Genomic DNA, 72,089 nt, shown 5'->3' with positions numbered 1-72,089 from the left:
TGGTTTCTGAATTGCATATTAAACATTTAGCTATGATCCTTACCCGAGGTAGACACAACGGTCACTTGAGGCTGACCACTGGCAGGGGCCACCACTGCACCGTTGGTCCGCTTGTTACAGCCACAGACACAGCATACGATGCACCCGACAATACCCAGGACGATGATGACGGCTACGACGATTATGATAATGATGATGGTGCTTAATCCTTTACTGTAAATAAAACAGCATCATCAGGATTTTGGAACTCAGTGTCCTGCCACTTGTTTCAGCTTGACGGGTGTTTAATGGATGGAAACATTGAAAAACATTGCTTACTTAGGAGTACGAACCTGGACATATGTACCTTCCTTACTGGGTATCGCCTTTCTCAAGATGACGTGACTATAGCCAGTTAAGTTAATGGTATTTTTCTGTTTTGCACAGACACAAAGGTAAAAGTAAAAGCATCATATCAATCACCAAATATTGACATCTGCTTCTGAAAGAAAACTTATAAATTTCTCGATAGGGTAAGAAAGAACGCAAAAGAATCCCAAATTTAAAATATCTCATCTAAAGGATTTTTAAAAATATTATTTAAAAAAAATGAATATGCCTGACACAAACATGACGGAAAAGGTGACTTCGGTTGACATTCTTGTTGGGTAGGGGTCTATCGAATGACACCCACAGTAAATAGGCTCTTGCCCCAGAGCAGTGTCAGTTGATCGTGAGGGACAGTGTCCTGGTGTTTGACTGGGTGATATGTTACGTCATTGAGAAATGATTATGGCTTGTCAAATACATCAATTCAATTTTCCAAGGGTTTTCTGGTAAACATATGGTGACAACAGTCACAATAAAGATGTGCGATGCGATTATCTTGTTTGACTTGCACTACATGTTACCCTCTTTTTAGCTGATAACGCTAACGTGCCTTTGCATGTGTTTATGATCTGTGTCATCGATTTGCCACAAACATCTGATATCAGCACCTTTTGAGCTGATGGTGTCGTTGAAAAAGTGCAATGGCTTTTGCTTTTAAAAGATGTTTCCCGTAATATGGAATTGTTTTCGTTGCTGTTTATGTACGTATTACCGACGTATAATTAAGTGGACTGGTTTCACCGTCCCGGTAGTTGAATTACCTGACTGCCCCTGCTATGTTGTCCGCTGTGTGGAGTATGTTGCCGCCGGTACTACTGCAGCACACGCCCAGTATAGAGGACACTGCGGCAGAGCCTGGACAGCACTTGACAGGACATGTGACAGAACCTGCCCGGTTGTAACAGGTCACTCCTGCCGCACCTGGTAGGGGGGAAAGTGACCACATGCATATAGGGATCACACTGACCAACACCAGTACATCAATAGCTAGCAGTTATACATATATATAACTAACCGTGTACAATAGCGCTTGATCTCATGGTGAGGTGAGGTGAAACTGGGTTTAACGTTGCGCTTGAGAATATTTCGCTCATATGCGTGTGTATGTGTATGTGGGGCTGCTTGTACTAGCCCAGACTTAAGCTGGTTTTATAGTGCTAGCTCACTGAGGTACCATGCCGCAGTGAAGCATGAATACCCCACTCAGACACATTATACTGACTCCGAGCCGACTAGTCCTTGTTGTACCCATTAATGCCGAGCGCCAGGCAGGGACCAACAAGTACCATATTTTAACGTCTTTTGGTATGACGCGTCGGGGATCGAACCCGCGACCTTCCGCTCTCCCGGATGGACGCTCTAACCACTACACCATGGAGGCGGTCCCTTGATCTCATGTAATAGCGCAGTAAAATGACAGAGGTTAGGAAACGGGTGGTTTAAATTACCCTGATTGTGTGGTGTCAAAACATTTATTGTATAACGATCTTTTGTTTTCATCTTCTGGAGTGTGTTTACGTGACTGTTATCAACAACAATTTGCTTTAATACAGCAAGACAAGTCTTAAAGACGTTAAACAAAACTGTCGTGCATTGTAAAGTTTATTGGAAGATTCAGAAATACAAGTAATAATTTCCCACCTTTTCCCTCTGAGTATGAGGGGTTATACAGATCAGAGACAGTTGGTCGTTCTCCGTCAAAGACTGAGCGCCTTGATGTCACATATATAGGGTTATTGTTATACAGCAATGTTTAACTTGCCTCCTGACCATAGACGTTCACGTAAACTATCTATCAAAGTCAGTTGAAGATGGTGCTCCTGCACTAGACATGAAGCCAGTTCAATAACAGAATACACTCACCTTGAGCAAGAAGCGTTACCAGTGAAATCAAAGTGTTGTACAGAAACCTCGTTGTATCCTCCATATCAGCCGTCCTCACTAAACACCCTGTAGCTTTCCAATAAATCACGAGGGTTGGTTAGATGATGCAGTTTCAACTATATGAAATGCATGTCTGATGTTGATAACCACTAACCAGAAACAGTGACGAGAAATCAATACCTCTATAAGCAGATCGTGGACGATAAACGGGAACAGATGCTAAATATCAACTTGATGTGTGAAACTGGAGCAGCGGTATGCGGCAACGTGGTCGTCGGGCACCGTCTGTTACTACAGATACCCCCATGTAAATACCAACCAACTCGTTGTGATTACATTTGTGTAGTCAGTAGTCATGGGTATTTGTGTGGAAGAATCCAGCTCATTAAGGCAGTGTTTATGCAAAAAGGATTGGGTCCATCATAAGATACATTCAAGATAGGAGTTTTTTACTACAAAGTCTAATTGCTATAGAAACGTCCTCATTACAGGTCTATTGATACACCTTGAAGGAACTGATGCTTCACGACGCCCTGAATAACGCAGCAACAGCTAAATGAAACTAAGAACACCGTATTGCTGTTAGCTCTCGTAGTTACTGAGAACTTAATAATTGATAATATTGCCAACCGACTACAGAAGGAACGCTTATTTAAAACGTCTCACATGTCAAAACGAATTTACGCGAATGAAATTACACAAATCAAAGTCAATTCTTCAGAGAGGTTAATCGAATGCGAATGTCGGTTGAGCTACTGTCCCTGGTTTATTAGTGTGTTTTCCCTCCTTGATACAGATCTGCGCACAGGAACAGAGCATTAAGGACATGTCCCGGTAGACTTAAGTTTCATTTCATTTAGTCACAGTCTGACGGACGCAGATGATGTGACATCTACGTGCCTCGAGATGCCTATGCGCACTATCTTCGTGTTGGGGTGATTGGTTGCGTTGAGCTTAACGCCTTAGCAAGAACCGGGTTCAAAGAATTGCGATGGTGAAAATGTGCGCTCTAACGCTCACACCAACTCACGCGCACATGCACGCTCGTCCTGTTGTTTACGTGTTATAGATATAATAGAAACTGTGGTGACTTTAACCAAGTGACAGCTACATGTATCATCACATGGTTGCCCTTCACGTTGTCCTTGACGCCCATGCACGGCCTCAACGCCCACACACGAATGTTGAGATCAAACATGGATGGTCGTACGAAACACTGAACATGTGTCTTGGTAACATGATTACAGGTGTCAACACACAGCTGCGTCATCTGGTGTATACAACCAACCAACAGGAAGCCAGTTTGGCATCACTTTCTATGCATCGTCTTATGCAATGTTGATTTACAACCAAACGTCTTGTAAATTAAATCATTTTTCAACTGAACGTTTTAGAGTAAGGATAATAAATATGGACGAACAAATCCTTCTATTCGTTTAGGAGCGACGTTTTGGTATAGGTTCTCACACCGTTGCCTAGCTTGACGTAGCATTGGTGTGTCTCCGTTGTCTGTTACAGACACATAGATTGATGGATGGATGGATGGATGGATGGATGGATATGTGGACAGATAGACGTTATACTTCTTTACATCGATCAGGTACAATTTCAAGGAGCAAGCACAAGGACGTATCATCGTCTTTCATCATTATTTTAAGAAAACATATTCTGTTGTCTCTTTGTGCTGACTGTGACGGATGCCTTTGGGACACTGAGGAAACTTAGCTGAGAGATATGAAATGCGACCGATTTCAAACTGTTATATTAGTTTATTTCTTTTTATATCCAACATGACGTTCGTTCATGCAATGACTCGTGTGTAATACAGAGAGGAGCTATCATTATTAATCCCGATCGTTCATGATTGTAGGCTGGTTCCTCAGACGTAATAGTGTCAGCTGTTGTTGTATGACATCCCGCACATTAACGCCAGGTGGTAGGCGGTGTATTGGCAGCACAGAATCCATTCAGTTCCATGTCTGAGGCCTGGACGTACGGTGTGTGGGCAAACTTCAGGTGGAGATTCCATTCAGTTCCATGTCTGAGGCCTGGACGTACGGTGTGTGGGCAAACTTCAGGTGGAGATTTCATTCAGTTCCATGTCTGAAGCCTGCACGTACGGTGTGTGGGCAAACTTCAGGTGGGGATTCCGTTCAGTTCAAACATTTGAAAGCACACAATCTCTTCATTTTGAAACTAATAATCATGTTAACCCTATTTTCATCCTAAAAGCTTTACAGCAAAAGTAAATATATTAAATTCAAACATTATTTTTGGTTCTCAAGTAATAACTGACCGCCACAAATGAACAACCCTAACATGGGTGATATTAAACTGACCTTGACCTAAATACTTGTCCTTGGTACCGGTGCACTCATACAGAGCTGTGTGTTACTATGTGACATATAAATACAATGTAAATATTGTAACAGAGTTACTTTAGTAATTAATATTAAAATACTGATGCATGGTGCGTTCTATATTTAATGAGCTTGTTGAATAAGATGGCGTTTGGCTTCGTTTCTCGGGAAACGAGTACGTGTATGACAATATGGACATAGATGTGTAATAAGTGACCGCTTATTTGATTTCTCGAGCTCCGCGTGACATCATCAGTACACTGGTTATGTCATTGCAGTTGATTTCAACATCACAGCATCGAATGTCACGTGACTGTCAATGACAGACACGAGAACTGATCACGCAATGCAAGTACATGCAAGTACGAGTCTCCGATGTGAAAAGGTAACCCAAACTGTTCTATATCTGTTTGTTTAGAGATTACATCAAAATAATATACACCACAGTGAATGAGCTTCATTAGACAATGTCATATTAACAAGGTTTCTTTTCTGTCTAGAGAGTAAAACTACTGTAAAGTTAAGTTCGACGGTACTATCAGGGTTACTGTGAGGTTTACTGTGATGGGTTACTTTGAGGGTTACTATGAATGTTGCTGTGAGGGTTGCTGTGAGGGGTTGCTGTGAGGGTTGCTGTGAGAGTTGCTGTAAAGGTTACTGTGAGGGTTGTTGTGAGAGTTACTGTGAGGGGTTGCTGTGAGAGTAACTGTGAGGGTTGTTGTGAGAGTAACCCACAGCAACCCTCACAGTAACTCTCACAGTAACCCCTGTGACAGCAACTCTCAACAGCAACAACCAGTAGCAACCCTCACAGCAACCCTCACAGCAGCAACCCTCACAGTAACAGCTCACAGTAACTTTACAGCAACTCTCACAGCAACCCTCACAGCAACCCTCACAGCAACATTCATAGTAACCCTCAAAGTAACCCATCACAGCAACTCTGACAGTAACCTTTACAGCAACTCTCACAGCAACCCCTCACAGCAACTCACAGTAGCCTTTACAGCAACCTCTCACAGTTGCTGTGAGGGTTGCTGTGAGGGGTTGTTGTGAGGGTTGCTGTGAGGGTTGCTGTAAGGGATGTTGTGAGAGTTGCTGTGAGGGGTTGCTGTGAAGGTTGCTGTGAGGGTTGCTGTGAGGGTTGCTGTGAGGGGTTGCTGTGAAGGTTGCTGTAAGGGTTGTTGTGAGGGTTGCTGTGAAGGTTGCTGTGAGGGTTGTTGTGAGGGGTTGCTGTGAAGGTTACTGTGAGGGTTGTTGTGAGGGGTTGCTGTGAGGGTTGCTGTGAGGGTTGTTGTGAGGGGTTGCTGTGAAGGTTGCTGTGAGGGGTTGCTGTCAGGGTTGCTGTGAGGGGTTGCTGTGAGGGTTGCTGTGAGGGTTACTGTGAGGGTTGCTGTGAGGGTTGCTGTGAGGGGTTGCTGTTAAGGGGTTGCTGTGAGGGGTTGCTGTGAGGGTTGCTGTTAAGGTTGCTGTAAGGGGTTGTTGTGAGGGGTTGCTGTGAAGGTTGCTGTGAGGGTTGCTGTGAGGGGTTGCTGTGAAGGTTGCTGTGAGGGTTGCTGTGAGGGGTTGCTGTGAGGGTTGCTGTGAGGGTTGCTTATAAGGGGTTGCTGTGAAGGTTGCTGTGAGGGGCTGCTGTCAGGGTTGCTGTGAGGGGCTGCTGTGAGGGGGGTTGCTGTTGGGAGTTGCTGGGTTGTTGTGAGGGTTGCTGTGAGGGGTTGCTGTGAGGGGTTGCTGTGAGGGGTTGCTGTGAGGGGTTGCTGTGAGGGTTGCTGTGAGGGTTGTTGCTGTGAGGGTTGCTGTGAGGGTTGGTGTGAAGGTTGCTGTGAGGGTTATTGTGAGGGGTTGCTGTGAAGGTTACTGTGAGGGTTGCTGTGAGGGGTTGCTGTGAGGGTTGCTGTGAGGTTGCTGTTAGGGTTGTGAGGTTACTGTGAGAGTTATTTTGAGGGAGTTGCTGTGAGAGGGTTGCTGTGAGGGTTGTTGTGAGAGTTGCTGTGAGGGGTTGCTGTGAAGGTTGCTGTGAGGGTTGCTGTGAGGGGTTGCTGTGAAGGTTGCTGTGAGGGTTGCTGTGAGGGGTTGTTGTGAAGGTTACTGTGGGGGTTGCTGTGAGGGGTTACTGTTAGGGTTGCTGTGAGAGTTGCTGTAAGGGTTGTGAGAGTTACTTTGAGGGGTTGCTGTGAGGGTTACTGTGAGGGGTTGCTGTGAGGGGTTGCTGTCAGGGGTTGCTGTGAAGGTTGTTGTGAGAGTTGCTGTAAGGGTTGTTGTGAGGGGTTGCTGTGAAGGTTGCTGTGAAGGTTGTTGTGAGCTGTTGCTGTGAAGGTTGCTGTGAGGGGTTGCTGTGAGGGTTGCTGTGAGGTGTTGCTGTGAAGGTTGCTGCGAGGTGTTGCTGTGAGGGGTTGCTGTGAAGGTTACTGTGAGGGTTTCTGTGAGGGGTTGCTGTGAGGGTTGTTGTGAGGGGTTGCTGTGAAGGTTGCTGTGAGGGTTGTTGTGAGGTTTGTTGTAAAGGTTGTTGTAAGGGGCTGCTGTGAGAGTTGCTGTGAGGGTTGTGAGGAGGGTTGCTGTGAAGGTTGCTGTGAAGGTTGCTTGTGATGAGTTGCTGTGAAGGGTTGCTGTGAGGGTTGGTGTAAGGGGTTGCTGTGAGAGAAGGTTGTGAAGGTTGTTGTGAAGGGAAGTTTGCTGTGAGAGTTACTGTGAGGGTTGTTGTGAGAGTTGCTGTGAGAGGGTTGTTGTGAAGGTTGTTGTAAGGGGTTGTTGTGAGAGTAACTGTGAGAGGTTGCTGTAAAGGCTACTGTGAGGGTTGCTGCGAGGGTTGCTGTGAAGTTTGCTGTCCACAGGCCCTCGTGTCTTTGCGAGGATTAAAGAATAAAAATATGCTTTTGAGATGACCCCCGACTCTAAATCCTTCGTACTCATCTCAAATTTATACATATATATACACACACGCACACAAAATGACAAAAGTCTGAAGATCCTTGGTACAGATATAATTTCTTCAATTCTAACCGGTTTCATATTTAAATCTGTAATCCTCGCAAAGACACGAGGGTCTGTACTGTTGCTGTCATTTTGTCCCGAGAGAGTTTAGTGAAGACGGAGCTCTGTGTTTCCCCGCTATGGCAGAATCCCTGCCACGAAATATATTTAAATTACGATATTTTTCACTGTTAAACATACTAACAGTGTCGATGTCTGTGATTTTGAAACAGGACAATAAAAGTAGGTAGTATGATAAAGCATTTGTATATGATCAAAGACCAAATGTTAACATAATGATAACCGAAAACGTGATTTGTTTTCTTTTATAATTGGCAAGTAGGACATGTTTTACTTCACAACTGCTGGAGGAATGTACTTTCGATTGCTTTCAGTTCAATAACTGGTTGATGAAAGAATATTTACGAAATTGATACTTGAATAGATAATTTCTAAAATGTTTGAGAAACAAGCCCCGAAACACAACCGAATGAAGTTGCTGATCAATGCATGTGCTACAGTCCCCAGCTCAGTGGAAGTTAGTTTTCATGCAGTATATCAGCCAACAAAGATGTGGAAATATAAGGAACGATGCGCTGTTCTTCCGGGCCTGTTGGCAGGAAAACAGGGACTTAGGTGAGTGCTACAATAGAGAAAACAATTTGTTGGTGTGGCACATCAAGGAGCAACACCCTACCATGTCGCATGGAAATTGAATTGCAGCCAAATGGTTGTCAGCTTGAATGTTTCCACCCAGAGAACAGGCCAAGGAGTAGAAGACCTCCTGTCACCATCACCCAGGACAACGCTAGAACGCGATGACGTTATTGTGTTCCACAGTCCTGTTCGGCCGACAATACTAACAAGACTGCGTTAGTCCGTATCATATTTACCGACAACTAAGAATCACTGACAACGGAAGGAAACATCGATGGAAACTGATGAGAAGAGAAAATGACAAGAAGTCACAGAAGAGAGCTTATTTCAGATTTTTATCCACTGCTCTGAAGCGGCGCGAGTGTCACGTTGCTACGTTCAAGATTTCAGACGTTCGGATGCGGCGGCATCTGTTATCTGAATAGATCGATAGATCTGGTGATTTTGGAAGGAACCATCACTGAGGGGCGTTACATCCTATAATCTCTCCATGCTACTGTGCTATCCTTCCAGACCTCTTTCAACAAAATAACATTACGCCCCAAACAACGTCTATTTGATGTGGCCAATCACCAGACTACAAAATACCCGTTGAAGCTCCTGTCCGCCGTGGGAGTGGGATGTGCAAGATATTCACTGACAACTGTGACATATTTATGACAAGAGGAAGTTGTGTGTGCTTCAGGTGCTTGATGCCTTGATGTTGATGGTTGATCGATTACTGAGCAGCTCATCCCATGCCCCGAACTTTGGACATGACACCTCCGTCTTTGTTTATCCACGACATAACTTGTAATGATGTTGTTATTTCTCGTCTGTGGCAAGACAGATATCCTCATAAACCTCGATGATGTTTGTTTTTATGAGTGATTTAAATTGTAGATCCCGACGGCAATATTACAGCCATATAGCGATAAAAACAAAGCATTCCTTTTGCAAGATCTGTCAACAAAGGAGGACAGTTTTATCGCAGTTTTAAAGTAGGACAGATCGAATCAAAATAAAAACACCCATATATACAATAGATTATTATCCATTAAAACCAGGTTATATACCAACAGTAACCTTGTATAAAAAAGCTGGTTGGTAACGTTTCTTTTTAACGTCAGGTTAGGCTATTGCAATAAACGTTTCTAACGTGTGTAATATCTTTTCCAAGTTAGGGCAAAGGAAGCTCAATGAGCAGTTCACATGATAACAACTGCTTTAGCCATATCTCAGTTGGGCATGATATGGCCTCTTGCATGAAAATACATAAGTGTTACAGGCATACTGTCCCAGTCCACATGCCTCGATGTCAAAGTTAAAAGCTTTACCCACGAGATATGTTGTCTTGCTGGGGATGGTCATATTGCTCTCCAGACTTGCTTGAGACTGACAATATGTTTTCCAGAAGACGGAGACTAGAGTGGTTTATTTACACGAAACTCTGTTTTCTCGACACCACCACTGTGAGTTGTGCATGCTGTTGCAGCTTTCAGTATGTAGGTTGTGGAGCCGGAGCCATTCCAGCGTTGCCTGGAGGGACTGAAAAACATAAAACCACAAAAAAGATAATAAGTTTTGTGATCACCCCCTGCTTCAGGATAAATACAAAACAATTAACTGATTTTCAGTTTACATTTAACGGTATGAATACACAATGCCACTTGGAAGCAGCGATGGCTGAGTGGGTTAGACTGTTGACTTTGTGTGCTGGTGACTACGTGCCTGACTTTGAGAGCGTGGGTTCGAATCCCGGAGTCTGACGATCAAGATGATCCCAGAGATGTTCAATGGGGATAACCAGTCTTCTTGTTCTCTGGCCACAAATGCCATACCATGAATTTTTTGAACGCAGTTTGGCGCCAGTCGCAGTTTGGCACCAATACATGGCACTCTGTCCAAATCACGTTGCTGACACCGACGTGTAGTTCGTGCCCATTGCAGTCTGCGTTGACGGTGTAGACGGGTCAATGCCATTCCACTGAAAGAGCTGTAGACTCATATACCAGCCATACCAAGACGTAGAAGGACAGTTCGTCTGCTGAAGGCGTGTACTAGTACACTCGCCTTACGAATCTGTTCGTGGATCAGGAGGATCTGCCGTATGTAGCGGTCGGTGTCGTGACTCTTGGTCTTCCCTATCTTGGGCGGTGTTGGGTCTGGCCGGTTTGCTGGTAGCGGTTTGTCCATGCGCTGATGCTGTCTGGCGGATCTGGAGGATCTGCCGGATGTAGCGGTCGGTGTCGTGACTCTTGGTCTTCCCTATCTTGGGCGGTGTTGGGTCTGGCCGGTTTGCTGGTAGCGGTTTGTCCATGTGCTGATGTGGTCCTGGCGGATCAGGAGGATCTGCCGGATGTAGCGGTCGGTGTCTGGCGGATCAGACTCTTGGTCTTCCCTATCTTGGGCGGTGTTGGGTCTGGTCGGTTTGCTGGTAGCGGTTTGTCCATGTGCTGATGTGGCCTGGCGGATCAGGAGGATCTGCCGGATGTAGCGGTCGGTGTCGTGACTCTTGGTCTTCCCTATCTTGGGCGGTGTTGGGTCTGGCCGGTTTGCTGGTAGCGGTTTTTCCATGTGCTGATGTGGCCTGGCGGATCAGGAGGATCTACCGGATGTAGCGGTCGGTGTCGTGACTCTTGGTCTTCCCTATCTTGGGCGGTGTTGGGTCTGGCCGGTTTGCTGGTAGCGGTTTGTCCATGTGCTGATGTGGTCTGGCGGATCAGGAGGATCTGCCGGATGTAGCGGTCGGTGTCGTGACTCTTGGTCTTCCCTATCTTGGGCGGTGTTGGGTCTGGTCGGTTTGCTAGTAGCCGTTTTTCCATGTGCTGATGTGGCCTGGCGGATCAGGAGGATCTACCGGATGTAGCGGTCGGTGTCGTGACTCTTGGTCTTCCCTATCTTGGGCGGTGTTGGGTCTGGCCGGTTTGCTGGTAGCGGTTTGTCCATGTGCTGATGTGGTCTGGCGGATCAGGAGGATCTGCCGGATGTAGCGGTCGGTGTCGTGACTCTTGGTCTTCCCTATCTTGGGCGGTGTTGGGTCTGGCCGGTTTGCTGGTAGCGGTTTGTCCATGTGCTGATGTGGCCTGGCAGCAGTGGAAGGTTCTTTTCAGCTGACGTTGTGAAGCCCTTCCAAATTGGCCATACCGATCGCCCTGTCCACGTGCGCTTGCATAGGTCTTGGCTTACTCGTAGTGTTTTGGTTACTGCACTCTTGCTCTGTCCAACATCGGTATTTATGCCACAATCATGCACGTGCTTTGGACCAGTGTCCCACAGTTACGTTTCTCACGTTTTGAAAAATGAACGAAAATGTAAGAAGTTTTTGCACAGCTGCGTTGTTGTCTGGAACATGCTGCATTTTGGCGATTGTTTTCAGCTTGGGTTCAAATCTGTACCAGCGTTGTTTAGTTTTTATGAAATAACATTACTTTTAAAGTTTCTTTTGCCCGGTAGTGTATAACATGTGGTACACATTCAACGGTACTTCGCTTTACTTCATGACAGCTTATATAGATGTGAGTTCTGGAAATAGGTTAATAGCAAGGTCAAAAGGTCACAATATGGGCGAATCTCGATCCGATGCACTGATCTTCGAATCCTGACACGAATAAGGGACAGAGCCTGAATTGCCTCATATATGTGTGGATGTGGTGAACCCACGTATACAGGGAGCATTGGAGATGAGAACTTAGAAACAAGTCACATCTTACCAGTGGTTGCCGCTACCGTCACTTGAGGTTGGGTATTGGCAGGGGCGATAACTCTTCCAGACCTCTTTCCCGCGGAGCAGCCACATATACAGCAGATGATGCAGCCAATGACGGCCAGAACTATGAGGACGCCTACGACGATCACCACAATGATAACTGTGCTCAACCCTGTACTGGAGAACGAAAAACAAAGTATGTTGGATTTTATTCTGTACTTTATATTATCTGATTTGCGAAACATTTTTCTGAAAATATAGTCCGTTGTGCCATTGATCAAGGAACGAAATATACCATAATTGAAATGTAATGTTTTAGATTCCGTCACTAAATACATATACAAAAGTCAAAAGACGAGCTGAGTATAGTACATTAGACATTGTGGTACAGTAAAATATATACATGGCAGTGCTATGAATTGTTCCAAAATGTTGTGGTTGTATGAGAATTGTGTCTTACTGAGAATTAAGTGGAAATTCATAACAAATGTTCATAGCAATTGCATAATTAGTTTTCGAGGCTGTATTTATCTAATGCTACCAGTGGTGTGGAAGTTGTATGTAGGAATTTTTCGAATCTAGTGGAATCTTCAGACTCTTAGCACAGAATAATGATAACATAATGACAACAGCAAGTTCTAAGCTTTGGAAGTGGGCAAGGGCATTTCTCTCTCACTTTACATCCTGACACACACATTATGTGCAGCAATAGGCGTGTGTATTCCCAATATTGTAGCCTGTATGTGTGCCTACCAGTGGGAATGCCTACATTTTGTCTAAATGTCTTAGCCTCAAACTTTACATTGATATTATCAATGAAGAAGGGCATCATTTTACACAATGTTTTCTCAGTATAATTCAGTTGACATTTGCTTGGAACCTGTCGCTGTGTTCATGACGATCTGTACCTGACAGTGTTGAGGGCCGCTCCGGCCGCAGCACTTAGTCCTGCGTTTTCGGTCTGAGACACCACGCCTACAAGAAAATGCCTTTCTATACCAGAAATACATGACATGTCAACAGTGCAATCACACACAAGTACACTTGACCAAGTGAAGTTGAACATTTGTTCAATCCTGACGATTGTATATTACAGTTGAGTTTATACTCGTGTGACTAATTTTATTATTTCCATATACAGAAAATTTAAATTAATCCACAGTAAAATTATTCAATTAATATTAGGGGTGTGCGATAATACCGGTTAAGCTGTATATTGCAATTAGAACTTCACAATACGATAGATTGCGGTACACTTTTCGCGAACCGGTTCACCCGATACGATCGGCAATGTCAATGACCATGATCGGTAATGTTCTTGATGTAGTCACAAATACTATTAACATTTGTATTTTCTTTGTATTATTATACATTAATAGTTTTTTGAGAATGCTTACTAGTCATGAAGTTGCATTAGCGAGACTGTTATAGCAAATAAATAACAATAGATTGGTAGTGGCACGCGGGATAAACAAACTAAAATGGCGGACGCGGCTGCAGACCGTTTTCTCGAGTTCAAGAATTTAGAGCAAAGTCTTCAATTTGAAGATACATTATCAATTAATCTCTTGTTGAATCATATCGGAGGCCTGTCAGTGGTCAGTGGCATTGTTCCAAAAGAAAGGAAACAGTAATTTAATTACCTTAAACCATGCGTTACACTTTCACAATATATTGCAGTACATATTGCAATACGCCAACACCTATCACAATATATCGCAATACAAAAATACCCACCCTAATATGGTGTTTTGATGAGATCAGAACAGACGTATTCTACTGACCTGTTAATGTAGCAAGTATAGCAAGGAGGGCGAAGTGGGATGAAGATGTGTCCATACTGACCTCATGCCACCAAACACACTGCAGTAATGACAAGTTACCTCTTGTTTACATGTGTCCTTTCGCAATGTTTAGCATAGGAACTGACCACACAACACACACAACGAACCCGTCGCTAGGGGTTAGAGAGGGACAGTGTTGACAAACGTGAGATTACGATTGTTGGACGTGATAGAAGTTACCTGGCCACTTTCCGCACTATCAGCACGGAGTGACATAGGTCACCACACCCTGTCCCCAGTACACTGTTGTCGAGGGACAGTCGGACGTGTAACCTAGACGGAAAGGATGATTACTTTGATTATAACACGCCCCGTAGCCCCCACCCATGAATCCATCTGTTACAAGTTTCCGCATTTCGTTTAGGAAGTGTTCTCTTGTATTAATGAATTTATTTGCACCATCGACTCTACTTTTAGCAGAGATTTCTTCTGATCATTGACACTATTGTGACAAATATATACTTGTTATTGTCCCCTTGGTTTGTTATTGATCCCTCTGCTTATCCCTTTCAGTAACAACACGTGCCATAGCTTATTTACAGTGATCCCTTAATTGTAACCGTTATTTTATTTAATAGCAATTGTAATCTGTGCTGTTGGATAATCGAGACTGGGTTTTCTCTGGTGTTGACGTTTTATGACTGACAACATTAAGCTACTAATTAACACATGTTTTTAGCACTACTAATTAACACATGTGTTTAGCACAATGCTGATATTTGCCTTGGTATACCTTCAGCTAATTTGTGTGAGAGGATTCGCATCATTTGCGTCAATGTACATCATGTACATGGAGGGGGACATTGACCAGGAATGTTGTCATCATGTGCGTCAAGTTATTTACATTACATAGAAGAATACAGTGTACATCATGTACATGGAGGGGGACATTGACCAGGAATGTTGTCATCATGTGCGTCAAGTTATTTACATTACATAGAAGAATACAGTGTACATCATGTACATGGAGGGGGACATTGGCCAGGAATGTTGTCATCATGTGCGTCAAGTTATTTACATTACATAGAAGAATACAGTGTACATCATGTCCATGGAGGGGGACATTGACCAGGAATGTTGTCATCATGTGCGTCAAGTTATTTACATTACATAGAAGAATACAGTGTACATCATGTACATGGAGGGGGACATTGACCAGGAATGTTGTCATCATGTGCGTCAAGTTATTTACATTACATAGAAGAATACAGTGTACATCATGTACATGGAGGGGGACATTGACCAGGAATGTTGTCATCATGTGCGTCAAGTTATTTACATTACATAGAAGAATACAGTGTACATCATGTACATGGAGGGGGACATTGACCAGGAATGTTGTCATCATGTGCGTCAAGTTATTTACATTACATAGAAGAATACAGTGTACATCATGTACATGGAGGCTGACATTGGCCAGGAATGTTGTCATGTGAGTCAAGTTATTTACATTACATAGAAGAATACAGTGTACATCATGTACATGGAGGGGGACATTGGCCAGGAATGTTGTCATCATGTGCGTCAAGTTATTTACATTACATAGAAGAATACAGTGTACATCATGTACATGGAGGGGGACATTGACCAGGAATGTTGTCATCATGTGCGTCAAGTTATTTACATTACATAGAAGAATGTTCATGTACATCATGTGGAGGAATGTTGTCATCATGTGCGTCAAGTTATTTACTTATTTAATGTTGTCATTACATTTACATTACATAGAAGAATACAGTGTACATCATGTACATGGAGGGGGACATTGACCAGGAATGTTGTCATCATGTGCGTCAAGTTATTTACATTACATAGAAGAATACAGTGTACATCATGTACATGGAGACTGACATTGGTCTGTAATGCTGTCAGCAATTTTACTGGACTTGTTTATCTTTCTGTTTCTCATTGGCTCCCCTTTGTCTGATGCAATAGTCATTACAATATGCACAATGTATCGAAACTCAACTATGACCAGACGATGCTGTTTGTAACATACATTACAAGGGTCTTCTTGAGTGTCGCTGTATATCGAGGGAAGGGGTTTGGCCGTTTCAAACAGTATTTCATTTACATGAAGCGTACTCTCAAAATCAAACTAAAATTAAGAAATACCTTTAAGAGAAATGCTCTTCCGGATTTAGAAAAGAAGTAGTTTATTTTCGTGTACATATGTTAGAGGCTAAAATACTTGCATTGCTGTGCAGTAAATATCTCTGTGTACATATTTGTATTATACATACGTGTTACATAAACGAGTGAACGCCGATATTCACACGAGAATATCACAATCCACATGAGGGAACTATTATATATATATATAGTACACAACGGCGGGAATAGTTTCTTCTGGACAGAAATGTAAATTCTGCAGTTAGAGCTATGTAGGCTAAATATCGTTCTATGAGCTGATCAAAGTTATGTGTACATCAAAAATTGAACCATCATTGTCATATTGTCTTGAAGTCATATTGGGAATATTCTATGAAATGTAATATGACACCACATCTCTCTTGCTATTCAGTTGGGTCTGTTTTATTGCTACAAATGATATTAGTGTACAAAAGCGATTATACCATATGCAGATAGCTTTTTGAATGTGTCTGGCTCTTAGATGTAGATGTCTAAACCGCTAAGTGCTTTTAACAAACCCAAGCATTAGGCATGCTCAATGTGTTAACTCGCCATGTTGCCTAACACAATGTCTCATCTGAACGCTTCATCGTCTGAGATATTATTACATTGTGTATCTTTCATTCTTTCTTATGTAAATGTCTCGGATAGCACAGCGACCGAAGTTTGTGGCACACAGGAGACTAATGATGCTTTCATGATACAATTACGAATCATATCAATACATTTTTTCAAAAGATAGCGATTAATGTCTGTCTATTGTTGGACTGTTCTGTAGCTCTTTATGTCCACAGTAGTTTGAATATGTAGTATTGATGGTGACGTTCCATGGGTATGCTGGTAAGGACAACACAGGACTATACTATCCATAGTGAAGATATTGTTAAAACCTAGTACCGACGTTTGTTAACCCGGAAATCTTGCTCCGGGGAAACTATAAGATCAGCCTACATATAGACAATGGAAACGTCTTTGTAGCGGTTAGCCGTTACTGTGGAACTTAGTTGATCTAAAACAACTTAAAGATCACTTTGAATGGTCAGGATAAAGGGATTTCTTTTCATGAACAGTAGTGCCAGTGATTTGTCAAAACATGTTCATTCCGGGATTGACTCCCAACTTGGTGTTTCTGTTCATTCCAGACCACACACATGTCAGTGTTGACATTAACTCTTGAAACAAATCCAAACACTTCGTGTTTTATTATTTAGAATGTACACATTTGTACGTGATACATAAATGTGACAATGTAACTATACAGGTGCGTGTGACGTCAAGGACTAGTAAGACGTAATGCAGTTATTGTAGTAGCCAGACATTGCTGGTGCGGACACATTCTGGACAGTTACTGAACATCGAAGTATACTGAAATGTACATTACAACGATTCCTCAGTGGGAACGATATCTTCTGGCTAAATGGGTTTTCAATGTATGTCTCCCCATGCATTATACTGACTTGGTTGACACATGTCATCGTATCCAACTGCGTAGATCGACGCTCAATGAGCCTCATGATGTTGATCACTGGAGTGTCTGGTCCAGACTCGACTTTTTACATAATATTACATAATATTTCCATATGACCGCCGTCACTACAGCTGGAATATTTATGAGCGTTAGACAACAAACAAACAAAACTACGTTTTCCTAAAGATTACAGTATGAATGCGTGCGATTATGTAACTGAAGCTGTATCGGATATTCATTTGTCATGACCACGCTCTCCGAAATATCACAGTTCAATTCCACACTTCGGCCCCTTCTTCAGAGCTGTCTCCTATCACGGTGTCATGGCTATATTCAGTTATATATGCTTCAACAGAGTGTGGTTACCAGGGTATGGTGCCCATTAAAATGTCAGTACGTTAACGGTAATATTACTCTAGTCTTTTAACAGAGGACATGCATGTTATGCACACTTCCATCTGCTATCTCAAGTCAAACGTCAAGTGTGCAGCGATCTGACAGAATAAGGGTGAGCACGGACACTTAATGATTGGTCATCACATTGAATGTATACAGACACGCTCCTATCGTATAAATAATTACATTACATATAATTATGTTTGAAGTGCTGATAACATTAAGTTAAATGTGTTTGGGTGGGTGGGCGAGGCTTGTTGTGCTCTGGCATTATATCTGGCGCTTGTATCTCCATCAAGTTGTTCGTGCGAGCCGTTATGCGCGGTTACAATGAGCCTTCGCCCCGAGGACCTCTACCACTGAAGAACATGGCGCATACGAGAAGTTTTACAACCGTTCTGATGTAGGTGGTATATTGCTGACTGTGGTTTGAAGCAAGATTCATTCAACCATTCACTAACGTAGAGGTACAGTTATCTACACTTATCAGGCTTCAGATCTCTCTCTAGCAGAGTTTGTTCACGGCATAGCGTATTCTCAACAGCCAGAAAGTTGCTGCATAAGTGACGTCGTAACCCACGTCATTGTCTGTGACTGTCTACATGCTCTGGTGGGTTCTATTGCTCCAAGCGACGGTTGTCAGCAATAAGACATCTGTCCTTGTGTCTGTGACCGTGGTTGTGTGTTCTGCTGCAGCTGCTTCTGCTTCTGCATCTGTAAGTCTTGAGGCAGGGGGAATTCCGGGTAGATGTAATACGGATGGTCTGAATGTCTTCTGTCACCATCTTTAGAGTAGTCTGTGAAACATAAACACACACACACATACATCTAGGCATATAGCAGTAAGAAGAATATCTAGAGTTGACTATGTAACATTAAACACACATGTAGCAGTAAGAAGAATATCTAGAGTTGACTGTGTAACATAAACACACATAAGGAGATTACTAAACGAGTGTCTGTCAGAAACCATTTATCTTACAACGAGTTGACAGACACGAGTACAGTAATCTGTTTCTTACACACCATAAAATTGCACCATTTTATGGTCGAATAGATTCAGTTTTCTTATTTCCTCATCGTAGTTGCGCAATAATACACAATACAACGTTTATGAATGAGTGACGTCACGTGGCTTTCTAATCACTACTCATCCCCAAGGTGACCCTCCACAAAAGAGTTTCTTCCATAGCTTCGCGTCATCAAGGCGATACTGATGATACAAACTAGATAAGATCACAGAAAATTAATTAAACACTCTAAAACAATGATGTTACCATGAAAATGTAGATGATTTTAATTCTTGCAAGCGTAACATATTTGAGCGTGTGACGTCATTATCATCGTTTGGAAGATTGTTTGGATATCTCTGCACATTGGGGATCTGTACTTGTGTACCAGTTTACGTTCAATGTTCTCCCATCGACCGGAGCCAAAACTATTGAGTGTGTGTAAGTAGATGTAACCCGTGTGCTTGAATGTGACATTGCTGAGGGTACGTTCACTATCGATGTAGGGACTACTCTTTTTCGCCACAGTCGTTCTTTTCGTTCAGAAACTGCCACTTGAATGTTACTGATGTTACGGTGTTTCCAGTATGAAACGGGAGTTGATTACATTCTGCGTGTTAAGAGGACATGAAATTTGCATTATTCTTCGTCGCAAGAATTATCTTAAGCAATAACTTATGTGTAGATCAGCCGCTCCTGTAGCATATACATGTTCGATTGAATCGAAAGGACGTGTGTCGCCATTTGCACTCATGAACCCTTGCTTACGTTCCAAGCTGTACATTGTTTCAACGAGTGTGTTTTGCTTCTGATTGCCATGAGTGAATCACGTAGTAGCTCGGAGCTGGAAGGGAATCTTTATCGAAAGAATCATCATGTTTATCAGTGAAAAATGTCATCTTCATCAATTCATCAAAGAAACCACGAGGCAAATCGATCTCAGGCACAGGCACTGAAGTTATCGTGTCAAATATTTTTGTAAGACGATGCAGTATCAATGTTGCACATTTTGAATATTCGAGCCATTTTGAATGTGTGAGTAGAATCAAAAGTTTTAATAAAAGGAATTAGAAACTAACTAGATTCGTGTTATATTTATTCTAATTGTGTTTTATTGTATAAATACCTGTTTATGATGCAATCGTGAAAATAACATGTAGGTGTTAAGGTGTTTAGCGCGAGTAACAGGTTTCTGTTCGATTGAAGCACGAGTAACTTATCAATGAATTTTAATCAGGAAAGTAGTCCATCATAACCTGACACTAGGTTATCACCATGGAGTAGCCAATCACGGGATTAGAAATCGATCTCACACATATGTCTGATACCAGTTTTCTCACATGGGTTTCTCACCAACGGGTGTGTATTCAATTTCTTTTATTCAGGGTACTAAAGAGGCCACAGGCCTATAGTACAATGCAAGTGTGTACAGTTACATGGTATTTAAAACACTTTTCTACTGTTGAACCCATAATAGATGTACATTGATATATTTTTTACAATTTGTAGATTTGTTACTTTCAACAATAACCTTAATTTATATCCACAGTGATTGATGCGGTAAAATGGGGGTATATATAACTTTCTAAATTGTGAAAATGCGGACAGAGTAATATAAAATGATACTCATCTTCTATCACCCCTAAATCACATAACATACACAGTCTATTTTCTCGTTGAACATTATGATATCTGCCCGTTTCTATATTTAATTCATGGGATGTACATCTTAGTCGTGCAGTTGCTGTCCTAAACTTTTTAATGTTAACATCAAGGAGGTAATGCTCTGCTATAAGATCTGATTTAAAAGTGCTATATAATGAGGTTTGGGGTGATAAAGTTAACGAGGCAGTCCAGACTTGCAAGTACAAATCTTTTAACCTTTGTGTTACAGTATTATATAAAAACATTTGGGAAGCTAATACAATCAAGTTTAAAAGCATATCCGAATCCACATGTTTCAAGCATATTTCTCACATTTGTTACCCAATTTATCTTACCATTTCTATCATACATACACATCATATTGTAACATTTTTTGGGATAACGTGACTGCGGCATATTTACTAACCTTATCCAGTATCTTAAAATTTGCTTATATGCTTCAATATATAAAGGGTAACGTCCACATTCTCTATAAACCATGCACTTAGAAGTACTGACCTTAACACCTAAAAATCTTTTACATGCATAAAGATGAACCCTTTCTAAAACATTAAAATGTGTAAAACCCCAAACCCCTGAGCCATATAACAGAATAGGTTTAATTTTGGAGTCAAATATTTAAAAGAATGTATTATAATTTACTTCACCAGCCTTCTTCAAATTATGAAATATTCCCATAAGTATTTTCTTACCCTGTAGCGATGCATTATTTACATGTATGTTCCATGATAAGGTTTTTGAAAAATATACACCTAAATATTTATACCCTTGGCTACTTCTAAATAATTGTCATTTAATGTCCATTTCTCAAACTTGGATAATTTTCCGCCACGGGTGTGTAAGAAATAGCAATAAGAAGAATGTCTGGAGTTGACTGTGTAACATAAACACACATGTGGGAGTTAAAAGCAGATTTATAGCAACGTTTTTATTAAACAATAACCATGGTCGTAAAAAAAAGCAGATATCAAACTGTATCACGACGTGAATGCAACAAATGCTGTACACCATGCTGTTCTTAACGGCTGTGTGACGTCCATGACGGAAACAATGACCATCTTCTGGTAACTGAGCTCCCTCAGGACAATGCATATAGCCGTTCTGTGTATGCATGTTTACTTGTGTTTAACTGTCTGATCATCGGTTTAGAATACCGCTTGGAAATTACAAACTGAAATTATGTTGTAAAGGGATAGCAAAATTGCGTGCAACAAAGCATACAGAGTCCATATTTGTTGTAGCGAGATGGTGAGTTTGTAACATGGTACACAAAATGCATGTTAGTTGAAAAGGGACAGCAACATGCAATACGGCGTATAGGGAAGCATCCTCAATCCATAATTTAGTTGCAAGTATTTCTCTTTATGTTAAAATGTATAGGATGTCAGCTGTTCTTACACTACTACTCTTTCAAATGCCAATTGCGCATACATATCAGGCAGTTAATTCCGATTCGGAAATGTATGAATTTCAATTACAAAGCTATTTTCGTCCAAATTAATCATAAAATATATCGACAACGATGAAAGCGGTCCATAACAATTTATCCGTTATATGTTTACTGTTAAGTAACCATTATCAACCGATTACAGTTATGTATTAACTGGTTCTATTTGCAGAGCTCAGTAAAAATAAGAACCAACTGAGACACACGCGAAGAATATTAGTGCAGACGGTTTTACAATGTCATAACATGCCTTCCTGTAAGATATAAACCATAACATAGGATTATCGTCAGTTTTACCTTTATCGCTTTCTAATATGTCTTCTGACTTTTCCTTAGGGGGTTCCACCGGAGTTCCCTTTTAGCGGTCTTTTCTTCATGCGACACACCAACACAAGTGCCACTCCTGCCCCGATCAGTATGAGCGAGGATACGCATATAAGGACCACAACACTGGCATGGCTTAGGTAAATACCACTGGAAAGAAAGGACAGTTGCGGGAAGTATCTCTACCTGTGTATAACATGGGCGTTTGCTACAAGAAATACTTTCACATAAGAACAGAATATTTTTCTGAAGTAATATATCCTGAAGTTTATTATAAAAAGCAATGATCACACATATTTCAACTCCTCTCGGGCCTCTTTTTAATGACTTTAATACTGTGGTTGTTTGTATTTACAAGAACAACGGGAGATTGTTGGACTGATGGAGATGTAACTTTGTCTGAAAACGTCCTGAAGAAATCAATATATTCCACGTCACTAGTGAGTGGTGACATGTTTTTGCATGGTTATTAACCCAAAAACTGAATATAATTTAGAAGCAGACCATGAAAAAAGTCCAAACTTTTGTAAAGTGAATGAGTAAATTAAAACGTTTTTCTATCAGAAAAAATTACTGTACGATATTAGCGATAACACAATTTCCTTTCATTATTCATCAATCATTTTGGCCAGTATTAAACAGTATCAAGCAGTCGATCCACAGCAATAGGTTTGTGGTTTGCCTAAGGGACGAAACTCTGTACAACAGTAGTGATCATGCCATAACTTGAACATACATTTGTGTTTCATAAAATACAGCTTCCACCAAATAGCAACACCAACTATATGTGAGTGAGTGAAGTGTTACATGCCGCATTGGCAATATCACAACCATATACTGAATCTATATCTGTAACATATATATATATATATATACATAGGATCCACATATACTGAATCTATATCTGTAACATATATATATATATATATATATATATAGGATCCACATATACTGAATCTATATCTGTAACATATATATATATATATATAGGATCCACATATACTGAATCTATATCTGTAACATATATATATATATATATATATATATATATATAGGATCCACATATACTGAATCTATATCTGTAACATATATATATATATATATATAGGATCCACATATACTGAATCTATATCTGTAACATATATATACATAGGATCCACATATACTGAATCTATATCTGTAACATATATATTATATATAAATACATAGGGTCCACATATACTAATACATCTTCTATTTGATAACAGAAGGTAACCCTATCCTTTGCCTGTTCGGGTTTTTGTCGGAGCAACAGATTAGTCCGGGTTTCAGTTCTGAAGGTCTGATTCCTCGCCTGTTTTAGCTATGGCCATACCCTATGTTGCTACTGTACCGGCCTTGTGTAAAGCGACTTGATGACATAACTTTCACACCACTTCAAGAATCTCAGTAACATTTACCCCTGGTATATACACATCCACAGGTATACCAACCGTTCATAGAAAGGTTTCAGTAACAGTTGCTTTCTTTGTCGGTTGAAGAACATACCTGCATCTTCCGTCTGGATCACAGAACGACGTGTCACAGCAGAATCTGTGGTAGGCGTCACCACAGCAACCACAGGAGCAGGAGAACACTGTCTTGATGGCAGCAATGGACGAGTTGTACCGCCAACAACCGTGAGACATTCTGATGCAAAATACGTTTGGAAACCGAAAAATTAAATTGAAAAAGCTATCTGATTATATTAGTGTTTTGAAATATATTTAAACATGCTAATACCACATATTAGAGGATGACATCTGGGACCGTAACGCACATGTATATACTAAAGAGCGTACACTTTTGGGACCGTAACGCACATGTATATACTAAAGAGTGTACACTTTTGGGACCGTAACGCACATGCATATACTAAACAGCGTACACTTTTGGGACCGTAACGCACATGTATATACTAAACAGCGTACACTTTTGGGACCGTAACGCACATGTATATACTAAACAGTGTACACTTTTGGGACCGTAACGCACATGTATATACTAAACATTGTACATTTTTGGGACCGTAACGCACATGTATATACTAAACAGTGTACACTTTTGGGACCGTAACGCACATGTATATACTAAACAGTGTACACTTTTGGGACCGTAACGCACATGTATATACTAAACAGTGTACACTTTTGGGACCGTAACGCACATGTATATACTAAACAGTGTACACTTTTCAATGATTAACTAATCAGGACGCCCTGTTCTGGGGTTTATCTTCACTACGATGTTCAGGATCAGTCAGTCATATATATACGCGAAATTATCAAAACCCCGAGAATCTGGACAGTAGCGTTTTCACGGGGTCGTAATAATACCTAAAACAACTCACCTGAATAGTTACACCCCTGACAGATACGATCCTAAGTATCGCAGTTCACTCACTATGTACGTGTCATTCACGAACCAGCCAGGCAACCGGTTGCCACTGACGAGAACCTAAGTCAATATTTGGTATTGTACACATAAATGCAATTTCAGTTTTGAAATGTTATTGCGGGGTATACCCTGTGCCCTCTCCACATACACCTCGGGCGGATCTCTGTCGCAATCCACGCACCCGTGTTCCCGGTGGTGTTGGTCTACCGTTTAGTGAGATCTGGATAAACAGAATACATTAGTGTGTGTTTGAACACCGTCACATTAAATCCTCGATATTTAAGTACGTGTTGCTTAAATGTTACCAATGTTTGCACTCTTATAATAACTGTGATATGTTTATACCACCTAGCAACACTATTCGGCAGCTTGTACAAAGGCCAGTTCAAATGCCTGAGAAATGCATCATATCTTTTATAAACTTGTATAAACTTGACCGATATATCCAAGATATTTTTATGGATTAAACTTCTTTTTAATTTCTCTCACGACGTTTCGAGACCATTCCAGGTCCCTTCATCAGGTGAACTTTAAAAGAAGTTTAATCCATAAAAATATCTTGGACATCAATGTACAACTTCTAAATGCCACTGAAAGACATTGACCGATATACTTATAATAAGAATTTATTTTGCGTGAGTGAGTGAGTGAGTGAGTGAGTGAGTGAGAGTGAGTGAGTGCAACGCTGTTTTGAACCGACTTTCATTTTAATCACTGCATCTCAGGTTCAGGTTCAAGTGAGTGAGTTAGGATTTAAAGTCACATCAGCAATATTTCAGCCATATCGTGACTAAAACTAGTTCTCATAATACATACATATAACATGTAAAACCCTGTCAACGAAGGGCAGTAAAATTACTAGATTATCACAAAATGTGTTAAAGCTAGCTAGCATATATCTTTAAAAGTAGAAAACTATGTTTGGACAATACAATGTAAAAATGGGCTATTGATCGCCAACAACTGAAAGTAGATCACCATACTAGGGACCATGGGGACTTACAGTGCTGTTGCTACCTGCATGAACCCTAGCTGGATTTATATCAGGGACCAGAGGCTGTGTTTAGCATGTGTACATCTAACTGGTAGCATCCCACTAATACCACATGTTCCATTCTTTGAGAAGAATACTGCCTCCATATTGTTTATAGCATCCATATAGATGAATGCTACCTCGATATTGTATATAGCATCCATATAGATGCATACTGCCACGATATTGTATATAGCATCCATATATACTAGCCACATAAAGAAACTGTGCATTGTCAAAATATTATCCCAGTTGATAAGTACGATAACAATGTCAAAGGTACATATAAACTTTAATGGAGAGATCATGAGACCATAACAAGTCGGGAGAATTTCAATTGAAAAGTCAATCACAATGACGTCACGAGTCCACAAGCGGGACAGGGGTCAAACGACCATGTCACAAGCTCAATAACGGGAATGTCCACCATCGGCATTGAGAACAGCAGTGCATCGACGACGCATAGAGCAAGGAAGGCTTGAGGGATGTCACGCCAGATTCTCTCAAGTTCTGTTGCAAGGTAAAGGACGTTATCTGGCGGATGAGGAAGATGGCGTAGACGTCGATCCATCTCCATCAAGGCTGTAAGTCAACGTTGTGGTGTTGCAAGAAATCCATAGCAACCCTTGCCGTATGAGGGCGGGCATTGTCCTGTTGGAATGTTAACCCAGGGCCATGACGTTGCAGAAAAGGAATTGCCACAGGTCGAAGAATCTGATCCCTGTAGCCCACATCAGTTAAGTTGCCCTGAATAATCACCAAAGGAGATCTTTGGCGTGCTGTTATTCCACCCCAAATCATCACGGAACCACCACCAAAGCGATTCCTCTCCAAGACACAGGCCTGTGCATAACGTTCTCCCACGCTTCTATAGGCACGTTGACGTCCATCACTATGGGAAATGTTAAACCTGGACTCATCTGTAAAAACAACATTTCTCCACCAAAACAAGGGTGTGCGGACATGATTTCGGCACCACATTCTGCGAGCTTGTCGATGACGTTGTGTAAGGATAGGCCGTATGGCGGGACGTCGTTGTCTGATCCCGTGATGACGTAAACGTTGTCGAACTGTGTTGAGGTGGATACGGCGAAGTCCTGGGATGGTTCGGGCAGTCATCACTGCAGTCTGAAACCTGTGTCGAAGATGGGTCACCCTTATCCATCTGTCCTGTCTTGGCGTTGTGACACGTGGACGTCCAGAACGTGGCCGATCAATGTCGTCATTTGTGTTCTGGTAGCGTCTCACCAGTGCAGAAATGGTGTTCCGGTGGCAGTGGAAATGTGCAGCCACTTGTCGTTGAGACATTCGCCCACGGACCATCCCAATGGCCTCATGACGTTGTGCAGACGTGAGCAGACAATACTGTATAAAGCATCCATATAGATGAATAATGCCTCGATATTGTATATAGTATCTATACAGATAAATACTGCCTCCATATTGTATATAGCATCCATATAGATGAATACTACCTCGATACTGTATATAGCATCCATATAGATGAATAATGCCTCCATATTGTATATAGCAGCCATATAGATGAATAATGCCTCGATACTGTATATAGCATCCATATAGATGAATAATGCCTCGATATTGTATATAGTATCTGTACAGATAAATACTGCCTCCATATTGTATATAGCATCCATTTAGATGAATACTACCTCGATACTGTATATAGCATCCATATAGATGAATAATGCCTCCATATTGTATATGGCATCCATATAGATGAATAATGCCTCGCTACTGTATATAGCATCCATATAGATGAATAATGCCTCCATATTGTATATAGCATCAATTATAGGTGAATGCTGCATCAATGTTTTAAATGACATCCATTTAGATGAAAACTCTCTCGATATTGTATATATCATCCATATAGATGAATACTACCTCGATATTGTATATATCATCCATATAGATGAATACTATCTCGATATTGTATATATCATCCATATAGATGAATACTATCCCGATATTGTATATATCATCCATATAGATGAATACTATCCCGATATTGTATATATCATCCATATACAGTTGTCGAGTTCTGTATTGACGTACTCTCGTGATCTCTGCATGACTGTAATAGTGACACCAGGGACGCTACACAATTATTAACCAAGAAGTAAACGGGTACGCCACAATCTCAAGCACGTAATAAAGCCACGTACCCTGTGTGGCCACCATTTGTCTGAATGACAGTCCAACACCTCTTGTTCATAGAGCAAACCAAGATGACAACTTGAGGAATGACTGCTATTCTTACCGGCGAGCCAAGTAAATTCTCCCGTGCTGATATTGACGTTAAGGTGTGTCTCATCTCATCCAACAGATGCTCAATTGGGCAAGACAGTACGTTCATACTCTGAGCTCTCAAGAAATCAGCACCAGCTGATGCTTTACGGGGACGCGATTTGGCACCTGAAAAAATGGCGCAAAGTGCTTACACTGCAAAGAATGGAGAGGAAGTCATGATGTTAAGATACCAAGCATATGAAGATCTGTCCTCCTTCTTGCCCACCCGGTTCCTCCGCGGAATCTCTCGACTTCATATAACACTTATTACGTCACTGATGCACACTGATCCTATCAAGAGGTAACGGGATCCATCACCAATTATACCCTACCAACCAACGTTAAGAAAGCCTCTCAAGATGTAATCAACTATACTGCACCGTACAATAGAGACTAAGTGACGCAACTTGGCAGAGAGAATTCCATAGCAATGAATATAATCATGAGGAAGTTATATTTAATGACTCCATGGCAGATGTTATGGCAATCGAATCTGGTACAAGAAGTGACATTGTTTATGAAATACTAAAGCTGGATACCTTTTCTTATATTACGTGTGATATTGTGTTGATTCCAGCTCATGTTGGGCAGCTTGCGAAATGTGGTTTGCAAACTCTTGAAGTAACGATATCGGAATTCAGACCCCAGCCAAGCGATTTCGACAGCATAATGGTAAAATCCTTCACCTCAAGCTAGCAACAGTTATGGGATGCTGGGAATACAGATAGAGAATATATTTGTTTGCACTGTGATATGAATGTTGTAGAAAATGAATACCATGTTTTCTTTATCTGTAATAGATATTTTCTACTCCGTAATGAATACTTCTTGTCCATCAAAAAATATTGTAAAATTAGATTAACTTTGCAACAAATATTAAACACACATGATGTAAATATATTACGTTTAACATCTATATATCTGATAAAAATATTTAGCTTAAGATCTTCTTAATGTAACTTTGGTCATGTGACAACGATTGTATATCTTGCAACACAATTGTACTATGGGCTATGTGGCCTAAAATACGGAATAAAAATTTGAGATTTAATGATCTCAGTACATACAGAATACAGATGCACTCTGTTTGTACTCACGACAAAATCAAATCGGACAATTCGTTGACGTAAGAAGCGTGAGGAAGTCATAATCAATGGACTTGGACACTGTGGTTTAAATGCTTACCGCAGTGTCACTATTAAAGAGGTATCTCCCGTATGTACACACTGTGACGAAAGTACTCCCGAGACTGTGAAACATTATTTGATTGAATGCCTAGGCCACAATCATATCAGAATAAGTTTAAGAGGTGCAGTACTTGAGATGGAAAGCTCAGTTTCTCTAATTCTCTCTATTATCACTTTTGGGCCCAAACATATTTTGTGATTCAATTCAGCAGGCAATTTTAGACTCCGTGACTGCATCGGAAAAACTTGATATACTATACAAATTTGATAAAGACATAGATATGTATTGACTTTCAAACCATTTTTTACGGTTTCTCCAATATTTCTGATCTGCTTTCAGAGGTGAAATAGTAATTGCTTGAGGTTTTACAATATAAACTAGATCATGAAGCTGATTGGTTAATCTCATCTCATTGGCATTACTCACTTGTTCTTGTTTGAAGTCATTTGATGTGTTGGGCGCAAATAGACCGTTTATAGGTCCAAGTCGCTCTAAAACACAAGTACTATACCATACATTCAATAGCCATACAGTCTTCACCCATGCTCACGTGACTAAAATCTGTACTTTACTGAACATTGGTTGGATCGCTGACTTTGTGTGCTGGCGATTAGATGCCATACTCTGGGACTGTGTGCTCAGATCCCGGACGGGACTCAACCCCAAAATTGTACTAGAATCCGTACCTACTGAAACATCCCTATAATAACATATTATATTCACATGACGAAAACGGCTTGCACAACTGTAAACGAACCAACGCGGCAGGCTGTATCAAGTTATGAGTCAGTATCCCCTAAAATCCAATGGGAAATTAAATCCTATGGAACACGGAGCACCCTGGACCGAATTCATCATTGTCTCTGATGTCGGGTTGACACAGACAGAACTTGCACTCAGCTGTCAGAAAGCATGTTATAATTATCTTTGCTCAAAGTCAATTAGCCGAACTTCGAATTGCTCTTCCTAAAGCTGTCTCATGTTTCAACCAGTATCATTACGTCCTGCCTAGGATCATCAAGTCTCTTTAAACGAGGACGAGCACTTGCAGTGAAACATTTAGGCTCATTTAATTACGCGCGTCTAGTTAAAAGCAGCAAAACTATTTTAGACACATGCGAAATCCCGTTTAGGGCAGAATGTAAACAAGTGGAAGATCGGAGCAGGGATGTGACAAACATGTTTCACTGTACCTTGTCTCAGTGATGTCCCAGGCACCGACCCTCGTGCCTTTGCGAGGATTAAAGATTTAAAAAAGATTAAGATGGCAATACTTTGTACTGTGAAGCATTTCGAGTCGGGGGGTCATCTGATTTTTTTTTTTAAATCTTTAATCCTCGCAAAGACACGAGGGTCTGTGCCTGGGACATGACTGAGAAAAGGTACAGTGAAACTCCCACGCTTGTTGGTTCCTGAAACACGTTTGTCACATCCCTGACAGTGTGTTCCGAGTTACGTCCCTTAAGCATACCGGAAACAAACCTTTATGGTTCCGAGTCCGGATTCTGACTGTATTTATGGTTAGTTGATGTCCATACATTTGGTGTAACCGTCACTTGCTTGTCGTGTATCTCTGTCTGCCACGGATGAAGAATTATTACGGCAGACAATCTGAGAACCCTCGCAAGAGTTTTTAAGAAATACGTATTGATACTTGCACTACGTCCAACAGCCCGACACTGTGTCCATAATTTGTGTATGTTTCAGATTAGGAGCTACCACAATCGTACCAGAGATCACGTAGTTGTACTTGTGAAGTACAACTGTTTCACAACATGATCTCTAGTACAACCGTTGGAGCAACCGTTTCACGCATTCTCAACCTGAGGACGCGTGGAACGGTTGCTACAACGGTTGTACTAGAGATCATGTTGTGAAATGGTTGTTACAACGGTTGTACTTGAGAACACGTTGCGAAACGGTTGGTACAACAGTCGTACTTGGGATCACGTTGTCATACGGTTGCTACATCAGTCGTACTCGGGATCACGTTGTCATACAGTTGCTACAACAGTCGTACTCGGGATCACGTTGTCAAACGGTTGACATGTTGGGTGTACATATATGGAGACTCTCTCCATGCTTGGGGTACAACACGGGGTAGGATCCTGCACAAAGCTTAAGTTAAATGAGAAAATTAAACATTCAAGTTCGGTGAATCGGAGGTATGAGCCCTTCAAATTAACAATCCTATAAAATCATTTCTTTTGACGGTTGACACCGAAGGACGAGGATACGCTACACTTTTCTGGAACACTGCATGGGTATAATCACTATTGCACAGGGAACACTTCCCGCTCATGCAGACGAAGTTTCATCTCAGGACATATTTCTCTCCATGTTTTCTTCCAGGGATGGCGCAAGGTTAGGGTCCTTGGCAAATATTTAGTAAGTAAATGAATCAATGTGAGAGTGAGATGGGTTATAGAAACTAAGGCTATGCCCGGATATCAACAGGTCGACTTCCACAACCTTTTTCGGTTTTAGGCACCTAATCCGTTCTTCTAGTTTTCACCAAAGATGTGAATATGTATAACTTTCGGGCTTCCTTCACATCTTCCAGCGAAGTAGTACTGATCACAGCAGCGCTAAATCAAACTCCCTCATTCTTGCACACTTTCAAATTGATGCATTACATTTGTTTGTGCTATTTGCAATATGATTTGGTTCTGCTGTACATGTATACACAAAGTTCGAAGCACAAAAAGGCGAATCACAAAAAAATATCCTACATTTAGTTATTTTTAAGCCCAAAGTCAAAGGACTACATAGCTCACTAGAGATATTTGGACATATGTCATCGGTTCCCAATTGCGCAGATCGATGCTCATGCTGTTGATCACTGGATTGTCTGGCCCAGACTCGATTATTTACAGACCGCCGCTATATAGCTGGAATATTGCTGAGTGAGGCGTAAAACTAAACTCACTCACTCACTGTTGAGTTTGCTGAAAAGATGTTTTCCCTGTCGTATCAACGTGAAGGACAGCGTTTGGTTGTGAGGTGCCGTAAAGTTCTGTCTACATGGTATTAGGAAACAGCACATACAAGCATGCAATCTGCATGTTCAATATAAAACAGTAATCTTTCACTTTCTTGTATTTACAGTAAAGGAAAATAAAAACTGAGAACTTCGGTGCCCATCAACTTCACCTTATTTTACATCAATAATAGAGGGACAAGTAAGTGAGTTGTGTTTGCTCGGCTATGCGTACAATATTTAATAAGTGATCAGATCTGCTTCAATGTTCAATAATAGTGGTTGAAATGCATTGTGTCACGATGTTCGCCTTTCGTAGGTAATTATAGAAGTGTGTATTAGTTTTAGACAAGTGTCAGTCATACATCCAGGAAGCTACACACGGACGTGACCACGACTGTCGTGGTGGGAAGCATTGCATTAATGTCAGTGTGTATTTCTATATATTTTACTGGCGCTTCATATAGCAACACACACAGGCAGACCGATTGGGGTCCCCGACATCTTATCACCTTGAACTTTTGCTTCGTACACCGGCACTCGTGACAAAAACACACACAAGTATATTTTTCTTCATTTAACTGCCGATTAAAATTTCTCACGCCCCCTGACACCTATATTGCCAAAAGCATGTTTGCTTGCATATGTTAAGCTTCAGAAATGAATCATACTCCCACGTGTTGCCTTGGAAACGTAAACATATTTGGTCATACATATCAAAGGACTTTTAAACATGTACAGGTGGGAACATTTCAAGCCTGTAACGGACTCTCTATTTGTTTAACATACCACACATGTTGTAATTTTTGTGTCTATGCACTTGTATCGAGATGTTTAAAATATGTGTTTCTGCACTTATATCGATATGGTATGGTTATGGTTATGTGTGTGTGTGTGTGTGTGTGTGAGTTGAGGTGAAATTAGGTTTAACGTCGTACTTGAGAATATTTCGCTCATATGACGACGTGCATGCGTGTGTATGTGTATGTGCGGCTGCTTGTACTAGCCCAAACTTAAGCTGGTTTTATAGTGCTAGCCCACTGAGATACCATGCCGCAGTGAAGCATGAATACCCCACTCACACATTATACTGACTCCGAGCCGACCAGTCCTTGATGTACCCATTAATGCCGAGCGCCAGGCAGGGACCAACATGTACCATATTTTAACGTCTTTTGGTATGACGCGGTCGGGGATCGAACCCGCGACCTTCCGCTCTCCGGGCGGACGCTCTAACCACTACACCACGGAGGCGGTCTCTGTGTGTGTGTGTGTGTGTGTGTGTGTGTGTGTGTGCATAGATATCGAGATGTATAAAATGTGTATGTGTGTACATAGATATCGAGATGCATAAAGTGTATGTGTATGCATTGATATCGAGATGTATAAAATGTGTGTGTATGCATTGATATCGAAATGTTTAAAATATGTGTGTATGCATTGGCATCGAGATGTTTAAAATATATGTGTCTGCATTGGTATCGAAATGTTTGAAATATGTGTGTCTGCACTTATATCGAAATGGTATGGTTATGTGTGTATGCGTTGATGTGTAAAACGTGTGTGCATGCATTGTATAAAATATGTGTGTATACATAGATATCGAGACGTTTAAATATGTGTGTATGCACTGGTTTCGAGATGGTATGGTTGTGTGTGTGTGTGCGTTGTTATCGAGATGTATGAAATGTGCGTTTATGCATTGTATAAAATGTGTGTGTTTGCACTGATATCGAGATGGTATAATATGTATGTTTATTTGTCGTCATCGAGATGGTGTGAATAATGCGTACGTGTCGACATCAAGATCCTTTGAAAGATATCATGAAACGTTTGTGGATAGTAGAAATATTATTGATACTTGGAAAAAGTCGATTCGTGGAGTCGTATGCAATATAGACTTCAATGCATGAGTGCTGGATGTAACTGTACTTCATATTAATTCAAGCCTTAACATATTTTGAGGTTTTGACATTTATTGCAGTGCAATATAATATCGCTCTCACTTGAGAACAGCCATAAAGGTGCCATGCAGTTTGTCAAGTGTGTGACTCACACAGGTTTGTCAAGTGTGTGACTCACACAGGTAACAGTTTACAGCCCGGTCACACGAGGAAACAGAGTGTACACATAGACTTGGTTCACTTCAACTCCGGACGGTTCATACTGACGGGGTAAACTGGTCCGTTATACCCGTGACACTGAGGATCAAGAGGCATGATTGCACCAGGATGCCTGTAAGGCAATCACCAAACAACTGCCCACACTCCTCCACAGGCCCCAACAAGCACACACATAGTACCCATCTAAGGTTAGGGTTGTACAGCCTGTGGTGTTTAAAACATATTGCAGCAAGTGAAGCTTGTACATCGAGTTTGGATGAGACAAATGTGTGGTTGATATTATGAACAAGCGCAGATTTGTGCGGATCTGAACTAAACAGAACAGACAGCAGACAGTGTTTATGATATCTGTACTAAACAGAACAGACAGTAGACAGTGTTTATGATATGTCTTTATTTCTTGAAGGACAACACCAGACGAAAATGTATGAAATATATTTAACAACCAACTAACAATATAACAATTTATAATATACTTGGAATGGTGACAATGTTGAAGGTGAAGCAAAGTTTACAAATGTACATTTTACAAAAATGAGATTATTACTATTTTGTTAATCCATTTACATTATTCAAATATGTCGTGTATGAAAATGATCTTGGACAATGATATAATTCAGGTTCAGTGAAACTGAATTGGAACAGCCATTTTGTACTCGAAGCTTGGACAAAAATACTTTTGACAATGTGAACTGGGATATGTAAATTTGTATCCTTATGCAAATGTTTGTTAAGTTTGACGTCCAAAATGACACCAATTTCTCTTAAACTGACGTTATATGTACATGTACATATGGATTTCAAAAACATTCAAGGTTACCGAGTGTGAAGAATATGGCGTGTATGACGGACTTTAACAGAGACAGTTTATCTATTGTTGCCTATGTGCACTGGACATTAGTATGGAGTCGATCACGGGAATACTGTACAGCTCTGGCACAGCGTGAGTGGTGCATCGCTATGGCTTTGGTCATGTGACACTATCAACCAATCATTGGCGGGCTCGCTACTGTGCCATCGGGTTTCGTGAAGATCCTTACTCGATCAGGTAAGAAGTCCATGGTTACCATGCTATTCTCAGGCAAGATGGAAACCTGTTGAACATAATCATGTACATGGTAGTTCATTGAAGCTGAAAACTGGATTACATTATAGGCAATTAATACAGCCATGAAACATTAAAACGGAATTACACGTAGGGCTTACTCACTAGGAGGAATGAAGAGCACGTGATAAACGTGATTACAGAGTCGATACGAGCCAGCAAGTCCACCTTCCGCTCGGCTATTCTAAATTCATTCATATAAGTTCAAAGTATCATTATGAACGTCAGCCACATACGTAATCGTTCAAATTTCGGTTGTTGTGATACCAGCACTCATCAAGTTGCCGCTGAATGCCTGGCATTCACAGAACATGTTCCTCCCAACCTACCATTCCTGGAACTCAGTCGGACTTTGCCGCTCATACATATCCATTACGGTGAATGGTTAGGTCATATTTTCTGTTCCTCCATTTACCAGGAAGTTAAGAGAATTGTCACGAACCTTAAGATTTGGATTTTGTTCCATGATAGTTTCTTTCGCCTCCTCACCCCCCTGAAAAAGGAACGAGATTGAGAGAGTCAGATGTGCTTTAGGACACTCTTAGCAGTGTGTGATCTTGACACAGCTCTTTCCTGTTTGGTAAAGTCTGTATCAGCGTGCATGTTGGATTTGTACTCAAGACCGCTGGATCCTGGTTCTTTCAAGAGAGACAACTGGGGTGACTGAGATACCTAAGCTTTCAAACATTACATGAATATTTTGACTATACATATTGCTTATGCTAAACACTGTCACCGTTATCATTACAGAAGAAAACACAATACCCTGGCATACTTTGTAATTTAGTTCCTTGTTTGTAAATACTTTAATATGTATCCTGGACAGAAATGATGAATTATTTCCTGCTTCAACTTTTTTCGTGTCAGCAGCTTGTCAATCATAAAATGCGTTCTTACCTACCATCCCCACAAGGACTGTTTCCACAACCATCACCTCAACCATGTCTCCATCCAGCCTCAGTACTACCCGGCTACTAGAACGCGCAACAGCCTCACCCCTACCCAATTACTAGGGCACGCAACAGACTCACCCATACTCCCGATTACAAGGACGCGTAACAGACTCATCCATACTCCCGATTACTAGGGCGCACAACAGACTCACCCCTCCCACCAAGAGACACTACAGACTCACCCCTACCCGATTACTAGGACGCGCAACAGACTCACCCCTACCCGATTACTAGAATGCGCAACAGACTCACCCCTACCCGATTACTAGGACGCGCAACAGACTCACCCCTACCCGATTACTAGAATGCGCAACAGACTCACCCCTACCCGATTACTAGAATGCGCAACAGACTCACCCCTACCCGATTACTAGGACGTGCATCAGCCACACCTTCACCACTATGACTCCCTACAGCATCACCCCCATCATCATCGCTTGGGACTCCCTACAGCCTCATCCCTACTCCCAACTACTCGACGTCCATACAGCCTCATCCCACTACTAGGTCTATCAAGATACAATTGCCGTTGCATCGTTTGTGTTCAACAAAAAAGCACGGAAGTAAGGTTTACTTAGACTCTAGCGCATTGCGACTGGTGAGCCCGTTTGATATCCGCTGCACATGGTGCGTTTTGAAAAGACAACAAGCGGCTATCAGTCTTACTTGGGTCTTAAGGTGTATGTAAACAAATAATAAACTCATGTATCGTTATTTACCTTTCCCACGAGCTCCGGCCACGTTTCTTGGGACGCCATTTTACTGCTAAGAATAGCTTCTCCGCACGCCTGGTTATTGTTGTGGCCAGCCGCGCTGTATCCCGAGTGAGCATGTACAGGAATTGTCACTATAGTGTGCTAGCCGCGGTATATCCCGAGTGATACGGAGCATGTAGAGGGCGTGTCTTTATAGCGTGCTGACCTACTTCCCCGATAACCCGTTCACTCGCCCATATACCATGTCTGGACGCCTACCACTCGATCTGATGTGCTATAATCACATTTAGGGATATGTGACAATAAGGTTTGAAGTATGTTGTTGAATTTCTTCCCCACCTGTAAGTGTAGACGACGGAATGGGCCAGAGAACCCAGGGTAGTCAGGCGTTACCCCGGGGTCTGACACAGAGCGAGACGTGTGGGTTGTGTTTGAATGTGTATGGGTCGTGTCCTACGGCTGCAGGCGTCAACGTACCCCAATGTCAACAAATATATGACCTCCCTTACTGGATTGCCCCGCCTGACACGCTTGTGAAAGTATGGCCGGGTGAGGGAAGCACTTTCACCTTAAGATGCCCTTTTCAATTTCGAACTCCAAAATATATTGGCACGAAGCAGGTCCTCCCGACAAAGATCACTGAGAACATTCCTGATGCTGCCATGGCACTTATTCTACTGGAATATCTGGGGGACTTACGGAAATATATCAACCACTCTCGAGTTAGTTCGAGACATACGGAGTGTATATATAAGAACACCGGCTTGTGCCAAGACTGCACACCGATATATCATATATCAGCTAAATCCGGGAAGTTTAATTCTATTGCTTTTTTCATCTTGTACATTAATGTAATGAAGTGTTGCACTAAAGTTACTCTTGCAAACAAATAAAAGATTTGAAAAGAACGTATTACCAAGGATGTTTGTCAATGTGCGGAATGATTTAGAAAAGACAAGACAAAGGTACCAAGCCACATATTCCCTGTGTCTAGAAACAACACATCCCCTGTGTTTAGAAACAGAATATTCCCTGTATATCAGAATATTCCCTGTGTCTAGAAACAACACATCCCCTGTGTTTAGAAACAGAATATTCCCTGTGTATAGAAACAGAATATTCCCTGTGTCTAGAAACAACACATCCCCTGTGTCTAGAAACAACACATCCCCTGTGTCTAGAAACAACACATTCCCTGTGTTTAGAAACAACATTCCCTGTGTCTAGAAACAACATTCCCTGTGTCTAGAAACAACACATCCCCTGTGTCTAGAAACAACACATCCCCTGTGTCTAGAAACAGAACATCCCCTGTGTCTAGAAACAACATTCCCTGTGTCTAGAAACAGAATATTCCCTGTGTCTAGAAACAGAGCATTCCCTGTGTCTAGAAACAACACATCCCCTGTGTCTAGAAACAACACATCCCCTGTGTCTAGAAACAGAACATCCCCTGTGTCTAGAAACAACATCCCCTGTGTCTAAAAACAGAGCATTCCCTGTCTAGAAACAACACATCCCCTGTGTCTAGAAACAACATCCCCTAAGTCTAGAAACAGAACATCCCTTGTGTTTAGAAACAACATCCCCTAAGTCTAGAAACAGAACATCCCCTGTGTCTAGAAACAGAACATCCCTTGTGTTTAGAAACAACATTCCCTGTGTCTAGAAACAACATCCCCTAAGTCCAGAAACAGAACATTCCCTGTGTTTAGAAAAAACATTCCCTGTGTCTAGAAACAGAACATTCCCTGTGTCTAGAAACAACATCCCCTAAGTCTAGAAACAGAACATCCATGGGCCGGCCAATGAACAGTGGCCCATGGCGAGAATTTTAGTTCCGTAAAATGCATGTTTTGGAGGTTGTAAATGAATGAGTGTATGTTTATAAGCATTCTGACACAAATCTCAACTCATTTTGACTTAATTCGGCTAATTTAGAGCGATATTAAAAAATCTGCATTATTTACGGTAACATGGATTAGCTAATATCTGTGATTAATTAATTGGTTTCCCCCGCCGTGATGCTGCTGGAATATTGCTGAAAGCGGCGTACAACCAAACTCAGTCAGTCAGTCATGTAAGCATGTCTAACTCTGATTGATTCACGTGACCTTGAACAAATTACCATGTATGCCGGTGCTATTATATAAACAACAAATGCTAGGTTTAAATCTGACTGACATTGGTTCACGTCCAAATTTGGCTCAAATATTGCCGATGTGACGAAACATTAACTCACTCACACTCAAATCGTTTTCATCAGTGATATGTTTTCATTTCTTTTCTTTCAACCAACTTTTATCAAAAGGATAAAACGAAGCAATTCGCATTCTGTTTTCATAAATAGTAGAAATACTTTTGTTAAGTGTTTTTTCGCAAACTAAAACAAATTAATTGTGAAATTGCCAGTGGGTCAAACTGTTTCGCCAATTGTGGACTGACATTTATTACTGAGTTTTGAGTAAAATTAAATATTTTCGCCCATGACCGATATATTTGTAATAGAGCTCTAAATTAGCCGGATTAAGTCAAAAGATTGTATCATGATACTTACAAACGTACTTTCATTCATTTGCATCTTTCAAAACATGAAAGAAAACATGTATTTTGAGCAAATGTAAAGATTTTCGCCCATGGGAGAGATTGTTTAAATAAGGCTCTTAATTAGTCGAAATAAGTCCAAACATATTAATTTTTTTGTCATGATACTTATAAACACACACTCGTTCATTTACAACCTCCAAAACATGGAAAAACATGTATTTTGAGTACAAGTAAATATGCTCGCCAATGGGCCAAAATGTTTTTCACCCATGGGCGAGATCTTTTAATATCGCCGTAAATAAGCCGAATTAAGTCAACATTAGTTGCAATTAGTGTCATGATGTTTATAAACATACATTCATTCATTTACAACCCCCCAAACATGAAAAAAACATGTATTTTGAGTAAAAGTAATTATTCTCACCCATGGGCGAGATTTTTTAATATCGCTCTAAATTAGCCGAATTAAGTCAAAATAAGTTGAAATTTGTGTCATGATGCTTATAAACATACACTCATTAATTTACAACCTCCAAAACATGAATTCTGAGCGAAACTAACCATAAATTTTGGGTTTTCTAAAAAAATAATTTTCATTTTTTCATCCTTTGCATATATATTCATAACAACTGCATGTTTAAAATTTGGTTGAATCCCTTGTCAGAAAGTGCCCACAGTGCGGAGAGTTTCTGGACTTTTGTGAGTCCAGAATTAAATTGTGACGTGTTACTTTATTAAACTATACATGGGGGTAGAGCGAACTGTATTTATCACTAGGACGAAACCCAAGATGACCAATTTAATACTTACCAACGATTGATATAGGCAGAAAACAAACAGAAAAGCGACAGTGTCGGTGACCTAAATTAACTATCTTCGTTCAAGGAATCTGACGTGCTTTTCTAATGCCATTTCTGCCCCTCTACATAAATACGCACGTTTGAAGATGGTTTACGTTCAGGTTAAATATGTTGCTCTCTCTATTATTTTGGTTATATCTGTGATTATCGTACGCGTAAACCATATGAAGCAAAGTGAACGTCGCACTTATACTACCAACGTAAGTTTCGAACAGCATATCCAGATGAAGCTGACTAAAGTACTCACGGAAATAGAAACACAATGGTTTGGGGTTTTCATGTTTTTTTATCTCTTAATGGAAATGTGCAATTAAAACACACAACAAAATATCTTCGTTATATCCAAGTATTTTCTGTCCTGTAAACTAATCTTTCTCGAGAGAATTTACATCAATAATGTCAAAGAGTAAACTTTGGGGAAAAGGGGGATTATTGAATGTTTACCAAAATAATGTTACTTGGTTTTAAATTGATAAAATGAAAGCCAAAACCATTTTGTTTCTATTTCCGTGAGTACTTTAGTCACCCGACATACCACGGATGCATTGTGGGACTGTGGACATAGACTTAGTCAGGGAACATTGCTGTGTCGCTGCTTGATTGTCATTCGAGCTGACACATTTTTTCTTTCGAAAAACGTTAAACGGAATGTTTCCACAATTGGTGTTAGCGGCCTACCTTTAGAATACAGTACCACAGACAAATTCGTTCATTCCCGTAACGTCTCAGGAATGACTAGATAAATGTGCTCTATGTGTGACAGTGTGGACGTAGCTCAGTCGGTCAGAAGTCTGACTAACAATTTTAAGGTCGCAGGTACCCGTCCGACGGATTCTCACAAAACTGGTTACTTGTCTTAGAGAGTCGTAACCTATGACAGCTCTAGACCGTCCGCACGAGAAGTTGTGGTGCTGAATTCTAATGGTGTTTCATGTTAGCTGAGGGAACAACTGCACACCAAGACACGGGGCGCTTCGGAGTAGTTTAGTGCAGCAGACAGCTGACAGCCGGCGCCTTTGGTCTTTTAGCGAAGCATCTTAGAATTCCATGTGTAAGTAGTTACGGAATATACCTTTAACAGCTTTCCTGGTTGCAAGAGGTGAGTCAATTGGGTAGTCGGTCGCTCCTGCTTTTATCCCTCTGTGTACTTGTACAGACTCGATTACCTGCCCTTCTATTACAGCTGGTCCACTCACTCACTCACTTTGTTACTCCGGATGCTATATGTATGGAACATAAACGTGAGTGACTTAGCTATCCAGAGGTTTGTTGTGGAATCTTTACACAAGGTACATTCCAGGTTAACGGGATTTCACTGCATAGCAGGACTTATTTTCGCCGTAATATGTTGTTTCGTATCATAATATTCGGCAAAACGTTTATTTTATCATTTACCCTTTTTCCGGAGTTTCCGTTTGGATTGATTGCCCTACGATCCCATGTGACATTAAGCATCAGTTCACCTGCATAGTTGTGTCTCTTTGCTGGAAAGGTCAGCTGGTTGGGATCCATCCGTGGTATGAGCTGAGTGTACCCCTGCCGAACCACTGTGAATATGTGACATAGTCCGTGTCGTCGTTTCTCGGACATTTAAACAGTGTTTTGGCTCGTTAGAACTCAGCTATTTGCAGGCGGTCGTCATATTGCTCAAATATGTTTGTGGCATTTAACAAGCAAGAAGTTGAACACACAAACCTGCTAACGACCTACACTGAACTGACACGTTTAAGCTTGGATTGACAGGTCCTTACTGCTACTGATGAAAATAAGCTCTGTCCGATATCCCAACCAGTGATGAAAGCATATGGTTAACAACTAAAACACATCCATACAAATGTATACACGGGGTAAAGCGTCTGATGGGTCAACAGGTTAAGGCATAGAAATGGAGTGTAACGTTGCATTTAAGATTATCTCACTCTCATAGCGACGTGTGTGTGCGCGTGCGTGTGTGTTTGTGTGCGTGCGTCTTTGTGTGTGTGTGTTTTCGGCTGCCTGTAGTAGTTCGAACTAACGCTGATTTTTTGTGTCAAATGACATACCATGCGTTTAGCATTTATATTCAACACTATCCAACTTTATACCATAATTTATCACCGGTGTGCCTCGGGCCAGCCAGGGTAACAACAATGCAAGTACCATCTCTAACGTTGAGGCTGCAGTTGGGGCTCACTCAAACCACTGCAGCACATAAACAGTCCTGACCTGTGGCGTAATACATGTAGGAATAAGTGAGTACTTAGGGTATAATTTAACTAGCTTATATAATAAGTTAAATGATAACCAGAAAGTGTTGTGACTAAATAAACTTAAAAAATCAACATTTATCCGTGAAATACGCTATGCCATAAAATGTCCAAAGTTGTTTTCCGAAAGCAGTGACTTGAATATTTCAGAATCCTCTCAGAAACTGTGATTTTGAAATTCTGGTAACAGAGAAATGGTGAGGATCCAGTTGATACACACATATGTTTACACGATATAAAACATGATATATCTTCAGAGTCTCACACCTGCGTCCAAAAGACATCGTTCAACAGAGATGTTGACCGTGTATATACAGTACCATGTTCAAGTGGGTGATACGGATGAATGAAACAAGGAGGAGTGCGCATAACTAAACCACAGGGACGTACGTGCGGGAACATCAACCGAACATCTCAGACAGTGTAACATATTTGAACAATATCCGGTTTATTTGTTTGTGATACCAGGGCAGCCAGTATGGAGGTCACAGACGTGATATGTATACTAAATTCAAACGGGATAGGTTCATCTTTGTTATGGAGCATATAACCATTTTGAAAAGCAAATGTGCCATCACATGCATTGCAGACTCCGACGGTGATCGTGTCCAGGGAGCTTGGGTCCAGGTCTGTTGGTTTTGCTCTTTCTCTGTATCCTACGAACTGGTGATGTTTATCTCTTTTGCAAAATGGATATTTACTCAAATTAACACTTTGCAAATTTCATCTTTCTGAGTAATATTCCGTAACATCGGAACGGCCCTTTTTCAGTAGCATTAACAGTATATGCAGTCATCTTCTTAAATTCATAATCGCGTGTTTAATAAGTATTTCCTGATTCAGTTTCAAGTGGCGAGGACTACACTGTATATAGCTGGTCTTAGATATGGGATTCCTATGCAGGGTGTTTTCGAGAGCCGTACTACACACGTTAAACTAACACTCAACAGGTACCTAATTTGGGGAATTACAATCACCATAGTTTCATGGACCAGGTCAGTTGAGCGATGCACAATTGTCTCATGGCGTTCCATGGTGATGTCATGCAGGGGTTGAGCAATGACAACATATGTCGTCCCGAAAGACAGACAGAACGCCGACCGACCAGCCTGTAAACGGGGCAACAAAGGGTGATAGTATGTTTTCTAGACAGTGCTGTCCAGTGACTCTTCAAAACATGGAGTTGGGTTGGGTCAGTTAGGGGCGTAGCAACTATTATAAAGAAAAGCCCGGGCTTACACATGATTGTTGCTAAAAAGGTTGGACAAGCCCTCAATACTGTCTAAATATAAAGCTTTGCAACCTATCGGGCTTACACGAAAGCAACGTCTTGCCTGTCACTCATATTGTGATGCCACCCCACACCATAACCGATCAACGGCCCAATCTGTCAAGAGGATGACACTGGCTTCACGTTTGTTTAATGTCGCTAAATAAAACCATGACTATGGATGAAGTGCAAAGTGTAACGCGATTGAAACCATGATACGTATGTGCAACGACAGTTACCCACGTCATGTACAAGATTGACGTCTGCTGTCAGTTGGAAGATTTGTAGTGGCCGCACAACACATAGTCATCGCGCATGGAGATGAGATGAGTTTCTTATAGTCGGACCCATAACTCGTACTCCAGTTTCCAGCAGTTTGATGTACAGTGATTTCCATGTCCAAGAGCCAGGATCCTATAGTCTTGAACGGGGTGTATCGTCAACAGTATGGGTTTGTTTATACCTCTTCCTCTGTCCACTAATCACAGACTACGGAACACGAACCAGTTTCCCGCTAGCCCGCAGGCCTTTGCTCGTTCCACTCTTCGCTTCATGAATGTCCAAGTCAAGTAATCACAAATATATGACAAGCAGAATATATGATCTATCAGATCCACAAATCTCAAATCGACCTTGATTGAAAGTGTTCAAATCTAAAGTCTATATGACACTCAAACAATTTGCAAGACGGTACTGAATGTGGCACGTTCAAAGTATAAAATGTGTTTTGGTGTTTGGTTTTACTAACACAAACGTTCTTGAAACATCTTTCTTTAAAATTCTTCGTATTAACACATGCATACACAGGCTACTTAAGGACGAAATTCGGGCTCTTAGATTGAAGTGATACTATATAATCTCTATCGTTAGGAATACGTTATCTTTGCAAACAGTCCGTTTCTAATTCCGCCCTTCACCAACTTTCGTATCATTAATTCATAAGCAAACAAAGCAAGCACATCTGGAATACCATTCAACGTGTGCGTTTATGAAAAGAGCTAGCAGTCCTCAGCAAAACTGTTTTGCTAATCCGAACTAATTAAAGGGATACTGTTTAACGGAGTTTACTGTTAATTGTCTTGTCAGAAAGCGCAAGGTAGTTTTCTCCAAATCATCATCATGAGGATTTACTGAAAGTTCATCGTCATGACTTTCGGGCTGGAGACGTGCGTTTTAGTTTTCGAGGCATCCCTCTTGTGTTCCTTGTGTGCAAGATGATCCAGGAAGGCGGAGACGGAGACGTGTGACGAACACAAAGTGACTGGTTGTTGACAGTTACACCACCATCAGTCACAGCACCTCTGCATGGAGGGGTCGTGTATGTGAACGTATGCGGCATGGCCGTTTTAGTCATTGTGTCTACACATTGAAGAGAATACGCAGTGACTGCAAATATACTTACACGTCTTGAAGGTAGGTAAATAACTTACACAATTATTAATGGCTTCACGAATGGCCATCGCAAGGTTATGTTACAGTTAGCTTATGAGGGGAGAAACGTGATATGAATGTAAAGTAGGAGCTTTGGTGTATTCGGTATGTATTGTTGTACACGGAAGCGACATCTCGGCAGCGACAAATGTCCTTTTGATATAGCAAAATACAGTAACAGCACAATATTCTTTCTCTACACGAACTAGAAGACTGTCCAGCAAGGTCGAACAAGGTACGTCGCCCTTCAGACATGTCACACTGACGCAAGGACTAATCGTCTTTGGGCAAACGTCATATTGTCGGATAGATCAAGCTTAACTTTGAATGGCGCAACAGCGTGTGGCGTAGACGGAATGACCGTTTTCATGCCGTGTACGTTAGACAGTGTTGAACGATCGGTTTAGGGGTGGATCAGGTATGGAATCTGATTACTGTGACTGGCAAAACACATTTACGTGTTATTTCCAGACGTGTCATTGAGCGGTACTATCGTCTACCGGGTTAGGATTGATCTTCAGTAACCGATGCTTGTTGGCTCGCTGACTTGGTTGACACATGTCATCGTATCCCAATTTCTTAGATCGGTGTTCATGTTGTTGATCACTGGAATGTCTGGTCCAGTCTCGATTATTTACAGACCACCGCCACACATCACGAATAGTGCTGAGTGCGGCGTAAAACTAAACTCACTCACTCAGATTTCTTGTTTTGCGATGACAAGCTAAGAGCACACAATAATACAAAAAGGATGTCATATGACGCATACGTCACGGTCTACAGCCACCGACTACTAAAGACATTTGCCCAGCCCCACAGGAAGAGTGAGATGAAATGAACGAGGGTAATATTGGACGTAGATTAGGAGCATGCCACTTGGAATCCGGAATTGCCTTGAGAATAAAGGTGGATTCACTCTTTTTGTGTTAATGATTCTAAAATCATCACGTGTGCAAATATTTTATGACACATGATATACTGAGAGAAACAAATAAAAGATCACAGGAAAATTCAAGCGTTCCTTCAATATTTTCCAGTTTTCCTCACAAGCTTTGAATAGCGCTGTGGTGATGAAAACTGGAAAATAGTAAAGGAACACTTGCCTTTTCCTGCGATCCTTTAATTATTTCTCTCAGTATATGTGGTATACGTGTCTGTAAACGATAAGAATGTCTGTTTATTATTTCAAGGTAAGTATATTATGTAAAAGTTCTATTACATGTTTACTTGAAACAGATTTGTCCTATCACGTGAAAAGTGCACTCTGCAACTACCCGCCACTGCCTCAGGTGGGCTCGCGGAACAATGGCGCTGTGGGTGTTAAAGTTCCCTTCCTTGTATTTCCAGAACGTTGATCCCGAGATGTACAGTGACGAGATAATAGACGCGGTTGGGGGAATGTCCCGCTTCCAGATTATGATTATTGGTTTCGCCCTCGGTCCCAAGACTATCACAGCATGGGGGATGTTGATGATGTCGTTCGCAGGCGTTACTCCCGACAAGTGGTGGTGCACAGACAGTCATGTTGCTACGAATGTCAGCGAGTACACTGGCCTAAAGGAGTGTCCGGCACCAGACAACCATACCACCTGTACTTTTGTGTACAGCCAGGAGAAGGACACGGTCATCAATGAGGTATGTTACCCCAGTTGGGAACATATTAATTTGTGAACCATGACACGTAAGTGGTAAAACAATAAGTAATTCACCCTTTTAGTGATACATTCATGTTGTCATGGCATCAAATTAAAACGCAGGTATGTTGTGTACCAGACTACAGAGAGATTTAAATTAGCTGGCGTGTTTGTTAACACATCAATATTCTAACTGCATGGCGGGTTGTCGTTGAACAAATTATCCTGGATAAAAAACCATTGGAGTACCCACACTACGCTAAAATAGGCATGTTTTTTTGTAAATGACTTGATAGACACTGATGGAACAATGTCTACATATCAAAAGTTTCATGAGCAAACTAGAAATCATTTAGAAACGAACTTCTTAGAATATGCAAGCCTAGTAAGAGCAGTTAAACAATATTTCAAAACATACAACATACCATTTGGAGAAAAACTTGAATTACCATTCATTCCTTATCACATTCAAGACATCTTTAGAAATAAGAAAGGTTGTAAGATATATTACGATATACTTATTCCAATTTTAGACTGCTATATATAAATATAAAAAGAAATGGGAAGATTAACTTGAAACAGATATAAGTGAAAGAGAATGAAATCCTATCAAAAGATTATATATCGAGCTCACATAAATTCAGACTTAAGATGGTTCCAATGTTCTTTAGTGCATAGAATCTTACCAACAAACCTACTTTTGTTTAAGATGGGATATGTAGAAAATAAGTTATGCTCATATTGTAAAAATGCACCAGAAAGCGGAATTCATCTATTTTACGACTGTCCAAAATCTAGAAACATATGGAACCAATTTTCCAATTGGATAAAAACAAAAAACAGATATCACATTGAATATCGATAAAGATGAAAATCATATTTGGATTCTCTGAAAAAAGGAACGATGTCCTTAATCTCCTGATAACAGTTGTTAAATTTACCCTTTTTAAAATACGAACATATACTTGTACACCAAGTTTCGATATGATGAGAAAGGAAATAAGTAAAATTTACAATATCGAGAGAACACATGCCACCTCTTCTTGTAACTTTATCAAATTTGTTGGATTCTGGTCTGATTGCCATCAACTGTTTGATTGATACTAATGTACAACTGATCCTTTTTTCTACAATGTCATGTGTTATGATATGCTTGTGAATGTGCGATACCGCCAAACTCTGTATACAAGCGCATGGTTTATATTTGGTTGTGATTTGATGTCATGTTTTTGTACCTACAAAAAGATGAATAAAAAAAGGGGTTGTTGTATTACTGGTATAATGTAGATGCTACCGAACATTCCCTCCAAATACTCAAGTAAAACGTGAAGAAAACATTGATCGGCATTTGGGGAAAGTAAGAACCCGACCCATTCGAGTGAGTGAATTGTGTTTTGCGCCACCTACAGAATATTTGGCAATGTCATGGCGGGAACACATGGGAAACGGAATCCAGACTTACCAACCTCGTGTGGTTTTATGTGAGAACAGGTCTTTGTTGTATATGAGCAATCAAGTTTACGTTCTGTTTTCTCCCCAGTGGAACCTGCTGTGTGACATGAAGGGCATCAAGCCATTAATTACTGCAATACAGATGACAGGGGTGCTGATTGGGGCGTTCCTCAGTGGCCAGTCTGCTGATGTGATCGGGAGAAAGAAGACATTGTACGTCTCACTGTTCCTGCATGGAGGATTCAACTTGGTGGCAGCGTTTTCAGTGTCGTGGGAGATGTTCATCGTACTGAGGTGATAACAGATGCATCTAACTGACATGTTTAGTTTTGTTTGTTTGTTTGTTGTTTATCTCTGCACTCAGCAGTATTCCAGCTATATGGCGGCGGTCTGTAAATAATCGAGTCTGGACCAGACAATCCAGTGATCAACGACATGACCATCGATCTGTGCAATTGGGAACCGATGACATGTGTCAACCAAGTCAGCGAGCCTGACAACCTGATCACGTTAGTCGCTGCTTACGACAATCAGACCAATTCTTCTGAAATGATTATCATGCTCATGAGAAGTAAATGTATATTCGTTCATGCTGTAGGACCATTTTGATTCGAAGATGATTCATCCAGTCAGTCAGTTTAAATGAAATGAAACTTGAAGTGTAAATGAAACTTTATTGTCTCGCTTGTCATAGAAATATCAACTATTCGTCACTGAAGATTCTGAAGATCAGTTGTACCTATGTAAAGACAACAGGACATTATTCGTAACTGTCACTAAATAAAACGCAGTCCCTAACTGCTTAGTAATTTTGTTTGACGATGTTTATCTTTGAAAGATGTGGGACGTGGTGTTGGAATAATTATACAAAGTGTTTGACAGAAAGAAAAACCCATTAAAATCTACCGATATTTTCTAATCTTCACATCTCAGTGTTCCATTGATATGAATATTTAGTGTATTCGGATAGAAGAACACTATGGTCCTGTGTGGCTGTATGTAATGAAGGTGTGATTATGTCTTTACAGATTTTGCATTGGATTGATGGTCGGTGCGGTGTTGGTGGTTAGCTTCCCTTACCCCATGGAGTTTGTAGGCTTACGGTGGCGCCCGGTCACCATCTCCATTCCTTTCTGGGCTGGTGGGTCCGCCCTGCTGGCCTTGACGTGTTGGCTGCGGCCAAACTGGTCAGATCTGCACATCATCTTGGCAGCCCTGCACATCCCATTCTTCCTTGGATACATGTAAATGTACTTTGTTTCATACGAGAAACCAAGGGTCTAAAGATTCATAACGAACAGCCTTACAAAATATTGTCCTATTTCTAAAAGTTTTGTTTAAGTTTACCAAAATAGGAAATCGTGTGGATAGTTGGGTGAATGTATAACCAGGTTTAAAACCAACACATGATGAAGAAGTGTAACACATTACAACATGAATACTTTAGTAAATTGCAATGCATTTGAAATAACCTGCTTGCATTGCTTGTAGATTTGTGCCAGAAAGTTTGCGTTGGCTTGCAGTTCATGGCAAGCTGACGGAGGCCGAGAAGGTGGTGGATCAAATGGCTCGGTACAATAGAACACAGAAGCCAGCAAACACCGCAATTCTTCTGAGGAAACTGGCAGAAGAGGAAAAGAGTGGTAGAAATTCCAATCGGAAATACAACTATTCGGACATATACCGAGGCTGGGGTATGTGTCGTGTATCGCTGGTCCATCAGGTTGTGTGGTGAGTCACGTCGCAGCTGCCAAACTCTTCCACGTTGCCATATATAGTTTACATTCACCCGATGAAGGAGTAACTTCTTTGTAATACACGCCACGTGTACTGACGGCTCCAGATATTTTCATATGTACATTTTAGCTCTCTGCCTCGTAGCTTCCATTTGCCTTGTGTAGGAGTAAGAATGTCCTTCAAAATGTCGTGTTCCTTATAATGCAAAAGTTGAATAATCCCCACCCCCGTCGTCAGGTTTATGTGTGTCACTTCTAAATGTCATTCAAAGATTTTGTTTTGTAAATATTATCTCGCCTAGGTCAGAATCTGTATTTCTTCAATACAGACTTTCTCCAATGCAAATATCTGCAGATATTCATTATTTTTACATACATCAAGATAGGGGAGATTGTAAAAGGTCTTTAAAATGTGTACGCATTCTAATGCTGAATCAATTTATACTATTATGATTAAGAAATGGTTCTTTTGTTTACTTGATCAATACAATCCAGTGCGATAACCATCCCTTGTTGACACAGGATGATCATGTCTTTCACATACTACGGGATCTCCTTTGGGGTAGGGCGCTTGACCGGAAACCTCTACCTCAACATGTTCCTTGTGTCCATGGTGTCTGTACCGAGCAACGTTCTGGCATTTTTCATGAACAACAGGTTGGACTTCCTCATATCATACTCAAAATAAGTTACCGAACATCTACATGTGAACGGATGTGTGGTGCAATACCTACCTGCCATGACAGCTAAAATGCCATACTATAAAAAGACGAAAACAATATTCCTTAACTTGTATCAAATAGTGTATATTGGCACGGTCTAATACATATATGTGCAACATATAGCAAGAAGAGCAGGTGTACACATTTACGAAAATATTACTTATTTGAGGAATAATTCACCATACTAATGGAAACCACAGCCTAGATGTGCATGATTGTACAAAATCTAGTGAATGACATTTTAGTTGGAATGGCGAGGATTTGTATCACTTTCTAGACCATGATTCTCAAAACTGTTGTTATGACGAAAGCTGAAAACTGCTATTTCCATATCCAGGTTGTACAACATGCTGAAGACCCGTGAAGATCCGGGGTAGAATAGGTCTTCAGCAACCCATGCTTGCCCCAAAAGGCGACTATGCTTGTCGTAAAAGGCGACTGACGGGATCGGGTGGTCAGGCTCGCTGACTTGGTTGACACATGTCATCGGTTCCCAAATGCGCAGATCGATGATCATGCTGTTGACCACTGGATTGTCTGGTCCAGACTCGATTATTTACAGACCGCCGCCATATAGCTGGAATATTGCTCAGTGCGGCGTAAACCTAAACTCACTCACTCACTCACAAAATGCTGAAAACTACTGTTTCCATGTCCATTTGATACCGATATAACTTATCGTAATTATAACTGCTGCTTCAATGCTGGTCTCCTTTGTATGCATCCAGTATAAAAATATTATTCATTACTTCAAAGTACAAAAAGAATCTTCAAATATTGCTAAAACGAAATGTGTCTGTATAGGGCGTATCAAGAAAGTTCGATGCACTGTAATACTTATTGGTTAATGATTGTTCATCCAGACTGAAAGCAAGTCACCTTGGGCATGAGGCTTGAGATACCAAGAAAGTATTTACGTAGTAAATAACGTTTTATTCATGCAATTCATGTGACAAATGTTGTGAATATAATTTACATGTAAAGGATGTCCAGTCTGCTGTGAACTCTGTAAAATCTCATCTCCTTAGGATTGGGCGTCGATGGACAGGATTCTCCTTCTTCCTACTGGCAACGTGTGGTGCTTTTGGCGTCGCCATTGTATCACGTTTTGGTATGTATTGTACAATATGTATGGTTGACTTATTATTCCGGTTCATAAAACATGTAATCCGTTGTACATGTTACGTTGTCAAAAGTTTATCTATTAAATGCCCCATGTACGTATTAGATAATCCAGTTTATCTAGTTTAATTCCTGCCCTATACCCCCTTACCATTTGATTAATTTAGCACAGCCATATTTGCAAGGACGGTCGGGCCTTCTGTGCCTCCAGTGGAGAGTGAAATGGTCTCTCAGCGCGCAAGAGAAACTTTCAAGACAAGAAGTGATCTCATGTCAGTATTATATCTCAATGTTTGCTTCAACTTTATGTTCCGAGGACTCTCAATTCTACCTGCAGTAGCCTCTGAAAGTACTCGTGGTGCTGCTATCGTAACCCTGGCGCTGATCTGTAGACTTGGGGTCGCCTCAGCCTGGTCGTGTTTCCTGGTGTTCACCAGTGAATCCTACCCGACAGTCATCAGGTAACGATAGCCAGCTGCACCATGATGGAAGGATAAATATAAATAAAGGCACAACATTCATGTTTCAGGCTTTACCTGCTACCTGTCCATTTCCAAAGTTAATCTAGAAATCTGAACGTACAAAAATGAGGCTTGAAAACAACAAACATCAAAGAAATGGAAAATATTAACGTGTATATTCTACAATAGATTTTACGAATCAATACAATTATAACGACAGTAGAAACTAGAGTGGTGGTTGAATTACAGCAGCAATGCAAGATAAAAGCAGCGGTGATAGCAGTTAAGACAATGATGGTAGTAGTCACTATTTCATCGTTGGTTTGTTCTATTTTTGCTTGAACATTTACTGATGCTGTCTTACTTGTAATTAAACTTTCCAGAAACTTGGGCTATGGCGCGGCCAACACTGCTGCTCGTGTTGGTGGCATTGTGTCGCCCTATGCATTCGCTGTGGTGAGTCATGTGTCATATTTCATAGTTCCTCTCCACGTTTCTACATAAATCTTATATGCGCTTTGAAAAAACAAGGACTGTATCTACTTTCATGTTTTGTCATCACATTTCAATACAGGGAAGTCTTCATATGTTTTGCACATGTATTACCCGGGAGAGCTTCCTCAACAGCATGTTGTGTTTCTCCACAGAGAGTTTGTCAATATTTCAATAGTAATCAGAATAACAATTTTGTTATTCTTTTCTGCTTCTTTGTCTATCCCTGATAAATGGCAACACTTCATCTTCAGTGAAGATTAAATACGAGCAGCTGTCTTTTGCAGGGAGGTGATGATCTTCTGCTCCCGTTTGTCATTGTGGGATCCTTGATGTTCGTCTGCTCCATACTGTCGCTGTTGAGCCCCGAGACTATGGGCCTTCCGCTGGCGGACACAACAGTGGAGTCTTCAGGGAAATCAAACACTACGGAAACAGCCACGGATAAGAAAGTTCATTCAGAGGAACAACTAAATGAAATCAAACTGAACAAATATATTCGCGACTGATAATCCTTCCCATCTTCTAAATTTGGCAAATGTGAAACGACGACTTGTAACTGAAATAAAACACACATGTAGCCTAAAATTAAATACATAAGCTGTCTTCTATTGTTTTCTTCCTGACAACAAGCTCAATACTGGTTGGTTCTTGTTTTACGCCGCACTCAGCAATATCCCAGCTATATCGCGGCGGTCTGTAAATAATCGAGTCTGGACCAGACAATTTAGTGATCAACAGCATGAGCACCGATCTACCCAGCTTGCATACGATGACATGTGTTAACTAAGTCAGCGAGCCTGACCACCTTATCCGCCGCCTCTTACGACAAGCATGGGTTACTCTAAACCGAATCTTCACTGGTCCACTCAATACTGATCTAATGCATGTAGTTGACGTTATCTACATGAAAAATGTTATTGAAGGCATCTGTTGGACCCGTCCAAAATGCTGATCCACGTACTATATCCGTGACATGTCACCATGTTGACGTGCACTCAACAACTAAACAACTATAGTCTGGCATGAAATGCATGTGGACCCGGTTTTTTGTAAATATCTCTTCATCCAATGACCCAATCGATCTCAAACTGTGCAAGTGGGTGTTTTGTCAGACAACCTAGTCACATTGTAAATCAACGATTTTATGCATTGGTATTAAAGAATCTGTCTATGTAACAAAATAAACAGCAGAACGCAGACGGCTTGCAGAGGGAGGGAGCCAATGACCTGTAACAGCGGCAGTGTTGGGTCATAAAGGTAAATGCACGTGCAGTTCATGATAGTTACCTGTGCACTGCACAGTGATAGACCGTTTGGATCATTCACATTGACTACTTCTAGCTGTCATCATGAAAGCTTATTCAGATGATGCTAAACGTTTAATTAGAAATGTGTTGATTTTTTTTTAAAAATAGAGCAAACGTAGCAAACCGATTGATAAGGTGTCGGATTACATGAAACGTACAACATTTGCTCTTGGCATGAAAAAGAACATCGTGCTAAAAATTGAGAAAAACAAACCAACAACCAATAAACAAAACCTTGTACAAAAAGGTAGGCATCCAAAGTTAGATTCTTTTGACATCAGGGTCATCAGCATAGCTGACCTACATTGACGAACGTTGACCTTTATGACCCAACACTGCCGCTGTTACAGGTCATTTGCTCCCTCCCTCTGCAAGCCGTCTGCGTTCTGCTGTTTATTTTGTTGACAGTTACATAGACAGATTCTTTGTCTGACAAAACATCCACTTGCACAGTTTGAGATCGATTGGGGTCATTGGATGAAGAGATATTTACAAAAAACCGGGTCCACAAGCATTTCATGCCAAACTATAATGTTTTCACACCATCAACTTTAAATAGCCGTATCTGGGAGTTTATCCATTCTCATAACAATTGTGTATCTGTATAGCCAGACATTTTACGAAACTTCATTTATAAGGAGGCGAATCTACAACAATTAAATACTTTGCAAAACGGGCTCGCAATCGATATCAAAGTTATTCAATGTGTACATGTGTGAATTTGGATAAGACTCTGATCTTACAAGTGAGACCGTGGCTTTAACTTATAATGCTACGATAATATTGGTTTAAACCGTCCTTGTTTTAAACCCCGTATTGTTAAAGTGAGGAGGATGGTGACACGTTTGAAAGATCACTGGCAATAGGTAGCTTGGATAACGTGTTTTTGATGGGTAACAGGGTGAGATAAACATTTCCTACACTGTTTATCTATGGAATGTCCGGTTGTAGAAATGCAGAGGTCCTCTTGCAACAATACATCTAGATAGCCCTCCATTGCAGAGCACCGTCTCCGTGGTGTAGAGGTTAGAGCGTCCGCCCGGAGAGCGGACGGTTGCGGGTTCGATTCCCGGCCGCGTCATACCAAAAGATGTTAAAAATATGTACTTGTTGATCCCTGCTCGGCATTAATGGGTAAAACAAGGACTGTTCGACTTGGAATCAGTATAATGTGTCTGAGTGTGGTATTCATACTTAACTGCGGCATGGTATCTCACTGAGCCGACATTATAAAACCAGCTTAAGTCTGGGCTAGTACAAACAGTCACACATACACACGCATTCGCTCGTCATATGAGCGAAATATTCTTAAGTAAGACGTTAAATCGACACGTGCCTCACCAAAACAAACTGTATGAATGTGAGTGAGGCATATGTAGCAATAAGCTCACCATATCATGGTTTGTTCGTATTCTATAATCTCTTTGGAACACTGTATGGAACAGAACCTGTCTTCGGCCTGTGGTGAACACCTTAACCACTTGGCGTCCATCCATAGGATTCAATAGAGCATGTTGACATAAGCAGACAAATACAAATACGTTGTCAGACGCAGACTGTTTTATTTTTTCGTCAAGACATCTCCACACATATTAATTATTTTATGATAAATTGAATTTATTATTTTAACCCTATAGCTTCATGAAAATATTTATGGCAATGCATTTTATATTTCCTAGTATTATTTGTCAATCTTTTTTGTAGCTGGGAACTATTTCTCTCTTTACTTTAATTCAGGGAATATTTTGGTGGATATTTTTGCAGTGATGACTGAGCACACCCTTTATGAAAAACATCCCAAAATGTCCATGCTATATTTGTTTAGCTTCAGTTGAGCCCATTATGACAAATAACATCTACAGATAAAGACACCACGCAAACGTTGAAAACACAAAACATACTTGTTACAAAAACCATTCTCTTCTCCACATAATGGCGTGAAATATATTGACTGAAAAGCATTTAGAATCACCAACATTCGCAAGCAGTTATGTATCAAATATCAAAATGCAAAACACACCAATGTAATGTCCGTCAAATGTGACTTCGTCAAAGAGTTCCTGAAGCTTTGAGTAAAAAGCGTTTACATCTACGAGCAAGTTAGTACGTGATAGACAGATTTATTTACATGCTTGTCGTTACAAATAGCTATCAAGTATTATCTTATCACAACAGGCTTGCAAATTGCAAAAAGTATAATGAGAATCTGCAGGTGTATCTTGAGCATACCTCTGGTACTGCTAAAAAAAGACAAAACTGGTGAATCTGGTTTTCGAATCCTGTAAATTGGTTCCTGTCATGCTCCACAGTGAATAGCAGCACCTAAGTTGAATGGTAGCACATCACAGCTAAACCACCTGAAACCTTCTGTGTCGTGCCATTTATTAGGAAACTACATTTTTCGAAAACTTTCATTGTTTAAAAAATCCGTCCAGAAAATCCGTCCGGTATGAATACCCTGTACCAAACTATATCTGTTGTTCCTTTTATAACAATCACTGTAAAGTATTCCCCATTTTGAGTTACTTAAGTTAATTCATCGTTCTCATTTTGTGATAAACAGACTGTAGTTCCAACCTGTAACACTACAAGCGGTCGGGAATGGATTACCATCAGACCCCGAGGCCTCCCTTTCATAGGAAAATGTAGAACCTACACTAGGTAGACTGTGGTAGTTGTCTTTATAAACGTCTTCACTTCGCATAACGAAATAATAATAGCTCTAAAGAAAATTATTGAAACTTCGCGCAACGTGTTTGGTTTTCAATCAAATTTATAGCTATTTATTATTTAATTATATACTTCTGATTTTCCAACACAGTATGTTTATCTCCTAATTATAATCCAGTTTGATATTTATGAAAGGTATATGTAGTCATGTTATTTTGATGATGTGAGTATTGCAGTAGTTGTATAGCTGCAGGTGCTTGCACCACACTCTGCTTTCTCAATATTCCTTCAGTGTAACCACTTCATCTTTCTGTAGACTCTTCTTCTTGAAGCAATTTGCAATGGTGAGAAGCACAAACTCCCCCAACTCTGTCAGTGTCAGAATGCTGGCTCCAAGAAACAGTCCCATATGTCCTCCAATGCCCGCTGATTCAATGAAGAAAGGGTAAAGTTCGTAAACCAAGTGGTTGCCAAATGTTAGAATGAGTGAGTGAGTTTAGTTTTACGCAGCACTTAGCAATATTCCACCTATAAGGCGGCGGTCTGCCAAATGTTATAAAAAACCCTAAATAAACATTGAACTAAGTCCATGTATATCTGACAGAAAACATTAGTTGTGGTAACAAATATGTAAGTAGTATAAGTAGTTTCTTCAGGTTTCACAGAGTTCAAATTTCTATTTTGGGCATACATTACAGAAATCTTCGGTTTTATTATTAAATTTCTGTATTTTCTTTTCTAAGTGTCACTAATAACACTTTGAATTAGCAAACGTATGCTCACGTTGTCTGCTTTTGCCGCTAGGCAGATGGGATATTGGATTGTGGAGTGAGCAATACAACGCCTACTCACCCAGAAGATCTGTAACGGAGTACTGAGGGAGCTGTTCAAACTTCTCAACGATCAAGTCTTCATAGAAAATCCTGAGCTCCAGAGTATTTTGTCTGCCGAAATAAACGTGCATGTCACGGCAGTCAGATAAAGGAGGGTAAAAAACTATTTCTGTATACCGATATCGATTTTCTAACCACTCTTTCAGACAAACATAGTTCATACCTTCTATCGTTAGACTTACCTTCACTTATACCCCTCCATGTGTACCTGTTCCGTTAAGTAACATTTCAGCGGAGACCTTTAATGATTTGTTGAATGTTATTTATGGTGAATGTGGTCGCTTTCCACTTTAACTAGAAGCACAGATGAAAGTGCAAATACGGGGTAAAACGTTTGGATATGTCTGTATCAAGACTTCCTAAGAAATGTTATGACATGATGTGTTTGACACTAACGGAAAATCAAATTGGGTAAAGAAAGTTAGAATTTTACTAAATCATTGTGGTTTTAGTGATGTAGTTTTGTCATAAAAGATAACTTGTACACAGTCATTTTATAATGCCGTATCACACAAAATTAAGATATATGTACATTCAGACCTCATCTTTAATATAGTCGGCCAAATCCTCTGTTTACGGTAAGTACTTTTAATATCTGTTTCAAATACAGAGCAATACATCCACGATAGTAATCTTACTACTCTGATTAAGGATACAAAATCTACCGCAATATTACTATACATAAATATACTAATACATGTAAATTTAATTTGTTAATGAACACTTATAATACAAGCAATATTTGATTATTTGAGGATGTCAGTACCTAAACTTCTGTGAGACATTTGTGATTTTTTATGCTGCTTCTGATGGTTGGTTGTCCGTCCCTCTGGCTGTGTACCAGGGTTATGTTCTCCAAGAGAAACTGAGACAAGTATGAAACAATCACTAGATGCTGCATATTGGAGTCGGGCATATTAAGGTCATATGACCCCCGATAAATTCGGAGCCTCTCATTGGAGTGAGTATATGCCAGTGGATGTAAATGTGAAATATCCACACACCAAAATGTATTCAGTAATATAAGACGGGACTGGGTTAAAAAAATAGTGGACGCATTTAACATCAACACCACAAAGGAAGGAAAATACTTTCCCAATAGCTGGAGAGGTTATTTGCTCCGTCTTCTGAGAGTGCCATTATGGCTATCTTACAAAGTGTGATGAGGAAGAGGATTGTGATAAAAACCTTTCAGTCTCCAGTCAAGTCCCTCCCATTGATGTTTTTCACAATCCTCTTCTTCATCAACAACGGTGTCAGAGGCATGAGCTCTGTAATCCGACTGGAGAAGGGTTCTTGTTTTGGATCAGATGACAGCAGAGCCACATTATGGGAATACAGTGGGTGCTAAAGGGGTTCACCGCCACACTCGTGGATTGTAGTCATTGTTTTGACGGATATGTGTACAGGAGCCTTGTCCAGGCGGGACATTTTCTCGCCTTAATGTTATACCGTTGTTGTCTCAAGTGTACAGTATGTACACCTTTACTGCCTGGGCCTTTTGAAGAAAGACAGCCATAGTGGCACTCTCAGAGTTCCAGAACGCTCATCATGTACATGTGATTGAGTAGAGTCATACCTCAGCAGTGTTACTGTTTCTGCTTTCGTGCGGTTGTTTGGAAACAGAAATGGCGCCCAAACGGCAGAAGGTACCACAGCTTTGGATACCTGAGTCTTATACTGATTAAACTCACAGGGCGAGAAACATGCACATTGTTCGATAACGTCCGGATCGCGAACCAGTTCCCCTGAAATAAGAATGAACACACATTCAGCATTGCTTGACATAAGACGCGACTGAATGGGTTTCATGGATATTCCAAACTATCTTATACCTGATCGTATGATCGTCCATAGTTTGCTACCTGTTGGCTAAACTGCAATAAATTTTACAGGTGAAACGTCACCCTCATATGCTTCCAAATTCAGTTTTCGCCTCGATATATAGACATATAGCATAGCTGTATATTCAAATGGTTGTATGTGTGCTTCCCCAAGAGTCGGTCAAATTGTATCGTACTTACGTTCGTAAACTATATAACAAGTGACCAATAATTCCGGAGTGCATCGTCTTCCCTCAGCTGAAAAACAAGAGTGTTGACGCTGTTCGTTCCTCGTTTCTTAGTTAGGATAGTTTGCAACGAAAGGAATGAAAAGAAATATGTTTTATAATCACCCCTTTGAAACTCGAGTTAGATATACAACACATTTCGCTGCAACTGCTTGTCGAATCAAGCTTACGCTTAATTAATTTCGTGTTATCGTACCCTAATGACGTTGGATGTTCTTCGGCACATCAGCCAATCGTTTGTCTACCGTAGTTATTTACACATATGTAGGTGACATACAAATCTTAAATACAGTACAACCAGAAATTATTGAGAATTTAAAGATTGTAATTTTTTTTCACTCATTACTCACGTATTAAATGTGAATATTAGCAGAACATAACTCCAGATTGAAAGACAGTGAACAGTTAGTATTTTGTCAAGTCACCATGGGCAGCAATGCAGGCTTCAATGCGGCGGGGAATCCTACTGATCAAAGAAGTTAGAAAGTTGTGGTCCATGCCGTCCCAATATCGGACCACCTCTTCTTTCATTTCAGCAATATTTGTCAGATTTTTTTAATTGACACTTTCCTTCATAAGTCCCCAAACATTTTCTATTGGATTTACGTTAGGGCTATACGTTGGCCAATCTAATAATGTCATATTTTGGGTCCGAAACCAGGCCTGTGAACAGGGTTAGAAATAGATTCAAACTGTCAGTAGCCAGTGGCGTTAATGGCCCAAAAATGTCACTAGCCCTTCAGACACCTTACTGGCCCGAATAATTCATGATAATTTATAGACAATAAATCAGCGCATATGAGTATTCATTTCACAAAATAATTGTTTCAGACTATTAACTCTGAGCCTCTGACATTGATGGGACACACTCTAAGAATACCCATATATTTTCAAATTATCTATATATTAAATTATCTTACGGACTTCAGTCATCTAGTCATTCCCAACGAAACTGCACAATTCAGAGAGGATAGTGAAAAAAAATCACTTCAGTCAAAAAAAAATGTTTATTTTCCAAAACTGCAATTTGCAGCACTGTTTGAAGTAAGGTACCCGTTAGCGCCCAAGTAATTTACGTTCATGGGTAACTAGTAGTACCAACATAAACCGCGAGAAAATGAACTCTTTGGTTCTTGTTTTGATTCAAACATCGAATAAAGAAACAATTAATACATCTGAAAAACATAAAGACAGTATACTCAGTAAAGCGTATTTCACACTGTTGACGCCACATAATACCTGTTCAAGATCCAGAATTGACTGAACCACGCATAGCACATTTACACTATATCAAAGATTAAAATCAGAACCCTGAAAATAAAACGTTCCCTTTCACGAAAACGCCATGGAATCATACAACATGGGAATGAATATATTTTGCCTTTAACTGTTAAACACCTTTACCATCTTACGGTTCTACTGCGTGACGTACATTACGTTGTAACTTACGTTCATGTTAAATTCAAAGAATTTTGATCAAACGCCATAGATGACAAAAACGGTAAAAATCTTTGCTCCAGATATGTAACATTTTTCTGAAATCATGGCCGAGACAGTCGTGCAACATCCAGATATCTACAAGCAACAATTACACAATGAGACATTGGAATAAAACATTTGTTTACTTTTGGATCTATCCTTAGTTAGAGTAAATTAATGAAGAATCTGTATTGTTGACAAAACGTACTCTTCAATTTCATCAACATGTTAAATCGTTTTATCATCTTAAGTAATGATTCCGAAAGAAATATTCGTATGAAATTTAGCTAACACCTCTAGTAATTTACGTTAGGGTAAAAAAGTGGTATGATCGACAATGGAATCCATAGAATGAGCATTGCTCTGCTCGCATGCAGAAATTCAAACGGGTACTAACACGTGATTTTTGGTGTTTTGGGGTTTCCCATGTAACGTCATGAACCATTCTAACTGTCAATTAAGCGTAAAATACATTTTGTTTATCTAAAGTGATCATCCGGGTTCTGAGGCTGTCTATCTGCGTCGATGCTGTATTAAACTACAGATGGAAATGTTGGTTCATAACGCCTCGTAGCAACGTTACAATATCATCACCGTCACGTATGATTACCTTCTTTAAAAAATCGGTCTTTAAAGCGAACATTACTGGTCTGGGTACAACTAACCTGTATCTCTCGTAGACATAACCTGCTTGTTGTCTAAACTATATCATTCGTTTTTTGGTATTGTAACACTTTAAAATTATTGTCCTCCTGAGAGGGTAGGTAAGTCCCAAAACATTCAAAGTAAATTTAAACTCTCCACATTTTTAATCGTAGCATATGTGTATTTTTATGTATGGCTAATTACATCTAAATTGCTAACAGCTGAAGGGATGATGTTAATCCAGCTAGGGCCCATGCAGGAAGCAAATGTACTGCAAGTCCCCATGGCCCTAGTATGGTGGTCTACCCTCAGTTGCTGTGATCTATAGCCAGCTTTTATATTGTATTGTACTATATAGTATATGATTTTAAGTTCAATGCTAGTTTTAAATCTCTAACTGTGATATGCTAGTTGATTACTGTCCTTTGGCGACAGATTTTATTGTAACATTATAAAGTAGTTACACATTAACTGTTTTAGTCACGATATGGCTGAAATATGGCCAAAAAGACTAAATTTTAACTCACTCAAGTTGATATTGTAACAGTTTCTAGTTTTTAGTTGTGGGTAATAAAATCTGACATAACGTAAATTACACGCGTGCTGTCGACAATTGTTTGTTGCTTACATTACAATTTTGTATGCTTGCACATGCGTACTTGATGGGTTTTTTTCATAAACAGTTCCTGATTGCTTTCAAAACTTAACTGCATTTGACTTGTGGTAGCGGTGGTCATCTTAGAGGCAGCTTTTATTGACGGGAACGTGACTCACCGACACCAGAAAAACCGTACCCCCTACCCATGTATGTCAATCCATACTAGGCATATGTTTCAATGACGTGTTAGTTTTCTATACTTTACTTGTTATCATTAATGTATTTAGAGATCTAAAAGTGCTTTTGGCCTCATGAATCGCATCTTGCAAACTCAACGACTGCAATTGTCCACTCTCATTGGGAATGATAGTCTGTCACACAAACCCTGAAGCAAATATATCTAAGAAACCCCACGCAAGTCTAGAAAATGTGGCAAGTCTAGATTTCCACAGCTTCTGAAAATGAAGAAAGTCCCTGGGCTCCTTTTTATTGTATTTCCCGTCAGTGACACAATGTCAGGAAGACGACTGACTTTACTGTGAGTGCTGGTCCATTGTGTACGAACAGGACACATACATTAGTTACTGAGCATCATCTTCCGCACAGCGGTTACATGGAGCATTGTTCTTGTATCTTGTTCTTGTGTTTTCCTGGTTAGAGAACAGACTAGAAGAATGATTAGTCCCTGAATATATATAATTTTGATAGTAACAAATAAACCCATTTAAATTGAAAAGGAGCCCCTGGGAGACCAGTGATTCAGTAACCTGAACCTGAGGAAATCTAGACTTGCTTCATTTATGGCTTAGCACTGCAGGGAGGGCTAGGCATTAGGGACAATAATGTGGTTCAGGGACTGTGAGACATACTAAACCCTCCTCAGCCGCCTGGGTTTTACTTTCAACCAGTGGCAAATGGCTTCACTGGGGTCATACTCTGGCACTTCAGAATCTGACCAATGACGTTACTGCTTACGATTTAGATAGTTATTTGTAACAACGTGCATTTGACTATTTGTTCGTGTTTTTGAGGACATGATCAGCTCCTAAATTATCACAAGCCAGGCGAGCCAGCTTCAGCAACTTTTGACAGGCCCGAGCAAAGGTCAACTAGCATTTTGCTAGCGGGCAGGCAGTTATTTCGAACACTGCCTGTGAATGCTGTGAACGATGTTTTGGGTCGTTGTCCTGCTGGAAAATCCAAAAATTTCCATAGAACACGTGATCAGATGGAAGTAAATGTCCCTCAAGAATATCTGTGTACCGCTCACTGTTCATATTCCCTTCAAATACACAGAGGGGCGTTGCCCCTAACACAGATATGCCACCCAACACGTTAAATTTCTGACTGTACATTGGGCGCTGATACAAAGGTTTTTCAGTTTGTTTGGTCCAGAATTTCAGTGTATTAGGAAACAGCCACACACAACTTTCATCTGAAAAAATCACATTGTCCCAGTTAAAATTTCTATGCTGTAAGCAACGGTTCAACCTTCGCTCCTTTGTTCAGGTTTCATGATCGGTGATGGAATTCCTCGACTTTTCTGCCAACCCATTGCATGCAGCTCAGTTCTAATTGTCTCCTTACAGACAGCCACAGTTCCTCTATCAATCATATCCAGCCTTAAGATTTCTAAACTCCTTCGTTTGTTTTTAAAAAAACAAGAATACCAAGCCGCCTCCTGTCACCGACAGTCAATTTTCTGGGCCTACCTGCGCCTCCCTGGTGCTCAATGCCATATCCATTTGCAATATTTTTCAAAACACGATAAACAGTGGACAAAGGGATGCCTGTTCTACTTGAAATCACTTTAGCTGATCTGATGTCCCTGTTATAATACTCTAAAATCAACTTCCTCTTCTCTAAATCATCCATACTGAGGATCACTTAAAATGTCGTCTGCTAGCAAGTAAACAAAGGGGGATAACTCTTCACAAACTAATGAAAAAGGATTAACGGAGTTGTCTTTCTTGAATGAAACCAGGCACTTGATAGCTGGTCAAGATTGTTTATGCTAGAAAACATATTCCTAAAATTCTCAATAATTTCTGGTCATACTATACTTCCTTGATGGGTATTTTAGAAGTTTGGGTGATGAAGAATAATGATACTTTTTATGGATGTACAACTTCTTGACAACTACATCAGAATATATGTCAAAACACAGAATAAAGAAGTTGTATATCCAAAAAGGTATCAGCATTCCAAATCTTAAATATATGAAACTGTTTCAATGCACAGGTACCCCGAACATAACGCCAGTCCGACCAACCAACGGAATTATCGAACGCTGCAGTAAAACCCCTCTGAAAAACAGGTGAGTCCAACATCCAGTGATTCTGACGTGGAATATAGCATTTTTTATTTGGAGACTGACCAGTGTCAGGGACACACCTCTTGATTTATCCAATGATTCTGACGTGTTAAAGAGGCAGTATAGCGTCGTTTTATTTGAGACTGACCTGTGTCAGGGACACACCTCTACATTTATCTTGATTTATCCTATGATTCTGACGGGTTAAAAAGGCAGTATAGCGTTGTTTGATTGGAGACTGACCTGTGTCAGAGACTCTGTAGCAGCCACACCTCTTGAACACTTTCTGCGACAGACATGTTCGGATACACTCATTGTAGGAGGTATAGGCGACATCTGTGCCGGAGTCGTGAACAGCGATGCATGGCCTATCTCCAAAAGCTGTGTATGGCTTAGGTAGGAATGTGTACTGTTGAAGATAGACAGAACTAATTATATATGTCGGTTAATTAGGCTTATTGATTTTACGCCACGTAAGCATAATCCTATGAATATCCAGAACTGGGCTTCACACGTTCCTGTGTGTTTAATTGAGACTCGACAAGAGAAAACTTACTCAACTTATTATAAGGAAGGTGAAGATCTGTATTAAGATTGGTGATTAACGTGATTTTCTACTTTAAGGAGTTGTGCGTTAGACACAACGAATTCGATAATTACCATTGCAGTTTCAGTACATACGGCTATGTTTGTAAATCTATCGGGCTACTTTAGTTCGCGAATAAGTTCTCCACTTTACTATAAAGCTTCACGGAGACAACTGACCCTACCCGGAATTCACACATCTACCATCCAACGTGTCCTTAACAAGTCTTCTCAGTTTGGACAAAACAAATTGTATGAGAAAAGCGAAACTGTGTGGGCTGACACAGATTTGAGTGTTTGAGCCTTGCAACGTTGTAAGCATGGAAGTCAAATCGGATGTTACCTCTATCTTGGATAGTTGAATATAGTTGGAGGTTCCAACCCCAGCAATGATCTCCGAGCTTACATCGTCAGGATGAATGTGTTGGTCGTGAATCTTGATCTTCATTCATTTTGTAAACACAGAAATCAAATAGGTATATTTGTATGAAGTGCACATAAATACACATACAACACATATTGGAGAAAGTCATAATTGTCTTATATGAAACCGAAACACAAATTTTCAAATGAACCCGATTCACACTAGTGTAATATGTGTTTTTTTAATTATTGGTGTCCAGTTTGTTTTTCTTAATGGTTATGTACAGAAGGATCATATTATGACATCTTCCAGAGTATTGTGTAGATAGCATGCTTTATAACATGAACCAGAATGTTCATAGCCTTTAATACAAGGGTATTGCTATGGCAATACGAATCAATACAAGGGTATCGCTATGGCAGTAGAAACTAATATAAGGGTATCGCTATGGCAGTACAACCTAATACAAGGGTATTGCTATGACAATACAAATCAACACCCTTGAATTAGTTTTTACTGCCATAGCAATACCCTTGTGTTGATTTGTACTGCCGTAGCGATACCCTTGTATTAATTTGTACTGCCGTAGCGATACCCTTGCATTGATTTGTACTGCCGTAGCGATACCCTTGCATTGATTTGTACTGCCATAGCGATGCCCTTGTATTGATTTGTATTGCCATAGCGATACCCTTGTATTGATTTGTACTGCCGTAGCGATACCCTTGCATTGATTTGTACTGCCATAGCGATACCCTTGAATTAGTTTGTACTGCCATAGCAATACCCTTGTGTTGATTTGTACTGCCGTAGCGATACCCTTGTATTAATTTGTACTGCCGTAGCGATACCCTTGAATTAGTTTGTACTGCCATAGCAATACCCTTGTGTTGATTTGTACTGCCGTAGCGATACCCTTGTATTAATTTGTACTGCCGTAGCGATACCCTTGCATTGATTTGTACTGCCATAGCGATACCCTTGTATTGATTTGTACTGCCGTAGCGATACCCTTGCATTGATTTGTACTGCCATAGCAATACCCTTGTGTTGATTTGTACTGCCGTAGCGATACCCTTGTATTAATTTGTACTGCCATAGCGATACCTTTGAATTAGTTTGTACTGCCATAGCAATACCCTTGTGTTGATTTTCACTGCCGTAGCGATACCCTTGTATTAATTTGTACTGCCGTAGCGATACCCTTGTATTAATTTGTACTGCCATAGCGATACCCTTGAATTAGTTTGTACTGCCATAGCAATACCCTTGTGTTGATTTGTACTGCCGTAGCGATACCCTTGTATTAATTTGTACTGCCGTAGCGATACCCTTGTATTAATTTGTACTGCCATAGCGATACCCTTGAATTAGTTTGTACTGCCGTAGCAATACCCTTGTGTTGATTTGTACTGCCGTAGCGATACCCTTGTATTAATTTGTACTGCCGTAGCGATACCCTTGCATTGATTTGTACTGCCATAGCGATACCCTTGTATTGATTTGTACTGCCTTAGCGATACCCTTGCATTGATTTGTACTGCCATAGCGATACCCTTGTGTTGATTTGTACTGCCATAGCGATACCCTTGTATTGATTTGTACTGCCGTAGCGATACCCTTGTATTGATTTGTACTGCCATGGCGATACCCTTGTATTGATTTGTATTGCCATAGTGATACCCTTGTATTGATTTGTACTGCCATAGCAATACCCTTGTGTTGATTTGTACTACCATATCGATACCCTTGTGTTGATTTGTACAGCCTTAGCGATACCCTTGTATTGATTTGTGCTGCCATAGCGATACCCTTTTATTGATTTTGTTGCAGATATATGGTAAACTTCGTTGTAATAACCACCTTAGTCACACTGACACATGAACAATTACCGTTTGAAATCCTCTTATATGTGTGCAATTTTTGTATAAGTTACCAAACATGCTGCTACTGCTGAGTTTCATCTTTCTTTAAAAGCTTTAGCCTACATGAAAACGCAAAACTTACCCTCACACCGGCAGCCGGATCCTGTGCAAAAGTATAAAACTGCTGGTCAGGCACAACCACTACCGCCAGGTTCATGATACTGCCTGTCGCAGATGTTGTTAGGGGGTGACTCGAATTACTATTAAATTGGTAGCAAAGGCCGGTTTTAGTGTGGACTTTAGTAAATACATCATCAGTATTGCATGGGTACAAATTGACGCCACCAAAAAAACAACGATTGAAAAACCAGCCTTGCAACGCAACCTTCTCATACCACTCCCTACTCATTTCAGTTTGATAGAACGGGTCTGCTGTCCAGTTCACAGTAATGGACGGACTGTACAAAGGACTCAAGGAAAGTAAAAAATTGTCAATATCTTGCACATTTTCACCTTTCAGTAATGGGGCGGTTATGGGACTCAAGTTACATATAGTAATAGTAGGAAATTGGAGAGTCTTCTTAACTTCCACTGAATATTTTGTCATTGTTGGATACGTGTTGAACTCAAGAACAGCTGTGACAAGAATGAACGTCAGGGCTCCCACCATTGCAAGGATAATAAATGTCCACCATCCTCTGTAACACATGTTAACATAGACTGATATATATATATATATATATATATATATGGTATATATGGTATACGGGGTACATATAGTATACGGGGTACATATGGTATGCAGGGTATATATGGTATGCAGGGTATATATGGTATACGGGGTATATATGGTATAAGGGGTATATGTGGTATACGGGGTATATATGGTATACAGGGTGTATATGGTATACAGGGTACATATGGTATACAGGGTACACATGGTATACAGGGTACATATGGTATACAGGGTATATATGGTATACAGGGTATATATGGTATACGGGGTATACAGGGTATATATGGTATATGGGGTATATATGGTATACAGGGTGTATATGGTATACGGGGTACATATGGCATACAGGGTACACATGGTATACAGGGTACATATGGAATACAGGGTATGTAGTAACGAGCAGAAAAAATGCGACAAAAAACTTTATTCTGTAGACTCGATCCTACTATCAAAAAAAGCCGAAATACATTGTTTCTAGCCGCCAGTAGCTTGCCTCGTTGGTATGGAATTATCTCCCTTGGGTTCGGCATAGCTTGATCACGTGACCTCGTTGCAAGCAGACGATACCGAAGCTTTGCCATGACGTTACAAAACAACAGAAATCGACTCTTGGCATATTATGAAGCAGGTATTACATCCGTAACTAGACTTGTGAAACTGACGGGACTGCATCGGGCCTCTGTTTACCGAAATTTGACCCAGGGTTAGGGACAGAGCAACAGGCTGGATCGGGACGTCGTGCTACTCTTGGGGCAAATGGCAGACGACGTATCGCGCGTCTCGCGGCGGCGTACCCAAACTGGTCTGCAAAATAGCTTGCTGTGAAGGCGTCAAGTCAAGGAACCCCTAAGGTATCAGAATGGACAATCAGAAAATCTTTAAAGCAATCTGGATATGTCAAGCGAGTGCCGAAGAAAGTTCCATTGATGACAATGTGCACATATGGAGAAAAGGCTCGAGTGGTGCAGGGAAATGCAGGGTACAGACTTTTCAAATGTGATTTTTACGGACGAATCAAAGTTTTAGTTTTATAGGATCACAAGAAAGAGGTGGTCAAGAGGTGGACGTAGCTACAAAATGGTTCCGAAGTTCTCACCCAGTGTCATGGTTTGGGGTGTTCTATAGGCAAACTCGGGCTAACGCCGCTGCTAACTATTACAGGAAGGATCGATTCACGCAAGTACTGTCAACTTATACAAGAAGGCATAGTGGAATCCCATATAGGACAGAGTGGAATACCTTTCAAACTTTTACAGGACAATGCACCTGTACACAAGTCAAGACACACCTGTAACTGGTTTGAGTGAGTGAGTGAGTGAGTTAATATTTAACGTCACATCGGCAATATCTCAGCCATATCGTGAAGAAAACAATTTATACAATATACAGAGAACACATTTTGAAGATTAAAACCTGTCGATGATGGACAGTAAAAATACTAGAAAATCACAGATATGAATATGAAAACTAGCGAGCAAAGCTAAAACATTCCAATTAAAGAAGACAATACAATATAAAACACGGGCTATGGATCGCCAACAACTGAAGGTAGATCACCATACTAGGAACCATGGGGACTTACATTACTTTTGCTACCTGCATGGACCCTAGTTGAATTTACACCATCCCTTCATCCGCTGGCGATTGTAGGAAAATGTAGCCGGCAGTTCAAAGAACAAAGATACTACGTTTAATATATGGTAAATTTACATTTTACTTTGAAAGTTTTGGGACTTACGTACCCTCTCAGGTGGACAATAATTTTACGCTACTTCAACCCCCTTTGAGGGTACAGCCACTAACAATCTCAGTTACTAATCTAACCTACCAACAATAAAATATTTAGCTATTTACAGATCTGTCAACAAATCCAATTCTTTTAAAAATTCAACTATTAAATGATAATTAACATTATCAAAAAGATCCTTAAATGTTTTGACATTGAAATACTTATCCCTTGTGATGGAATATTCAACACAGTCAAGCAGGACATGCTTGACTGTGATTCTTTCATCACAAGGGATGCAAAACGGAGGATCTTCGCCTTTTAATAAATATTCGTGAGTATATCTAGTGTGGCCAATGCGACATCGTCGCATAATGACCTCTTCAAATCTGGATTGACAACCCAAGTAGGTGTAACAAATATAAGGTTTTATTTCATGTAATTTATTGATACCCACTCGGGTGTTCCACTTCTTCTGCATCAGATCACGGATGTAGGTTCTAATGCTAGCTTTGTAATCAGAGTATGGGATAAGAAGTGGTGTCACAGATTTGTGTAGTGCTGCCTTGGCAGCAAGATCGGCCATTGTGTTCCCAGAAATGCCAACGTGGCTGGGTAACCAACAAAAGACGATGTCGCATTGGCCAGTAGCAAGATCATTATATAAGTCGATTATTTCAATTAAAAGTGGATGTTTGCAAGAGAGATTTTTAATAGCCTGAAGGCAAGAAAGAGAGTCAGAAAAGATTATATATTGTTTATGTTTAGGATGTCTTTGAATATATTTAAGAGCTGTTAAGATGGCGTTTGCTTCTGCTGTAAATATAGAGCTGTTATCCGGTATTCTAGAAGATATTGTTCTGGATCCAATGACAGTGGCACATGCCACTGCGCCACCGTCCTTGGACCCATCTGTAAATATGGATTTGTATGTATTATATTTATATCTTATTGACTAAATTCATGTTTATTCTGTAATTCATTTGTTTCTGATGTTTTAAATGTAGTTAATGTTAGATCAACTTGTGGCCTAACCAATTGCCAAGGCGGAGAATAAAGAAGACGGGAAGGGGATATATTTTCCAACTCAATGCCAGCAGCAGAAATGAAGGGCTTAATTATGTGCCCAAGAGGTGGAACAAGAGAAGGTTTTTTGTTGTACAAAACCTCATAAAGAGGATTAAACACACAATGAAATGCAGGGTTAGATTCAATAGAATACAGTTTTGTGATATACTGCAAGGACAATTTTATACGGCGTTGTGTAAGAGATGGTTCATCTGCCTCGACGTAGAGACTGTCAACAGGAGAAGTTCTAAAGGATCCAAGCCAAAGTCTTAGACCTTGGTGATGAACAGAATCTAAGAGCTTTAAGTTGCTTTTGCAGGCTCCACCATATATGATGGAGCCATAATCAAGTTTGGAACGGACCAATGATCGATATAGGTGTAGTAGAGTGGCTTGATCCCCTCCCTACTTAGAATTTGAAACAACTTTCAACAAGTCAAGTGCTTTCAGGCATTTAGTTTTAAGGGTTTTAATATGCGGCAGAAACCTTAAATGAGAGTCAAAAATTAAACCCAAGAACTTGGCTTCCTTAACAACTTTGATGGAGGAGCCATTTAGAAACATTTCAGGTCTTTATGGGCTAAGCGCTCTTGGACCCCCCGTTGTGGACCCGGGGGTATATTTGGTCCACCAACCCGTTTGCCGTGGGTTGCGCCCCTGTGTCGGTGGAGGACGGGAGTCTGGTGCTCCAGGGCATTGGTTCCAGGAACAGTGTTCCTCTGCCCAACACACCACTTCGCCCCTTACTTCACCT

At 40.5% G+C, this 72,089-nt stretch overlaps 2 protein-coding genes and 1 long non-coding RNA gene across 4 annotated transcripts in view; 1 reads left to right on the top strand and 2 right to left on the bottom strand.

Moving 5' to 3' along the window:
* Positions 1 to 2,385, bottom strand: part of LOC124282184 — a 6,929-nt gene extending 4,544 nt beyond the window's left edge. The window contains exons 1-3 of the mRNA XM_046718151.1: positions 2,233 to 2,385; positions 1,131 to 1,290; positions 44 to 213 (exon numbers count right to left, since the gene is read on the bottom strand). Of these exons, the coding sequence (XP_046574107.1) occupies positions 44 to 213; positions 1,131 to 1,290; positions 2,233 to 2,296 (394 nt within the window). The 5' untranslated portion in view covers positions 2,297 to 2,385. The remainder of the gene's footprint in view (positions 1 to 43; positions 214 to 1,130; positions 1,291 to 2,232) is intronic.
* Positions 2,386 to 28,701: 26,316 nt separating this feature from the next.
* On the bottom strand, positions 28,702 to 37,727 carry LOC124282169. The gene is made up of 3 exons (XR_006900078.1): positions 37,717 to 37,727; positions 29,660 to 29,666; positions 28,702 to 28,764 (listed from the first exon to the last, which is right to left on the bottom strand). It is a non-coding gene; the product is annotated as an uncharacterized LOC124282169 (long non-coding RNA).
* A 5,486-nt stretch (positions 37,728 to 43,213) lies between these two features.
* On the top strand, positions 43,214 to 53,617 carry LOC124282183 (solute carrier family 22 member 5-like). 2 transcript variants are annotated; one of them, XM_046718149.1, is made up of 10 exons: positions 43,214 to 43,318; positions 46,740 to 47,027; positions 48,567 to 48,772; positions 49,507 to 49,722; positions 49,970 to 50,209; positions 50,737 to 50,871; positions 51,965 to 52,047; positions 52,396 to 52,519; positions 52,903 to 52,975; positions 53,299 to 53,617. In XM_046718149.1, the coding sequence occupies exons 1-10, from the start codon at positions 43,229 to 43,231 to the stop codon at positions 53,518 to 53,520; spliced, it is 1,677 nt and encodes a 558-aa protein (XP_046574105.1). In that variant the 5' UTR covers positions 43,214 to 43,228; the 3' UTR covers positions 53,521 to 53,617. The 2 variants fall into 2 exon arrangements, with proteins under 2 accessions (XP_046574105.1, XP_046574106.1); XM_046718150.1 differs by lacking the exon at positions 43,214 to 43,318 and adding an exon at positions 46,142 to 46,298.
* The last annotated feature ends 18,472 nt before the right edge of the window (positions 53,618 to 72,089 follow it).

The sequence above is a fragment of the Haliotis rubra genome, unplaced genomic scaffold (genome assembly GCF_003918875.1).
Source record: "Haliotis rubra isolate DU_JTF1 unplaced genomic scaffold, ASM391887v1 Scf294, whole genome shotgun sequence".
Lineage (NCBI taxonomy): Eukaryota > Metazoa > Mollusca > Gastropoda > Lepetellida > Haliotidae > Haliotis > Haliotis rubra.
This window is presented reverse-complemented; position numbering and strand designations above follow the sequence as displayed.

Excerpts from the sequence above, each read along its gene's own strand:
- LOC124282183 (XM_046718149.1), top strand. The coding sequence starts at position 43,229 with ATGGAGCATATAACCATTTTGAAAAGCAAATGTGCCATCACATGCATT. Across the intron at positions 50,210-50,736 it reads CTGGTCCATCAGGTTGTGTG|GATGATCATGTCTTTCACAT; the intron begins GTGAGTCACGTC and ends TTGTTGACACAG. Across the intron at positions 52,520-52,902 it reads TCCTACCCGACAGTCATCAG|AAACTTGGGCTATGGCGCGG; the intron begins GTAACGATAGCC and ends TAAACTTTCCAG.